The 56021-nt window shown below is 36.0% G+C and overlaps 1 protein-coding gene across 2 annotated transcripts; it reads right to left on the reverse strand.

Annotated features, from left to right (window-relative positions):
* Positions 1-577: 577 nt before the first annotated feature.
* Positions 578-55404, reverse strand: CHIC2 (cysteine rich hydrophobic domain 2). Of its 2 annotated transcripts, XM_057309703.1 has the most exons (7): positions 54859-54875; positions 50526-54203; positions 35188-35242; positions 34887-35042; positions 5733-5789; positions 5507-5566; positions 578-2003 (listed from the first exon to the last, which is right to left on the reverse strand). In XM_057309703.1, the coding sequence occupies exons 2-7, from the start codon at positions 50564-50566 to the stop codon at positions 1953-1955; spliced, it is 420 nt and encodes a 139-aa protein (XP_057165686.1). In that variant the 5' UTR covers positions 50567-54203; positions 54859-54875; the 3' UTR covers positions 578-1952. The 2 variants fall into 2 exon arrangements, with proteins under 2 accessions (XP_057165686.1, XP_057165685.1); XM_057309702.1 differs by lacking the exon at positions 50526-54203 and having other exon boundaries at positions 54859-55404.
* Between the last annotated feature and the right edge of the window lie 617 nt (positions 55405-56021).

Consider the following 56021-nt stretch of genomic DNA (forward strand, 5'->3'; position numbering starts at 1 on the left):
AAGATTAGTAATAGGAGAAAAAAATTATGTCTAAATAGGTACAGTTCCTCCTATAAAGCTGATCAATACAGAATTCTATAAATTTACAGAATTTTAGGTACAGAACACTGTGTTGCAGAGTCTACACAGTTAGATTTCTCTGCTTTTTCTGAATCCTGAGGCAGATTTAGCCTTCTCCAGACAATAATTTTTCACACTGAAACCACGTAGGAATATTAGTCCTTGTAACAGCATTACCTTTTAGTTCCACTACTTTAAGGTGGTAGGACACACCCTGGACACAAGGTCAATAAAGCGAGAAGTGTTTGAATTATTTGTACTTTGAGCTCTTCATAGGAAAAGTGGTTTATGAATTCAAGTTGTTAAGTGTTTTGGGGGGCAATGGAAACAAATAATTCTCAGGCGAAAAAACAAAAACAAAAACACCCTAGTTTTTAAGACAGTTCCTAATGTCCAATATAGGATATAGGATTTAAGATACTAGAATTCAACTATTCAAATTTATATAGAATTACAGTACTTTGGAGAAGTACAGAGAAATACTTTTAAAAAATACAGGTATATAAATTAATGAAACTGGTATTTAAAAGATTTAATACAAGGAGAAAAGATATTGTATAGTGGTACCAATTCTTAATACAAATTAGTAAGCATAGTTTATATAATTTCAAAAGTTATTCACATTATTGCTAGATACCACAGTTGTATGGAACAAGTTCTTGACATACATTAAAACTTGTATAATTTCAGGTCTATAAAAACAAAAATTTACACATAGGCCATTCAGAAATTTAGAAAGTTTTAAAATGCATGGAGATATGTACAACAAAAGGAAGGAAAAAAATATGTATGTTTGTATATATTTAAAAGAAACGAGCTAATCTGATTCAAACTTATATGTCACATTCTCAATCAAAAAAGTATACATAACTGGACCAAAAGCAAACTAGTGGATAAAAACAGTACTAAATATGTCCTCCATTTCCTAGTAATAATCTGTTCTAAATATCAATGGGGTATTAAACACCAGCTTACTTTTAATTCTAGAACTTGTGCTTTCTCTCAAAAACCTTTCAGAAACATATATCCATTCTACAATTACGTTAGATTGGGAGAAATATTTTCCTTAGAAATTTTTAAAAGGAGTACTTCCATACTTTTCTATATAAGATTTGATAAACAATAAAAAATAACGCAAGTAAGGCCATTATTATCATTTTGATCAAAAATATACACAGATTGTAATGCTACTATATTTTGTGATCCTGAGCTCTAGTAACCATTAGGTGCATGCATACCATTCATTATTTGTCTATTCTAATAAAAATAATTTAATCTTGCCTTACTACCTCTGAAGACAGAAATACTTTCAAAAATTTTTGATAGGTCTTCATAATGTTACAGATATTTCTGCTGTAAACAGAGCATTAGGAATTGTATGGGAAAGGATATGTTAGGTTCCAAAAAGCTATTAAAGAAAACTTACTATTTTAAAATAATAACTATTTTAAATTTTAAAAGGAAGAAAAATAATACAAAGAGTGTGCTTGCTAGAATAGATAAGTAGAGCCTTACAAAAAGTGTTCTTCTATATTACGGAATTAATAAATAAAGGATTGTGTGTACCTTGGTGATAAAATAAAAAAGGCTGGCCACTTTTTATGCTAATTTCAAATGTATTTTTTTGATAATACAAAAAAGTAATCCTTGAAAATCAGAATACATAACAGAAAAGAGCACAATAACTTAAGTATTAAACATCTGTATGAAATAACTTGCAAAGTTTGACAAAAATGCACACTTAGAACATGCGGTTATTTAAAAAAACAAAAACAGAAAAAAACACCACACGATTCTGTAGAACCAATGTTATGTCACCACCAGGAGAGCACCAAGCAAGGCACCATTGGAAAGACAACATACTTGGAAAGTCTCTATAAATAAAGTAAATGCTAATCCGGTCGAAAAATCGGTGTCTTTGGTAAAAATTCTATGAGGATGACCTGTAGAAGGAGAAAAAAAAAGTTTTAAAAAGATTTAAATAAATTTTTATCTTTAAAAAATTTCAGTTCTATTCCATCACTGACAGCAATTTTGATAGTGCCCCTGAAGGAGAATGCATGCAGGGATGAATGAGGAAGGCAGCCAGAGCTAGCATTTCTTGAACTGACTACATACCAAGCGTCTCATACTCTGTGGATCTATTTAATCCTAACAACTTCTGCATGAGGTAAGTATTATCACCCTCATTTTACAGACGAGGACACTGATGATCCAAGGGAGCGTAACCCCACACACTGCGGAGTCAATATCCGAACACAGGACCACCTTAACTCCAAAGCCTTGCCCTTTCTACTGCACCATATGATTATAACCAACCCAATGTTTATTTCTTCCGCCTTCCTCCTTTTTATCTCACCCAATTCCATGGGTCTTTAGGTTCCAGATCTGCTCTCACTTTACCCTACCATGATATGTAATCTCTTGATAAAGGGTCCTTTATCTCTTTAATTTTTTAAAAAAACTCTTTTCTTCTTAGGTCAGCAATATTAAAGATTAAATTTGTTCCAAAAGACCTTTTACTATGAAACTAAAGGAAAACCAATAAAAACAAAGCACATTAACACAGAAAAGCACAAGTTGACCAGAGCTAATTTTTATTCCAAACCTGAGTTGCCTTAAACGACAATCAACTCTTTCCCTTGTTCCAACTCTGTATGAAACTGATGCTAAGCAAAACATTATCTGAACAGCTTCCAAGTTTGGTGAACTCCTCATTTTTCTTTCAGAAACTTATTCTGATATAACCTCCAGGTTTGGACACTCTTCTACATTTAGCCAAATGGCCAGAAACTTTCATTTTCACTCTTCAATTCTCCTGACTTTTGACCTCCCTCAATAAAGAAGGCTCTTCTACACACAGCTCAAAACTATTTCTCTCCTACTTTAGTTATCCTGTACTAAGCCTTCGGTGCCACCCTTTGACACTCTTCTGACCTGGTATTTGCTGACAAAATGTTCACTAGCTTCCTAGAGATTTTTATTTGAGCAGGATTCCCGTTTCTCAGTTTCCTCATATAATAAATAAAGGGACTGGACTATATGACAAAATTCATTGCAGCTCTAAAATTTGATGATTAAACTACCTGAGATTTGATGTTTAAACTACTTAATGAGTCAACATTCGATGGACACTTCTGTATTTCAAACATGTCCTCATCAGACAGTTTTTATAAATTTCAGGTCTTAGGTGTAGGCATTACATTTTACAGTGTTTACTACCTAATGCAAAATAAAGGCTATCTTTGACTATTTTTTAAAGACTATATCCTACAACCTCTTTTCCATCAGAAGTCACACATAGAAACTGGCCACTTGTCTTATTTTTTCTAAATCACACTATTCTACTGTATCTGAATAAAAGAAAAGTTGGTATCAAGTTGGTATTTTTTCTAGATTGTCCCCCATGTTCAAAATATAATGAAGGAGAATCATTTCCCTCTAACCAACAAGTGAAATTTCTGTAAGTTAAAGAACAGTTGAGGTCAAAGAGAAACACATGGTAAAAAGGGCCCCAATTCATTAGAAAAATGAAGCACTCTTCTTCTGTTTTGCTATCTTAACTTTTGAAAATTATTTCTTAGAGAAATTTTGATATTATGTTATTCTCCCATGCAACTATCACAGATATACATACTCTGAGAAAATTTAGAAAAAATACATTTTTGTAGCAATTTTTGTATGTTTTTCCTTTAAAAAAAAGATTTGTATTTTTAAGTAATCTTTATACCCAATGTGGGGCTCAAACCCACAATCCCAAGATCAACAGTCACATGCTCCACGAACTGAGCCAGCCAGGCACCCCTGTATGTTCCTTTCCTTTTGGACAACTCTTCTAGATATCTTCTATGATGGTATACAAAATAAAATGGCTTTAGGAAAAGTATTTATCTAAAAATTCATGATAAATTAAACTATTTTACAAACAAAGTACATAGTTCAGAATGTTTTGGATGGTTATTTTATTTCTGATTGATAAAGAATGTCATAAAAATAAACATGAATATTTGAGTGCATCTTATGAATGAATGAATGACGTTCTTATAGTTCTATCTGGAAATAACAGCATTGGAAATAACTTTCATGTTTTCCTTTCCAAAGTAAATTTAGAAATGTATCAGTATTTGGGTTCATAAATATAGCAAGTATTTTTTTCACAAAATCCTTTAAATCATCCCTCTCCCCCAAATGTATAAACTCTTACCATCTATGATGAAAGCATAAGACTAGCATTTTCATAGGTCAATCTCAAAACAAGTTCTTTGAATATGCTTTTTTAAATAAAAAAACGTATCAAGTGTCTTTCTCATCATCATAAATTAACATGTTTGATATAATAGATAATGATAAAATCTACGTTCTCTGATTCACTGAATAAAGCTGTTCTATGAAAAAAGACATTTTTAAGATACCTTTTATGTTTAAGGCTAGAAATGGGATTTGACTGATAATGAAAGAAAGGGAAAATGTTATAGAGAAAAAAGATTTTATGATAATTTCCAACTATTTAAGCACTGTTTTAATCAATCTCTTGTTCACACACACTCTCACACACATGCACACACATACATATACTATCTACGATGGCTATATTGTTTCAGAGAATAGACAAAATCTGCCAGAAGTGTGCCTGGTTACTTCACAAAGACTATGACTTTCATTTTCAACAATTAACTCTTCCACAGATCTTTTTCTTTTAATATAATAACCTTTCCATATTTAAAACAAAACACCCAAGCTCAAGGGAGAATAAATAAAAATTCATGATTTTCTGCAGTATTCTGAACTTTTCAAAAGGAGAAAAATTGTTCAAGTAAATCAAGGAGTCAGTAAATTAACTCCCATACTGAATAAACTCTAAAATTCACTGTATTCATGTGCCAATTAGGTATCTTTTAAAGAATACAGGATGAGCAACATCTCATCTCCTGCTTTACTTTCAAGATAATCTTTATAAAACAATATTCTAATAACATTTTGAAAGATTCTTTAAAGGCCACTGAGGTATGGGCAGTTAAAATCTATAAAGGCTAAAGGTTTCTTAAGCTCCAACGGCTTGGCTGAAAGGTTTTCTTCCATACTTGGAAACTTGATTAGCATTATATAAAAAAGCCATATCTGACTTGCTGCGTAACCAAAGTTGTGGTTATTCTTTATACAGCATCTAAAATTTCACACTCCATCAACACACGTTCAGGCTATTTTATCTTGGCAATTAATTTATTATTTTTCAGAACACAGTGAAGCCTTGTTTTCAAGTCATTCATAACTTTATAAATCAGTCTTGCACATGAAACCATGCATCTGTGAACCGTAGAAAATCCCTGCGCTCAGGAGATTAAGCTCCTGACACCTTTGCTGATTAATAATCATGGAAAGAATAAGATCAGAAGCAAAATAAATGATCATTTAATAGAGAAACTCACAAAACAGCCCTTTAACTTACATATTCCATCATGTTATTCGTTTCACATTTCCTTTTGCTCAGTCTCCAGTGCAAGCACAGCTAGACAAGTAGGAGAGTAAAAGAAGAAAAATGAGCTCTATTTTATTGCAGCACACAAACTAACCCATTTGTCCACCTTTCATATTTTTAGTTCAACAAAAGCATCTGTTTCCATACTGTGCAATTCAGACCCCAACAGTACGAAGCTGCTCCCTGTGGTACTCACCTTGTGGTATAACCTATTGTTTTCCCATTCTAATAACTTCTCAATCGATCTTCGTGTCTGGAAGACAAATGAGAAAAAAGTTTACTCTTGACTGGTTTTAGAAAAACTTTGTTTTGCAGCTGTTTTTTGTGTGAAAAGGATCTCGAGAGGTAGAAGACAGTGACTGAGTGAGTACATGGTGGTCTGTAACACTTTCAACATTTTAGTACTAAATAGTACCCTGAGCAGAAATGGTACTCTATTTTAATAAAGATACGGTTTTATTCTTCAGCACTGTATGTTTTTTAACTGTTTCAAACTTACTAGCCTCTGATATGAAACTATCAAAGCCTTTTAAAAAGCTAATGTCAAAAAACTAAATAAAAATAAGAATAAAAAGTTAATGCCATCTACCAAATGATATAAATTTTAATCCCCACTTCTTTCAAAAATATTTTTGCAGTACTTAAATAATGATAAAAGTTCCTTCATACATATTTTTAAACAAGCTGTTTAAATATTAGTTAACAAAATACAAATGACTTTAGGGTAAAACAAAAAAGAAAATAATTAAAAATTAATTAAAAATCAACTAGCTATCAAAACAAATTTTCACATACTTAGAAATAACACCCAAATTTAAAAGCCTACTTATTAATTATTCCACATATAAAGATTTTCAAACAAAGGGAAAATATTGCATATAAACTAACAAAAATGATACTAAAACGCTTAAATCAATACTATTGTTAAAGGAATCGACTGAGAAATTTATGTTTTAGTTCACTTGATTTTTGCAGTATCTACTATGCAGCATGAAATGTATCTTGCCTGGAAGTATGAATAAAGGAAAGGATAATTCATGACGCCAGGTGTTAGGATGAGACTGACACAGCTGCAGGTGCAAAAGGGACAGTGTTGCCACAAGAATCAACTGCAACTTGGTGCAGCTGCAGCTTCCACGCAAGGGAAGGAAAAAAGCATCTAACACTATTAACGTGCACAACTAAATGAGTACTAATAATCAAATATGAAAATTTGCATGTCAAGCAAGGATGAGAGAGGTGAAAAATTGTTAGGATCAAGCTGGTTTTTAATAGTTCAATGTTACATAAAAAATGGTTAATATTGCTTTAAAGTATCTACTGTAATCTAAGTTACCATATTACCTTTTAGCATGCTGTACGTACTAAAGATACACTAGTCACATAGGTGCCAATTATAATTCATAACTACCAATGAATTACCCACTATTACCATTTTCCAAGCTTATGTCATAAAAATCAGAATATCACCTAACTCTGAGCAATAATACGCCAATGACTAATTTATCACATTACTTTTTTTGAACAGTTTTTTTTTGGCCAGAATTTTAAAGGAAAAAAAGTGCCCTTGTTAACAATGATCAGCAGACCTCACTTGTTTCTTTGTAAAGATAGCCTTTTAGAGGCAGCTCTCCTTTTAAATGAAAATAGGGCAGCAGTTATGGTCACACTTTTTGTTAATTTAGTTGCCAGTCAGCCCCAAATCAAAAGAAAATAAGGCTGCAGAGTGTAATTAACATTCAGTTCAGTCGTTTTGTCCCTTGTCTAGCCCCCAAGCTTTGTTAAAATTGCCATCTGAATGCTGAAGGCTGTAGGGAAATCGATTTGATTCTAATCGCACCATGAAAAGAACATGATCTAACTGCTTTCAGCCCTCCGTAAATCTGTACTAGGTCTTTAGCACAATGCAACTTCCAATTTAAAAAGCACTGAATGTCTCGTCAATGACTTTGTGAAGAAAAAAGAACAAGGAGCAGACATAAAAATTCCAATAGTTGTTTAAGCATTAAAGTTCATTTGCATCACAGCGAACCTGAAAAGGGCTGACCTCTCAAACCGCCTCTCAGGTCTATGAAGTTGTAGCCTTGACAAGCTCACATTGACAGAGCTCATTGACTCTGAAAGGCTACTCTATCAATGGTGAAAAATGGCAATAGGTTCTACTCTGAGCAGGCATCTGCCTGCCCACCCGCTGCTAAACCAATGGCAAAACCGATTCAAAACCTGAATCTACCTTGTAATCTTCCTTTCTAGGACTTTTTAATAATAGATTAAGATCACTATACAATTTGAGGTTTTACTTTTACTGATGTTTAAAAAGGGGGGTGGAGAATGAAATAACTAGGGTGGGGAGAACAAGCTATCCAAGTCCAAGGTTTTGTATCAATGTATAAAAAGTAAAAGCTTAACATTACATTCAGCGAATATTCATTACTCAAAGAAAAAAGTGTAGTTACCATCATCATATTTCATCACAAATTTAAACTTACGCTATATAAGAATGGATCTCATGGTGTATATGATACATACAAAATCAATTTAGATACTTGAAAATAGTTACTTTAAATAACTTAAGTCAACTAGCAGTTTTTGGATAAAAGGTAATTACAAAGTATAAACCTTAACTTCCAAAATATTTATGTAGGAATTCTGAATTTACTCTTTGCCTCTAATTAGGAGTTTAATGATAGGGTTAGGTATAATAATTGTATCTTACAATATTTAAGAACTCAAAACAAAACAAACCCTGATATGCAATATTCTGAATAAGCATCTAAATATAAAATATTTCTACATACTTGACAGTCTGGAGAAAAAGCTGTGAATTAGCAGCATCTAATCTTGCGATAAGGCTTCTTTCCTGCTTGACAGGTGAAAAAAAAGCACTTGCACGTGCAGCTTAATTAATCACTGCACTTGACATCTCAATGATTTACAGTGAGGAGCAGGTGAGAACATACAAAACCAGAAAGGAACCCTTGATGTAAGTGGAACATTTCTAGGACACTAAGGTGACAAGTATATAGATTCTAGCAGTCATTTAAAAAAGGAAAGAAAAAGAAAAAGAAAAGAAAAGAAAAGAAAGAAAAAGAAAAACTGTGACACAAATTATTTGTTAGTAACAACAAAAGCTCAAATTAAATGGAAAAAAAAAAAGCTTTAACTACCAAGAATGTTTAATACTCTGCAATTATTTTAGCTAAAAAAATCAAAATATATTTTCAAGCTTAAATACAATACCAATTTAGCAAATACTGAAAAAATATATGACACCTCAGCATTTATAAAAACTGTGTAAAAGTCTTTCAACATGAAAAGAAAGCACCTTATAATTGCAGTCATCTAGAAATAAAAGTTAAGAGTTTATGTCCACAGGGTTGTTAGATAGCTATTTCTAAAGAAATTTAAGATTCAACACTGACAAACTCTATTAATTACTACGAGACAAGCAAACCTAACCATATAAAAATCTGTTCTTGATTTTTAAAAGTTTGTATCAATCACCAAATTCAATATAAATTAAAGCAAACTAATATGCATCAGAAAAAAATTAGTACGTACAGGGCCTGTCAACACAAAATACCAAAAAAAAAAAAAAATCATCTTTCAGTATTCTAGGCCAGTGGATTTCTAAAAATAAGTCATCTTAATTTTCCTAAAAGAATTTGGTACTTGTGAAAAGCACCAGATTGATAGTCATGGGAACTAAAAATCTTCTATTTAACTGAAAAGAACAGGGGAAAGGGCAGTGCAGGCTTCAGTGCTAGCTTCCCTACAGTGGGCCTTAATCCTTTTCAGTGTTCACACCCTGGGGGTGAGAGGACAGGTTAGTGGTTCTTTACCAATGAATCCTCAGTCCTGCAGCATAAGATGATCAACAAGAAATCTAATTTTATCATGAATTCTTAATTAAAAGGACCAAGACCACCAACTCACACCATGCAAACAAAGTAAGTTTTTAAGAAAATAATGTAATGACATTAACCTGGTCTGGAAGGGGACAGCCCCAAGAATCTGGACTCCCACCTATCTTGCTTATCACAGAGCTCACTTTAACTTTTTTTCACACATTTCTCCAACACCTTGCTAATTATAGTTTTCTCACAGGTGAAGTAACTCTAATATAGCCATTTGGCAACGTTAAAGTAAAAATAACAGAGATTCGAAAACATTTCAATTTCTAAATAAACTTACATATTAAACAGACTTTTAAGTAACAAGTAGTAGTAATAGAAGGATAGAAATCTTGGCTTCTATTTCTATTGCCCTTGATTCCTTTTAATTTTTTGACAGAATTGTGGAAATAAGTGAAAACATGAAAACCTTAATAGATGTAAAATGGCCTGGATAATTCACAAAATGGCTAATTAAATAATGATTAATAAAAAATTTACATTAGGTATGCCATGTTCCTATCAACTTCCAAAGAGGCATCTAAAGTGAGCTTACAACAGTAAAATATCTATAACGCACTTAGAAAGTTAAGTTAGTGCAACCGAAAATTAGGATTTCTTGAAAATTCAAATTTGACTTATTATGAAGCATTATTGCCATTTTTTTCCTAAATATCATGACTTTCTAAGGAATAAATTACTATTCCATATAAGCAAATTACATGTCATTAGATATAAATAAGTCATTCAAGGCAACAAGAAATCATTTAGAAAACCTTGAGTGTATTATTCCTACTTTGTTACCACTATTACTTAATAGTATACTCATTACCAATGATTCATTTATCACAATCAATTGTTTGAAAAGTGGTTTTTCAAAAGTGTTTTTCTAGAAGTTGCTAATAAAAATCAATGAAAATCTCATGAATTTTAAAGTACTTTAAAGCCAAAGGAAAAAATGTTAAATGTCCATGTTAACAAAATTTCTCTGAATTTTTCCCAAGGAAATGGCATTCTTATCAGTCTTGAAAACATAAAGATGCTAAAACATATTTATACAAGATGTATAAATAGAATATCTCGCTAATACTAATAACTATAAAAGTTCAGCTATTTAAACTTAAAATATTTAACTCAATAAACTCAAACTTTATTTGAATGAGATTTATTCATACATCATAATGTCAACGAGCAATTTCAAATGCTCAACTTCTTTTTTAAAACAAGTTTTAATTTTAAACTCCTAAATTTTATAATGCATTAAGCTTTAACTAGAACAATGCTTTAAATATATGCATAATCTCATTTTTTAAAGTATTTTAAGTATTTTCAAGTAAGAACTATACTTTCTTTTGACATCTGTACAAATTCAAATTGCTGAAATAAGGGACACAAAAATGTTTCTAGTTATAAGTCATTGGAAGGAAACCACATAAAATTTTAAATGAATTATTTTAACAAGAGAAAATTACATGATTCACCTGTTTCTTCTGGATTAATGTAAGTCTTATATTGCAGTGATGTGCAGAAAATTAAACAGCATACCCCAGTATTGTGAAACATGAAAAATCTGGATTCAGCAAAAAAACAAACTAGAGTATGATCAGATTCCTCAAAAGGATGTTTAAACAAATTCCCTTCCTGTACTTAAAGGCTCCTTTAAAAAATTTTATGTGAACATTAACTTTTAAATAACCTATGATAAACTAAAACATCCACCAAAGTATCATTAGAACAATTTTTAATACTGTTTGTCAAAAGCAATATTCTCAGGTGAAGATAAGCTAAGCAACTGCAGATATTTTCTGTATCAAAACTATAACTAATCTTAAGTAAAGTATGCTTAAATACAATTTCATCCAAAGTTTGACATAGGCTAGTGGTTCTTAACTTTTTCAGGTAACTCGGACTACTCGGTGAATGATGAAAAAGGTACATATACATAAATACATAAAATGTTGCACATGATTTTAAGGAAGTCATCCACTAACCTCTGATAACATTTCAGTAAATACTGACATCATCTCAAAAAACAAAACTGCACTTATTTTGTGTCCACTATTCTCAAATAAATGTTTTTAAAAACTAAAACTTTGTTTGTTTTTCTTTAAAGATTTTATTTATTTATTTGACAGAGATAGAGACAGCCAGCAAGAGAGGGAACACAAGCAGGGGGAGTGGGAGAGGAAGAAGCAGGCTCATAGCAGAGGAGCCCGATGTGGGGCTCGATCCCATAACGCTGGGATCACGCCCTGAGCCGAAGGCAGACACCCAACCGCTGTGCCACCCAGGCGCCCCCTAAAACTGAGTTTTAACTGACATCAGAAGATTAGAAAAACTGTTCGTAAGACAAGTGAATTTCACTAAGCTAATATAATCAACAGTATTACTATCAGGGATTTTGACAAATGAATTTCACTAAGCTAATATAATCAAGGTACTATTATCAGGGATTTTTAAAAACTACATAATTACACAGGAATGAAACACTGGTTAGGATCAACAGGTAAGGGGAAAAGTCTCTTGCTAAGTGATTATAATGGGCTAGAGAAACAAAAAGGGGTAAGGAACAGTATCTATTGATCTTCACACCCAATGATAGGTGTCTTCCTTTGTTACCTTACTTAATATTCACAAAGCATCTATTAGGCATCCTGATCTACTTTCATTTTACCTATGAAAACTACAGCTTAAAGGGGTAAAAGAAACTTAAAGCTGCACTAGAAGCAGGTAGAGCTAGGATGTGAAACCAGGATTGTACAGCCTTCAATATAATGCTCTTTCCATTATACACCAAGAGTTATGAATTTGTAAAGAACCTGTAACTTGTCAAATAACACATCTATCACATGCAAAAAGTAAGCCACTAACGAGGCTTTTGGCCTTGACAATCCAACTTACTCTAAAACTAAATTTTTTCCACCTCTAATATTCTGTGATTCTAGGGTCTGAAAAATACCCATTCTACTCTAGTCTTCAGTGTCAATTAGATTCATCCAAAATCTTTTATTTTTTATACTTTGCCTCATGATCTGAGGTGTATTTCTATATTATACATTAAGTACACAGGCTTACAGAATTTAAATAGTTTGCCCAAGGTTGTATATACCATTCAGGGGAATGACAGGATTCAAGCTCAGATCTCCAAACTTTAAAGCCAATGTTTTTTTTTTTTTTTTAAGGTTTTATTTATTTGTTTGTGAGAGAGAGAGAGAGAGAGAACGAGAGCACCCAAGCAGGGGGAGGGGCAGGCAGAGGGAGAAGCAGGCTCCCCACTGAGCAAGGAGCCAGATGCAGGACTCGATCACAAGACCCTGGGATCATGACCTGAGCAGAAGGCAGACACTTAACCAACTAAGCCACCCAGGCATCCCTAAAACCAATGTTCTTTCCACTTTGGATAACTATTTCTACTTGCATCTGAATTTGAAAAAAATTTCAAATAAAATGTTAAAAAACAAGACAAAAACAATCATCTAATTCTTTTCCTTCAATCATGCAAAGAACAGCATATTTCTTTACATCAAGTGAAAGTAGTTGGAGACTTACACTTCTGAGTAGGATGTAGTAGCTGGTGTCAAGCCAACACTCTACTACCAATAGAAATGGAAAAACTGAAGAAGAAAAAAAAAACCCATTATTTTTAAAACATCATAAAATTCTGAAAACAACATGGAACAGATGAAATAAAATCCAGGGAAGAAAAGAGCCCTTCCTAAATCATTTGATGATTACCGGCCATTTTCTCTGTTTGTTGATTCTAAGGGTGGGCTGAGGATCAGACTTGGCAACAATCAGCACAACTCAATAGGGGGAAAGGGAAATCAACAAAGCTTTTGCAGGTTGTGCATGCTGGCTCAATGGATTGGAAATTAGATGTGCCCTAAATAACGCAAAGCCAGTTCTCCCTAGAGACATTACTGAGTTCTAGGGCAGCATGGAAGGGTCGGGGACCATGCCAGAAAGGCAGAGAAAAATTACTCACAGTCTCCCAGGGCTTAGGAGACAAAATTCTGCCGGAGGGAGAAAGATCTGCAGCAATCCAACACTTGAAAGACACTTGAACCTGCAGGAGACGGAAGGCTAAAAAGCCAAACTCAAAATATCCTGAGGGTACAACTTTTAGGAGAAAAAGACCTGCCAAACCTCAATCAAGAATCTAAGAAGGACCATACCCAAGAAAAAGGGACAAATCTGAAGGTGAACTGAATCTTACTAAACTTGTAACTCATGCCAACCCAGCTCAATCTTTGATTAGACCGAAGTGATCATTCTCCTCACCCCATCTGCCTAATAGAGAAAAGATAAGACCCCTGACTATGGAAGATTTCATCTGGAGCTTCTCATTTTGTGTATAACATCTAGCATAAAATAAACAACTATAAAAGGCAGGAAAATGTGACGAATAATGAAAAAGAAAAAACCCAGAGTTTAAACAGATCCATGAATAATCCAAGTATTGGTGTTAGCTGATAGGACTTTAAATTAACTATGGTTAATATGTTCAATGAAATAAAAGGAAAAGACGGACAAATATGCCCGAAAAGAAGATTTCAAAGAGAATTGGACTCTCTAAAAACATCAAAAGGACATTCTAAAATTTAAAAATATAGTGTCTGAAATTAAGAACTCACTGGATGGCTAACAGTAGACTGGACACTAAAGAAGACAGGCAAAGCAATTTTTTCTACAAACCACACCACCACTATGCTCTAAATATTCAAAGAGAATTGAATGTCAGCCAGCTCTTGGCAAAAATACGTTTTCTAAGTTGTCTAACACATCTTTCTTTAAAGTCCCAGTGCCACCCCTGCACATTTAAGGCTTAAAATTTACACTTTTTTGATTATCTTCTTTTATGATGAGAATTTAGTAACATGTTTCTATTTCAATTAAAAACTAATTATCAGCACTCTTCACACTAATGGCCATAGTTTGTTTAGTTTATCTAAGAATCAGTTTTCTAAGCTTCAAGCCTCAAGTATTCTTTAAAATGAAATAACAAGTATATTCCTCATAATGTGAAATCTTTTACATCCTTTTCCAAAGCTACTGAGATAACATTTCAAAGGGGTTACACCTATTTCTTTATCCTACACTTTACAATATGGGAGATACTAAGAAAGGGGCAACAACCCACAGACTCAACACCTAGGGCTGGACATAGAAAACCCAACTCTGAGAGTCCCTCTCCTGCCTACGTTGCACCAACTCATTACATCACATTCTCAATCTCTCCAAGAGTAAATATACAAGTTTCAAGGAACGATGTAATATTAGGGGGGAAAAAATACTTTACCAGAAATCATGTATACCTATTTGTTAGTAAGCAAGAACCTCATACATAATTTTTCAAAGACAGGTATGTTGATTTTTTTTTTTTTTTAAAGATTTTATTTATTTATTCGACAGAGATAGAGACAGCCAGCGAGAGAGGGAACACAAGCAGGGGGAGTTGGAGAGGAAGAAGCAGGCTCATAGCGGAGGAGCCTGATGTGGGGCCCGATCCCATAATGCCGGGATCACGCCCTGAGCCAACGGCAGACACTTAACCGCTGTGCCACCCAGGCGCCCCTGGTATGTTGATTTTTATTTGTTCTTATAAAAGTAAAATAGAACCAGAAGCACTATATCAACTCTTAGTTGTCCAACTGGACCTCTGTATAAAATTTGATTAAAATGTTCATTTCTCCTGTGTCCATTTTATCTGCTTTACAGCACTCTTCCTTACCTAAGATTCTGTATCTTCAAGAAATACAAATTTATTTAAATATTAGGGAAAAAAATTGGAAACATAAATTTGCTGAAAAACTATAGTATTATAAAAGCTGATATAAATGCTTAAACATTATTACCATTTATAAATCAACCAGATAAACTTAGGTAAATTATAACATTCCATGGGCCTTCATTTCCTAACTTGTGAAATAATGATCTTTTAAATTCCTTTCAAATCTCTACAATCTCCCTGCTTCTAGTTATAAAATCAAATTATAATAAGTAACTTTTAAAAGCTTGATTTTGTATTCTTATTGGAGAATGAAAAAAAAAAAAAGTATGAGATTTGGAGCTGTAAGCCTGCAATTCTAGTTGTGGCTTAGCTTTAGGACTGTGCGGCTTCCAATGGACCACTTAACTTCTGAGCCTCAGTTTTCTCATCCTTAAAGGAGGAATAATATGAACATCTACTCTTGGAATTTAGGGAAAATTAAATGGCACGGTGCAAGTAAACTGATTAAGCCAATCCCTGGCATATAGTGAGCATTCAATAATTATTAGATATTGTAATATTTACCACATAAGACTGCAGTAAAGATTAAATTAAAAGAGGATGTATGGGTTTCCCAATATATGTATATATCAAATCATCATGTATATCTTAAATTTATACATGTCAATTATATCTCAAAGCTGGATAAAAAAGAGAATGTATGGAATAGATCTTACATTAAAAGTTCTTACCATATACACAAATACACACACACAAGAGGGAGGGAAGGAAGAAATTATTAGAGGTGACGGTCAGTTCATGGTATTGTTTATGGTGACAATTTCACAGGTGTATACTTAGCTCCAACTTATCCAGTTGTATACACGAATATGTACATCTTTTTTTTTATGTCAATCATACTTCAATAAAAAAGGAGACAAAAAACCCAAAGAATGATGCATATGAAATGCTTTGCTAACAGCAGGTGTATAATACAGGTTTCCCCAGCTATCCAAGAGTGTTCTTCTTCTTCTTTTTTTTTTTTTAAGGAGAGATTGAGTGTGTGCACGAGCAGGAACGAGGTAGGGAAGAGGGAGAGAGAGATCAGCTAGGGCTTGATCTCATCACCCTAAGGATCATGACTTGAGCCGAAATCAAGAGTCAGATGCTTAACCAACTGAGCCACCCAGGCACCCCTATCCAAGAGAGTTCTTAATAAAACCTTTCATAAACTGAAACAGAAGCATAAAGAAGCAATTATAATTTATACAGAAAATTTTTTGAGTTTTCCCAGACCCAAAAAATAACCTCTTAGGCTTTTCTGATACCCTAGGACACATCTTGCTAACAAATGTACAAAATAAATAAGAGATATAACACAGATGTTCACAGACACAGTTCAAAGCTATGGTGGCTTGATGCTGAGATGTTGAGTGTGTAGTTCTGAGGAAGAAGTTTGGTGGGGCCACTCTTGATGCTCAAGGTGCATGCTACCTCTATAACAGCTGCTGCAAAACACACAATAAATGCTATTTTTGCTTTCTGCTTTTCTTCCTAAAAGCGAAAATCCTCCTGCAGTTAACAAAGACAGGTAATAATACATATCTTTTATAAAACTGAAGTGGTCATAATGTGAACTTTCAAGAAGCAGGGGATACCTATAATTATTTTTCTCTTCATTTGTTCCTTGGCGTCTATTATTCCATTACATATTACTACAGATTTTGCATCTTAGCAAAATATTTTCAGTTATGCAAATATCAGGAATTTAGCAATTTAGAGTGATTTATAAACCAAATGTTAATACTTTAAATTACATTTAAAAAGGGGTAAAGGTCAAGTATCTACTATAATATGAAAGTTTTTTTAAAAAATATAACATTAAGATGTTTCTAATTTAAATACACAAACGTATAATTCAAGTTCGTTTCTTCTGGTTTATAGGACAAAAATTTCTGTAAATCATATTTTATATTGCCAAGTCTATCACTGTACATTAGAACAGCATTAAACCTTCCTTCACAACAAAGATCAGCTTCCTGAAAAACCTCTGTAACAAGGGCATATAAGGTCAAGAAAAAAAAGATACTGAAGACTAAGAACATTGCTGACCACATGAAAGCCCTTATAAATATTTGTTATATTTATAGAAACAAAGCAAATTGGATAGCATTCTAAAAAAAGAAAAAAAAGTTAGCACTGATTTTCTACATCTTCAATTAATAATAATGGCTGTCATAAGAACACATTTCATTCATCATCCCTTGTTCACCAGAAATTTTTGAGGATTCCCCTTAATAAAATTTCATTAAGATGTTTTTAAGTTTGGGGGTGCCTGGCTGGCTCAGTCAGAAGAGCACGCAACTCTTGATCTCAAGATTGTAAGTACAAGGCCCACATTGGGTGTAGAGATTACTAAAAAAGTTTAAAATAAACTTTACAAAGAGATGGTTTTATTTTGCTCTGTTTCATTATCTGCAATATGTTAAAGGCATTTTTGTTTATCTAATTCTTCATCCAAACATTGTTCAATGCCATTCTCATTTTATGATTTGGTTACCAACTACAAACACTAAATTGCAAACACAGAGTAAATTAGAAATCTGAAAGTTGTGGGTAACTTTCAATGCCATCAGTATAACTGAGTAACTATATTTCAAATTCCTCCCATATACAAATATTTGTAGTTTCCTAATACGATTCCCCCAGGTTGACTTTCCCTTGAATTTCTTTAAGTCTTAAAAGACTACACATTCTCACTCAAAAACTCTACTCCTGACCTCTCCCATTTGGATTTTCAACTCCTACAACGTCCCAAGGAAAGTAACTAACAATTATTAGATAACTAAACTGGGGTTGAGAGAAAAGATATCCAAAAGTGAATCTAAGCATACTAAATTTAAAGTGAGAGAAATGCAGTTAGACTGGATACAGACCCTTCAAAGTTTCAAAAACTAAATAGCAATTATCTTAAGAAAACAAAACAAAACAGAACTTGGAATGCCTGGACGGCTCAGTCAGTGGAGCATGCAACTTTTGATCTTGGGGTTGTGAGTTCAAACCCCACGTTGGGTGTAAAGATTACTTAAAAATAAAATCTTTAAAAAAAAAACTCAGAGAAGCAAAGCAAAACAAAACAAACAAAACTAAAATTTTTACTAAAATGTTAATTCTTTAGATTTGAAATAAAAATCAACACTGAAAACTTCGTTAAAGCTTAGAAATACAAGGGGCGCCTGGGTGGCACAGCGGTTGAGCGTCTGCCTTCGGCTCAGGGCGTGATTCCAGCGTTACGGGATCGAGCCCCACATCAGGCTCCTCTGCTATGAGCCTGCTTCTTCCTCTCCCACTCCCCCTGCTTGTGTTCCCTCTCTCACTGGCTGTTTCTATCTCTGTCAAATAAATAAATAAAATCTTTAAAAAAAAAAAAAAAAGCTTAGAAATACAAATGTTTTTACAGACCAACACAGCTCTCAATATTCAAAGGATTACAGATTTTTCAGAGCTGTAAAGTACCTGAGAGGTCAGTTAGCCTCTCTTTTTCTCAGATTAAAAGAAAAAGAAGAGTAGGGGGTAGAAAAACTCTAGGCTCAGAGAGGTTTTTAAGTGAGTCACTCAAGTTCACCCCGCTTCAAACAGTGATTTACTACCTATTACACTTTACCACATTGTCCCTGTAGGAAAAAATGTCTGTTATTTACTCTAAAAGACAAAACACTTTTATTTACTTAGGAATCTTGTTTTAAATAGTAAGAACTATATCTTCTGAAATCTTATGATCTTACTACTCAAGGGTTTCAAAAGCCAAAGAGTATATTCATTCAGCAAATATTTATTGAACACAAAGTAGATGTGAGGCACTGTGAGAGGCACTGGGGATACAGCAGTTAGCAAGACAAAAACTAGGAAGAATAAAAAAATAATAATAGCAACTGCCATGAACTAAGCACCTACTACAGGCAAAATACTATATTAAGTATTTTATATGCACTTGCTCTAATTCTTAAAATAACACTGTAAGAGATTCACACCATTCTAGACAGGTGAAAACTGAAGTTTACTCAGAGTAAGTTCCACTTTCCAAACACCAAAGTCCAGGTACCCCACGTTGCAGCCTATTTTCTTATTCCTAAGCAAATGATCCCTGATATAAGACTAAATACAAATAAAAGAGTATAAAGGGAATGGAAATATACAATATTTACAATAAATCCATATAGAGAGCACTTTCAGAAAACCACATAATTCTGGTCATCAAATGTAAGAGAGATAAAGCACTAAAAAGAGGCAAGACAACTACAAGTTTAAGAAGTTGTACTGAACAGTCAACAACTTAGGTTTTCAGTCAAAAAGGATAATGGCCGAGAGCATATACAAAGTCTATAAAGTCACTAAAGTTGGGATAGGATATATGTACAAAAACTCAGAAAACTAAAACTAGTAGTTACTTCAATATGAAAGACAAATCAAAACAAAAATACTATAACACAACACAGTAAAATATGAAACTTGTTTCCTCAAAAAAACCAGCCAAGCTGAAAGCACATACAAGTCATAAAAAGTTCACTTACTCGGACATCAATTTTCTAAACCTTAATACTATAATTAGGGCACAATCAAGGGGCAAAGTATAAGCAAATCTATAAACAAAAATAAGCTTTTGCAAAGAAAATGTCATAATATCTATTTAATGAAGCTGAAGCATTTTATTCACTTGGAAGCTCTTCAGGCATTTACAAGGAACCTACTAAAAGGTTGAAGTTTCCTGTTTTATTGTTTTCCAAGTACTTATCACTATTTGTAATCATCTCATTGCCTTCTGTCTACCTTTTAAATCCATAAGAGGAACCATGTATTAGTTGAATTAATGAGTAAGTAATTTCCAGAGAATGGCACACCGGCAGCATAAAGAAATGGCAGCTGAAACCTGCATTTTCGGAAGACGGGTATGCTCCTTTTCTAATAGTATTGACTTGATAAGTCATTTTAAACATTTTCTATTAAAACAAATATATGTTATATAATAGAATGAGCAGTTCAAATGAGTATAAGACAAGACTTCAAATATGTTTTGTGATTATAGGAAGCCATTTCATATTTCTAGGCCCTAAGGACACATATTTATTGTCTTTGCTACTAGAGGTACTTCACGAAAAATATGACAAGTACTTACAAACTTAAACTACCTCTGCACTCAGCCAATTGTCCAAACAGACTACATGCCATCTGAGTAGAGCATTAATATACATCTTTCTATCCCCAGCATCTAGAGTAGTACTTACGTGTCAAGAATGCTTCTATAAAAAGAGAACATTCAGACTTTCATTTTCAGCAAAGATACTGCACCAGGTACCAGATTTACCCTCTGGCCTGACACGACAAAAAAGGGAGGGAGGGGCAAGACATGAAACTGTTTTAAAGACAATGGACAATAGACAACAAAAGACACTGATTCCTGAGAGATCAGAAAAAAATGAGACAGGACCCATGATTTCCCAAGTTTATGGATATAAGAGAGCTGCCAGGCCACAGCAAATGGAAAGAGCCCAGACAAAGCCTGGGGACTCCCTAAGTTAAGGAGACAAAGCTGAGTCTGGGGAGACCAGGGCAGCTAGAAGCCACAGAACAGAGTACCAGAGAGGAGAATGCTACACAGAGAATGAACTGCAAAGATCTGCAGGCAGTCCCTACTAAGTATTAAGGTGAGTACTGAGGAATGCATGCAGGTAAAGGAACTATCAGAGGAGGAGCAAAAAAAACTACTAGAAAGGATCAGAGGTAACAATGCCCAAAGCTCACAAAGATCAGCAAATTGCTTCTTTCCATCAGCCACACTAGAAAATATCACAATTCACAGGCCATTAAAAAGACTAATCAGGATAGGGGCGCCTGGGTGGCTCAGTCCTTTGAGTGTCTGACACTTCATTTAGCCCCAGGTCATGGTTTCAGGGTCCTGAGATAGGCCCCCACGAGCCCTGCACCATGCTCAGTGGGGAGTCTGCTCATCCCTTCCCCCTCCCCACCACCCCTGTTTGCACTCTCTCTAATATGTAAATGAATAAAATCTTTAAAAAAATTTTTTTTTAAAAGTATCCAAGATAGTCTTGCCTCACTGGTAGGGAATAATTAGCCCTAGACTAAATGCTGCAATGGTTCCCCAAGAAGTTAAACATAGAGGGGAGCCTGGGTAACACAGTCGGTAAGTGTCTGACTCTTGATTTCAGCTCAGGTCATAATCTCAGGGTCTTGAGACCGAGCCCTGTCTTGGGCTCCACACTGGGCATGGAGCCTGCTTAAGATTTTCCCTCTTGTTCTCCCTCTGCCCCTTCCCACCCCTCTCTAAAAAAAGCAAGATAAAATAATGGGGCGCCTGGATGGGTTAGTTGGTTAAGCATCTGCCTTTGGCTCAGGTCATGGTCTCAGGGTCCTGGCATCGAGCCCTGTGTCAGGCTCCCCGCTTGTGCTCTCTCTCACTGTCTCTATCTCAAATAAATAAATAAATAAATAAATCTTTAGAACAACTTTGTAAAAAAATATATATATAAAATAAAAAGAAGTTAAACATAAAATTACCTTATGATCCCACACTTCTAAGTATATACCCAAAAGAACTGGAAATAAGTATCAAATACATGTACACCCATGTTCACAGAAGCACTAATCACCTTTTGGGTGAAAATAGTCCAAAAGTCCATCAATGGATGAATGGATAAACAAATCGTGGTATATACATACAATGGAATATTATCTATCCATAAAAGAGAATGAAGTATTGACACATGGATGAACCTCAAAAACACTATCCTGAGTAAAAGAAGCCAGACACAAAAGCCCATACATTGTGTTTCCGTTTATATGAAATATCCAAAATGGATAAATCCATAGAGACAAAACCCAGAATGATGGTTGCCAGGGCTGGAGGGAGAAGGTAATGAAGAGAAAATGCTTACTGGTTAAGGAGTTCTACTTTGGAGTGATGAAAATGTTTCGGAACTAGATAGAGATGATAATTGTACAACACTGTGAATGTACTAAATTGCTACTAAATTGCTTACTTTATTTTTTTTTTTAAGATTTTATTTATTTATTTATTTATTTGACAGAGATAGAGACAGCCAGCGAGAGAGGGAACACAAGCAGGGGGAATGGGAGAGGAAGAAGCAGGCTCCTAGCGGAGGAGCCTGGTGTGGGGCTTGATCCCATAAAGCTGGGATCACGCCCTGAGCCGAAGGCAAACGCTTAACTGCTGTGCCACCCAGGTGCCCCTAAATTGCTTACTTTATAATGGTTAATTTCTGTTATGCAAATTTCACCTCAATAAATTATTATTCAGAAAAATAAAAAGATAGAAAATGAGAATGGAAATGAAAAACTGATGTAGAAAAAAAACAAATAGTAAAATGAAATTTTAAATTTGGCACAATAAATGTAAACAGTCCAAAATCCCTAAAATGCAGAGACTGACAGATTGAATGAAAAAGCAAGATCCAACACTGCCATAAGAAACGAACTTTATTTATTTATTTTTAAGTAGGCTCCAAGCTCTGCATGGAGCCCAATGCCAGGCTTGAAGTCATGACCCTGAGATCAAGACCTGATGCTGATGCTTAACCTGAGCCACCCAGGCGCCCCAAGAAATGAACTTTAAATAAAGGCACAAATATGTTAAAAGCAAAAACATGAAAAAAATATATGCAACATGAATAGTAATCAAAAGAAAGTAGAAATGACTAAATTAATATTAGATAAAGTACTTTTCAAAAAAAAAAAATACTGAAGATAAAGGAGGTCAATTTCAGGGGCGCCTGGGTGGCTCAGTCGTTGAGCGTCTGCCTTTGGCTCAGGGCGTGATCCCAGGTCCCTGGGATCGAGCCCCGCATCAGGCTCCATGCTCTGCTGGAAGCCTGCTTCTTCCTCTCCCACTCCCCCTGCTTGTGTTCCCTCTCTCACTGGCAGTCTCTCTCTCTGTCAAATAAATAAATAAAATCTTTAAAAAAAAAAAAAAAAAGGTCAATTTCATAATGATACAGGTCAACCCACAAAGTAGATATAAAACCTGAAACTAGGGGCGCCTGGGTGGCATAGCGGTTAAGCGCATGCCTTCGGCTCAGGGCGCAATCCCGGCGTTGTGGGATCGAGCCCCACATCAGGCTCCTCCGCTATGAGCCTGCTTCTTCCTCTCCCACTCCCCCTGCTTGTGTTCCCTCTCTCGCTGGCTATCTCTATCTCTGTCAGATAAATAAATAAAATCTTAAAAAAAAAAAAAAACCTGAAAGTTTATGCACCTAATTACAGTGTCACAATACATAAAACAAAAACTGTAATAGACAAATCCACAATTACATAATTATAGTCAGAGATTTTAATACTACTCTCTTGATAATTGATAGAAGAGTCAGAAAATCAGTGAGAATACAGATGATCTAAACATATCAACAAACCTGACATAATTGACATTTATAAAACACTCCACCCAATAACAGATGAATATATTCTTTTCAAGTGCACAATAATCAATTAATTTATCAAGATAGCTCATATTTTGGAATAAAACAATCCTTAAAACATTTATAAGGATTCAAAACAGTGTTATCTAACCACACTGTTAATTTTTTATTTAATTTGTAAATTTACAAATAAATAACAAAAAGATCTCTATGAAGTCCCCCAAATATCTAAAAGCTAAATAAAATACTTCTAAATAATGCATTGGTCACAGACGAAATCAAAAGAGAAATATAAAAGCAAAATGAACTAAATGAAAATTAAAACACAACATATCAAAATTTGGGGAATACAAAGAATGTAGTATTCAGAAAGGAAAATCATAATACTAAACACCAGAAGAAAAGGGAAATTTATAATACTAAACACCAGAAGAAAAGTCTCAAACTTATGACCTTTGTTTCCACCTTAAGAAACTAGAAAAAAAAAAAGTTAAACTCAAAGAAGAAATAATAAAAGTCAAACTAAAACCAATGAAATATAAACATAAAATCAATAGAAATAGACAATGAAACCAAAAGCTGGTCTCTTGAGTTGATTAATAAAATTGATAAACCTCCAGCGAAAGTGGCCAGGAAAAAAAAAGAGAGACAAAGGAAGGATAAACTAACAATTTCAGGAATAAGAAAAGTAATGATCACTAGAGACTTTACAAAAGGTAAAAAGGTAATTAGTATATATTATGCTTATTATAAACAACTACAATAAAATGGACAACTTCCTTGAGAAACAGAAACTATTAAGCTCAACCAAGATAAAACAGATGTCCTGAAAAGTCCCATGTCTATCAAAGAAATTGAATTTGTAGTTTAAACTCTTCCAACAAAAACCTTCCAGTCCCAAATGGCTTCTCCAAAATTTAAGGCTAAAACAATGAATATTCTGCACAAACTCTTCCAGGAAAATGAAGGGAAATAACACTTCCCAACTCATTTTATGAGGCTATCATTACCCTGATGCTAAAATCAGATATTACAAGAAAAGACTACAGAAAAATATCCCTCATGAACATAGATGTAAAATTTTTGTAATTAATTAAAAGTAGGCACCACACCCAATGTGAGGCTTGAACTCCTGACCCTGAGATCAAGAGTTACGCACTCTACCAACTGACCCAGCCAGAGGGCCCTAGATATAAAACTTCTAAACAAAGTTATATTCTATCAAATGCAACAGAAATATCAAAAGAGAAATAGACATGACCAACCAGGTGGGGTTCATTCCAGGAATGCAAGGTTGGTTTAACAACAATCAATGTAATTCAACATATTTCTAATTTTAAAATCTCTCTAAAGAAGAAGAAAACGCATTTGACAAAATCCAACATGTATTCTGGATAAAAACTTTCTGCAAACTAGTAGAATAAAACTTCCTCAAGCTGATTTAAAAACCAAAACAAAAACTAACAAAAAAAATTTACAAAAGCCCTACAATTGGGGCGCCTGGGTGGCTTAGTTGGTTAAGTATCTGCTTTCAGCTTAAGTCATGATCCCAGGGTCCTGGGATCGAGCCCCACCTGGGTCCTGACATTGAGGGAGTCTGCTTCTCTCTCTCCTGCTGCCCCTCCTCCCTGCTTATGCACACTCTCTCTCAAATAAATAAATAAAATCCTTAAAATTTAAAAACCCTACAATTAAGATGATAAAAAATGAAGAAAATGTAAATTCATTTTTCCTAGATCAGGAGTAAAATAAGAATATCTGTTCTCACTACTTCTCATCAATGTTTTTCTGGAGATTCTAGTCAGTGCAATGGAGGAAAAGCAACAACAAAACATCTATATTACAAAGGAAAGCAATATTGTCTTCATTGTTGATGATATGACTGTCTATAAAGAAATTCAATACTCCACAAATAAGTGAATGGAAAAGGTGAGTTTAGCAAAACTATACCCTAGCAAGAAAAAATAATTGAAATTTTTAAAATATATACTATTTATACACAATTCCAGACTTCAAGTTATATTACAAAGCTGTAGTGATCAAGACAGGAAGGTACTGGCTCAAAACAGACACACAGATCAATGGAACAGCATAGAAAATCCAGAAATAAACCCACAATTATATGACCAATTAATCTTCAACAAAGAAGAAAAGGATATACAATGGAAAAAAGACAGTCTCTTCAATAATGGTGCTGGGAAAACTGGATGGCTACATGCAAAAGAATGAGACTAGACCACTTTCTTCTACCATACACAAAAATATAAACTTGAAATTTATTAAAGACCTAAATGTTAAGACCTGAAACCATAAAAATCCTAGGAAAGAGCACAAGCAGTAATTTCTCTGACACTGACTGTAGCAACAGTTTTCTATATACATCTTCCGAGGCAAGGGAAATAAAAGCAAAAATAAACTATTGGGACTATATTAACATAAAAAGTTTCTGCGCAGTAAAGGCAACAATCAACAAAACTAACAGGCAACACACTGTATGGTAGAAGATATTTGGAAATGACATATCCAATAAAGGGTACCCAAAATATATTAAAAACGTACACAATTCAATACCCAAAGAACAAATAATCCAATTAAAAAAGACATGAACAGACATTTCTCCAAAGAATACACACATACAAATGGCCAAGAGACACATAAAAAGATACTCACCATCACTTATTATCAGGGAAATGCAAATCAAAACTACATGAGATATCACCTCACACCTGTCAGAATGGCTAAGATCAAAAACTTAAGAAACAACAAGCGCTGGTGGGAAGGTGGAGAAAAAGGAACCCTCATGCACTACTGGTGGGAATGCAAATCTGTACAGCCACTCCATCAAACAGTCTGGGGTTCCTCGTAAAGTTAAAAATAGAACTATCCTACGATCAAATAATCACACTACTGTGTATTTACCCAAAAAATTACCAAAACACTAATTCAAAGGGGTATATGCACCCTTATGTTTACTGCAGCACTATTTACAATAGCCAAATTATGGAAGCAGCCCAAGTGTCCATCGATATGAAGGGATAAAGAAGATGTGGTATACACTCACATACACACTGACTCTCTCACACACACACACACAACGGGATATTACTCAGCCATAAAAAAGAACGAAATCTTGCCATCTGCAACAACATGGATGGAGTTAGAGAATGTAAATGTAATGCTAAGCAAAGTAAGTCAGAGAAAGACAAATACCATACGACTTCACTCATATGTGGAATTTAAGAAACAAAACAAAGGAGCAAAGGCCAAAAAAAAAAAAGAGAGAGAGAGCGAGAGAGAAACCAAGAAACAGATTCTTAACTATAGACAACAAACTGATGGTTACCAGCGGGGGGGGGGGGGGGGTGAAACAGATGACGGGATTAAAGAGTACACTTATGATGAGCACTGATAATGTACAGAATTGGGGAATCACTATATTGTATACCTGAAACTAATACAATATGTATGTTAATTATACTGGAATTAAAATTTAAAACTTAATTAAAAATTTTAAAAATAGCGGTGCCTGGGTGGCTTAGTCAGTGAACCATATGCCTTTGCCTCAGGTCATGATCCCAGGGTCCCCACATGGGGCTCCCTGCTCAGCTGGGAACCTGCTTCTCCCTCTCCCTCTGCCTCCACTCCCCTCCTGCTTGTGCTCTCTCCCCCTCTCTGTCAAAATAAACAAATAAAATCGTTAAAAAAAATTTTTAAATAAATAAAAAATAAAAATATGTACCATTTGAAATTGCATAAAAAATAATACCCGAGTATAAAACCATATAAAGATATGCAAGACATGTCCACTCAAAACTTAAAACATTGCTCAGGAAAAAAATGTTGAAGACTTAAGTAAATGGAGTAAGACACTATTTCATGGGTCAAAAGACTAAATATTTTTAAGATATCAATATCCCAAAATTGATGCATAGACTCAGTGCAATCCAAACTAAAATTCCAACAGGATTTTCTTTGTAGAAACTGACAAGCTGATTCTAAAATCTATATGGAATACAAACAATGTAAAAAGCAAAACAACTTTGAGGGGCGCCTGGGTGGCTCAGTCGTTAAGCATCTGCCTTTGGCTCAGGGTGTGATCCCAGAGTCCTGGGATCGAGCCCCACATCAGGCTCCTCTGCTGGGAGCCTGCTTCTTCCTCTCCCACTCCCCCTGCTTGTGTTCCCTCTCTCGCTGGCCGTCTCTCTCTCCATCGAATAAATAAATAAAATCTTAAAAAAAAAAAAAAAAGCAAAACAACTTTGAAAAAGGAGTATGAAGTTGGGGAGCTAACACTATCCAATTATAAGATGTAATTATAAAGCTACAATACTCAAGACAGTGTGGTATTTTGCATCAAAATAAACACATCAACAGAACAGAACAGAGTTTAGAAACAGACACATATGGCATCTGATTTCCAACAGAAGTACAAAGGCAATTCAGTGAAGAAAGAATAGCCTTTATAACAAATGTGAATGAACAACTGGGTATCTATACACAAAAAAATAAATAAATAAAAAATTAACTTCAATCGATACACTGCACCATATAAAAATTTTAACTCAGAATGAATCTTAGACCTAAAAGTAAAACGTGGAACTATAAAAATTCTAGAGTAAACACAGTGAAAAAATCTTTGTATTTAGGCTTAGGAAGGGTTATTAGGTATAACATTAACAGCACAATCCGTAAAAGGACAAATGAACAAACTGGATTTTATTAAAATTAGAAATTTCTGCTTTTGAAAGAATTGTTAGGGGATGAAAAGTCAAATCACTAATTGGGAGATTTTAAAGCATACACTTGTACCCATAATATACAAACAATTCTCAAAACTCAACAATAAAGAAACAACTCAATTAAAAAAACAGGCAAAAAGTTGAAACACTTCAACAAAGAACATCCATAAGTGTTAAATAAACATGAAAACATGCTCAAGATCATGTACTATTAAGGAAATACAAATTAAAACCATAATGATAACACTACATTCCTATTAGGATGACTAAAATTAAAAAGACTAACCATACTAAATGTGGTCAATACAGCAGAAGAGACTCTCTCATTTACTGCTGGTAGAAATGTAAAGTAATAGCACCACTTTGGCAATTAGTTTCTCAGTTCCTTAAAAAGTTAAACACATATACACCATATGATTAAACTACTCTATTCCTAGAAATTTTTACTCAAGAGAAAAGAAAGTATATGCCTACAAAAAGACTTGAACAAGAACAGTCATGCAGCTTTATTTATATAGACAAAAACTGGAAACACAAATGGCAATCAAATAAATAAATGTGGTATATCCATACAATAAAACATTACTCAGCATTAAAGGGAATGAATACCATTGATCCAACAACATGGATGAATCTCAAAATAATCATGAGTAAAAGAAACAAAAAAGAATACGTATTGTGTAGTTCCATTTATATAAAACTCTAGAAAATACAAACTAATCTATACTGCCAGAAAGCAGATCAGCAGTTGCCTGGAAGGGGTGGGGAGGAAGAGACATAAGGAAACTTTTGGGGGTGATGAAGATGTTCACTATTTTGACATACACATGTATACAGGTGTTAGTTATATGACAAAACTCATCAAATGGCACTTTAAATATGTGCAGTTTATTGTACGTTAATTACATCTCAATAAAGCTGCAAAAATAAAAACAAAAATTGTAAGATGTCATTAACAAAACACACTATACTTGAGACCATAAAATAAAACAACACATTTTAAAAAATGAAATCACACAAAGTATACTCCCTGACAACAAAATTAAACTAGATATCAGTAACACAAAGGTGTCTGGAAAATTCCTAAATATTTGGAGGTTAAATAACACACTTCTTAATAACACATAATCAAAGAGGAAGTCTCAGGGAAAATCATAACACATTTTTAACTTAGTGAAAGTAAAATATGGAATGCAGTCAAAGCAGTGCTTTAGAGAACAATTTTAGCTTATATGCTTATATCAGCATATAAAAAAGAAAACTCTCACATCAATATCTTCTGCGTTGATTTTAAGAAACTAAAAAATAGTAAATGAAATCCAAAACAAGAAGAAGAAATAATAAAAATAAGAGCAAAAATCAATGAAATTGAAAACAGAAAAACAATAGAGAAAATCAGGACTGAAGCAATGAGTCCACTCTCATCACTCCTACTCAACATTTTACTGGAAGTCTTGCCCAGTGGAAAAAAAGAGAAAAATAAATAAAAGGTATGCAGATTAGAAACTAAGAAATAAAACTATCACGACTCTCAGACAACATGGTTATTATCTACACAGAACATCCTGTGGAATTTACAAAAACAATTTAATAAGTGAATTTGGAAAGGTCACAGAATACAAAGTGAATATATAAAAATCAATTGTACTTGTTATGTACTAGCAATGAACTGGAAATCAAAATTTAGAAAACAATACCATTGACAATAGCACTAAGCACAAAGAAATACATACATAGAGTTTAGAAATAGATCCACAAAGAAATACATACATAGAGTTTAGAAACAGATCCACATAAATATGGTTGACTGACTTTTGTCAATGTACAAAGGCAATTTAATGAGGAAAAAACAGTCTTTTCAACACATGGTGCTAGAAAACTCATAGTCCTATGCAAAGAAATGAACTCTGACCTGTGCCTCACACCTATACAAAAATTGACTCAAAATGGGTCACAGATCTGAAAGTAAATGCAGAAGAGATCATAGGAGAAAAAGTCTGTGATCTTGGTTTAAGCAAAGAATCCTTAGATATAACATACAAACACACAATCCATTTTTTAAAAACTGGTAAATTAGACTTCATCAAAATCAAATTTTGCTCTGCCACAGACATTAAGAGAAAAAAAGACAAGCTACAGACTGGAAAAATATAGTTGATTATATAGCTGACAAGGGACTTATATTCAGAACATATAAAGAACTCTCAAAGCTCAACAATACACTATTTAATAATAGGCAAAATATTTGAATAAACACTTTAACAAAGAGGTTTTACAAATGGCAAGGTGCTCAATATGGTTAGTCATGAGGGTAGTGTGAATTAAAACCAGAATGAGATGCCACCACATCTATGAGAATGACTAAAATTTCTTAAACTACCACCACCAAGTCCTAGCAAAGATGCTGAACAACTTGCACTCTCCTATATTGCTGGCTGGAATGTAAAATGGTAGAGCCACTTGGGAAAACAATTTGGAAGTTTCCTATAAAATTAACCACACAGTTACTACAGGATCCAGCAACCCAACTCATAAAAGTAAAAACTTAGGTTCACAGAAAAACGTACATGTGAACATTTATAGCATCTTTTTTTTTTTTTTTAAGATTTTATTTATATGACAGAGAGAGCAAGCACAAGTAGGGGGAGCAGCAAGCAGAGGGAGAAACAAGGCCTCTGCTGAGCAGGGAGCCCAACGCAGGGCTAGATCCCAGGACGCTGCGACCACAACCCAAGCTGAAGGCAGATGCTTAATGACTGAGCCACCCAGGTGCCCCCATTTACAGCATCTTTATTCAAAATCATCAAAACTGGAAACTACCCAATGTCCTTCTTCAGTTGGTGAGTGGATAAACAAATTATGACACATCCATACAATGGAAAACTACTCAGCAAAAAAAAAAAAAAAAGAATAAACTATTGATACATGCAACAAAACAGATGACTCTCAAATGTACTAGCTAAATGGAAAAAGCTAGACTCAAAAGGCTACATATACTGTATAGTTCCATTTACATAACAAGCTAGAAAAGACAAACAGATCAGGGTTGTCAGGATTTAAGAGCTGAAAAGTGTAGGACTACAAAGGACAGCACAAGGAAGTTTTTTTTTGGAGAGAATAGTAATATATCTTGGTTGTGGTGATAGTTACACAACTGTATGCATTTGTCAAAAATCATAAAACTATACACCAAAAAGAGTGAATTTTGCTGTATAATAATTTTCAAAAACAGGTTATGGCAATTTTTTTTAAAAAGGAAAGGCAACTTGGAAGGAATAACAATAATAATAATACAGATTTAAAAACAATGTCTCCAGAACAAAGTCAGTTCATAAAAAGGGACACTCAGTTGGAGATGGATTTCAAACTTAAGGCAGAAATCAAGTTACCCAAATTACTGAATAATGTCATGAAGGTGAAAATGCTGAGCTGCATATGAAGTATGCCGTTGGTCCTGATTTGTCTTAAGAATCTGAGACAACTGCAACCATATTCCACATCACAAATGAGGACAAAGGAAAAGTTCAGAGGCTAAGAATCAGGCAGGGTTTTAGCCTTTATTTATACTAGTACCTCTCAATCAAGGGTTCTTATTCTTAACATGGAATACCTAGATAAAATTCTAGGAATCCATGGAAGTGGATAAAACAAAAATTCATCTTTACACTAACCTCTAACTGAAATGTGGTATAGTTTCCTTAGGTTATGAATGCATGCAACTAACTGTGGTAGACTAAACAGGACCTGTATCTCTATCACTCATAGAAATCAGATTTTTCCTATCACAACACATTACCATAGATTCTCCGCTATCTTACTTTGTATACATTAATAAACATTTATAAATAATATATCTGAGGGGTCTTATTCTTTAAGATTTTATTTATTTGAGAGAGAGCAAGAGAGGGAGAGCGAGCACAGAGGGAGAGGGAGAAGGAAAAGCAGGCTCCCCACTGAGCAGGGATCCCCAGCTGGGGCTCGATCCCAGGACCCTGAGATCATGACCCGAGCTGACCGCAGACACTTAACCTACTGGGCCACCCAGGCACCCCTAACTGAGGGGTTTTAGTACTTTGATAACTTTATCAAGGGTTCATAGACTTCCCTGGAACACCAAAAGGATCCATGACAACAAGTTAAAAAGCCCTACTCTAAATTATCCTGTTCCCATCGTACACAGCACCACTCTTTTCAGGGTCTCTAACACCTTCATATAGACGCAAGAAGTGTCACTCTCTCCATGGGTATAGAATAGCTTACACCCAAGACACGGAAATGCACAGCTTTTTATCTGAACAGTAACCATATTTGTTTGCACTCACTAGATAGTAAAGTCCATATAAAATTAAATCATATACATACAAAGAGAGACCTTAGACCTAATACTATATCGTTAAATGAAATGTACTTTCCGAAACCACAGATGAAAATAGCCTAAAAAAATCAATCTATTCTATGACTCAAATAAAAAGGAATTTAATGAAATCATCTGAAAAATGACCTTATGTTGCTAAAAATGAATGGAGAAGAGTAGGAAGTTGAGTTTTGTTTTCTAAATCCTATGCTGTGCACACAGTGCAGTATCTTGTTTTCTCATTTAAAAAGTAAAAAACAGGGGCGCCTGGGTGGCTCAGTCGGTTCAGCATCAGATTCTTGATTTCGGCTCAGGTCGTAATCTCACGATCGTGGGATCGAGCCCCACAGTAGGCTCTGTGCTTAGCAGGGAATTTGCTTGAGATTCTCTCTCTTCCTCTCCCTTTACCCCTCCCCCTGCTGGCTCTCTAAATAAACAAATAAATACACAAATCTTCAAAAAAAAAAAAAAACACAAAGGATCTCAAAACCTCAAAAAAACTATATCACACAGATTCCTAAAATAAAATTTTTATGATTCCTTGTGTTACACAATAGCAAATAGCCGGGGCGCTTGGGTGGCTCAGTCATTAAGCGTCTGCCTTCAGCTCAGGGCATGATCCCAGAGTCCTGGGATTGAGCCCCATTCGGGCTCCTCCACTGGGAGCCTGCTTCCTCCTCTCCCACTCCCCCTGCTTGTGTTCCCTCTCCCGCTGACTGTCTCTCTGTCAAATAAATAAATAAAATCTTAAAAAAAAAAAAAAAAACTGCCAACCAAATGGGATACAGCAGTCATTTATTTTATTTTTTTTATTCTCTTGAGAGAGAGCGAGCACAAGTACAAGGGAGGGACAGAGGGAGAGGGAGAAGCAGGCTCCCCACTGAGCAGGGACCCCCCCTCCAATATCATGACCTGAGCAGAAAGCAGATGCTTAACTAACTGAGCCACCTAAGCGCCCTGAGACAGCAGTCATTTAAACAATGAAAATGCCCAAAGAGTAGGCGGGAGTGAGAGGACCTAAACTCCAAGAGCTGCAGATTCAATTGTGCATCAAGGGACAACTGAAAATTAGGGGGAAAAAAAAAAATTCTGTGGTCTGAAGATGATCTGGTCAGAAATATGGGCGATAAAAAGAAGAAATATTCTTGGAGAAAAAATAAATATTACAAATATTACAGTAAATATTACAAAATTAATTCTATTATAAAGGCATTATTTCCTTTTTATCAATAAAATGTTATTAGTTAAAAATGTTTTTCAGTAGGAATATACTGCTTATTTTACAACAGAAATTAAGGGACAAACAGAATTTGCTTTTTGGTATTTCCTACCATTATTTGATGACAAAATGAAATGTAGCCACACAAATCAGTTTCAACAGTATTTCATTTTTATATATATAGTTATCATTAATTTTTTAAAACTTTAACAAAAATGTAATGTGTTCCATCTATAACAATTTGCCTTATCTCCACCCATATCTTAGAAATTTTTCATTATAAGCAGTCAAAATTATGACTCTTCAGATCATTTTTCCTGATTACAGAATCACTATGTACTCATTTCAGAAAACTTGTAAAGTATAGAAGAAAAGAAACATTTTCTTAAAAAGAAACAAGAATTCCCCATAATATTACCAATTAGAAATAAATACTGTACCCATGTTATTTCTTCTATGGGTACTACCTTACATATTAATAATACTGCTATTTGTCAATGTCAGACACTTTGAACCATTTAGCTAACAGCTTTACAAACACTACTTCATTTTATACTTACAACAATCCTATTCAAGCAGGTAGGTGAATACTGCCATTTTACAGATCAGTCAACTAGAGATTAAAGAGGTGAGGAAACTTGCCTAGAGTCACAGAGATAAGTGGTAGACCTGAACCCAGCATTCTCAATCACTATGCTATACCACCATGAATGTATATATAGAGAGAGAATGCTGTATTCTAGTCTATTCTTAGGTAATCTCCTAGGTCATAAAAATTATGAATGAAATTTATAATTAAATTTAATATAACAGCATGTGGACATACTGTAATTTACTTAATCACTCCTCTATTGGATCAGATCATTTTTTATAGTATTCAGCATGGTGTGACGCATTCAAAACAAAAACAAAAACAAAAACCCAAGACAAATGCAAGACTTGCTTGTCTACTTCTAAATTAAAATTAAAATGTATTAATTCAACTTACTCTTTTACTGAGGCAAATAACTGGCCACATACTGCAACCTAATGTGCAGCAGCAACAAAGGCAGCCACAAAGCAGCCAACGTACATTAACAGGAAGGTTCTTCTTCAGACAACTGTTAACTCTGTTGATGCTGGCTTTAAATTCTTCAGGAGCTACCTAAAGAAAATTTTAAGAAATAACAACACTGCAATATTAATGTCAATAAACATGTCTTATTAGCATAACTGTTTCTGTAATTTGTTAGGAAAAGACTTCACTTTTGAAGTATATAAACAGTACCCAAGGAAATGATAACACTCACTTTTCCAGTTAATGAAGAAGGGAATTCTGATTCAAATTTGTTGCTCAGTCCAAATCTATTTTTTAAAAAAGAAGAAAAATATGTTATTACATGTCATTGTGGGAAAAAAGCCATTTAACTTAATCAGAGGTCAAGTAAATAGATGCAACTTGATATACAAAGTAACAATGGAATTTTGAGACACAAAAACACTGAAATCAGCAATTTATGAAATGTAACAAGCAATTTTAGCAGCTGAATCAAAACTTTTGTATAAGAGGCTGAGAATACACAAAGAAATTACTTCTTTGGGGCTCTGTTTGTAAGCAAAATATTAATGTAGTGGAAAATACAACTATTCAGTTTTGTAAAAATTACTGAGATTCTTCCAACTAAGTACTAGAAAGCTACGATCTCCGCTATTGATTATTCTTTAGGTTAAGAGCACGTGTTAACACTCAATAAAGCAGTTAACATGTCTAAGAATGCAAGTTGATCAGTTAGCATTTTCTGGGACCAGCCTATGCACACTGTTGTTACAGCCACAGAATGCTAAAACACCTGGAACAATGTGTCAGCTGCCTGCCTACTTAAAACTCAGAAGTACTACAACACTTGCTAGATGAACTCCCAAAGAAATGGAACTGACGTAGTACATTTTAATATCTTTAAGCTTTTAAATGTCTGCAAAAATCATGAGGATTGACTGGGCACTTGACTCTTGGATAAGTTATTAGAAAAGAATAAAATACTCATGGACACATTAGTAATGGTAGATTGCATCTAGAAATACAAATTGAGATACTTCAATACGACTTTTGTTGGATCCTGAAGCCGAATTTTGTTTTATTGAGATATACTTGACATTTAACACTGTATTAGTTTAAGGTATACAACATAATGATTTGATACATGTATATATTCTGAAATGATTACCACAATAAGTTTAGTTAACATCCATCTCCTCAAATTTTTTTTTTCTATGATGAGAACCCTTCAGATTCACTGTCTTAACCACCCCTATAAATACAGTTCTGCACTTTAGGTAGCTTGCACTAGTAAGACGGCTCTCCTGAGATATTCTGCATGAAACAGCAGGGCTGGTCAGGGGTTTCTAATTCAACCATCAGTACAGCTAAACAGGGAAATCGAGTAACATGAGCTGTGTGCAAGCAGTAAGGAATGGTGGAGACTAGCCAAGTGGAGGGTATAGAGAATGAGGGGAACGCGTCATGGGTCAGATTCAGCTGATTACTGTCATATTAGACGCAGGCCCACGTCTGAGAGATTGTATGATTTTCTCTAAGAGGAGCTGGGAAACCAGACTTCTATGCAAAATTTCCCATCTTTGAAATATTGTGCAAGGCAAACAAAACACTTCAGTGGTCAGGTTATGGTCTGCATCATTATCTAGACTTCCATACATGTGGATGGTGACACTGGAGACCATTTTATCATCATCTTAAGCCATTTCATACATTATTTTATAGCAGCACTGAATGACATTAATCTGTCTTTATAAATAATGGATACTATTTACAGAAAAGATTACAACACAACTACCTAAGTCCAAGCCAAAGTTCTTCTCATACTAAACATATACCTGCAACTGTTACTGTTCTACATAATTCTGGCATTAATGCCATTCTAAGACTGACAGACTCCATTAAATCCATTTTCTGTCTATATGCCTCACCACAATATGGTTCTCCTTGCCCTAAAAGATAACTCACGTCCAACCTCAAAACTCCTGGAATGAGGAAGTGGTGTGAAATGCTAGGTGACAGCTCTCTGTGAGGTCTCTAGATAATGTACCTCCTTTTCATCTATTTCCCTTAGGGAAGGAGGATAATCAACAGATGTTTACTGACTATAAATTATAAATTTCCATCTCTTGAAGTATTATCTCCACTGGTCTGAAGCTATTCTCTTTCAATGAATAGTTTCCATTTCAACCATGTTTATTTTTTTAAAGAATTTATTTATTTGACAGAGAGAGAGAATGGGGGGCAGGGGGAAGGGCAGAGGGTGAGGGAGAAACAGGCTCCCAGCTGAGCAGGGAGCCCGCTGCAGGGCTGATCCCAGGACCCTGGGATCGTGACCTGAGGCAAAGGCAGACGCCTAACGACTGAGCCACCCAGGCACCTGTTTTTTTTTTTTTAAGAGAAAAAGAACACATGCATGCAAAGCGGGGGGGGGGGGGGGGGGGGAGGGCAGAGGAAAAGAATCTTAAGCAGACTCCATGCCCAACGCAAAGTCCAACATGGGGCTCCGTCTCATGACCCTGAGATCATGACCTGAGCCGAAAAGAAGAGTCTGACACTTAACCAAGCCACCCAGGAGCCCCCCTCCAAGTCTAACTAGAAAAGTCTTCCCCTTTCATCCCAGCCATTAAGACATTTAACACATATTAAATTATTTTATTAAATAACTATAGTTTGCTGCCATGTAATATGCTAAGTTGAAGGGAGCAGTCCAAGATGAGCTTAAACCCAACTTCCTTTCTTTTTAGAGCCTGAATATTTACTTATCGGCCATGTGACTGAGTGTTGATTCTTTACCCAGGGAGCACAACCAGCTAATTAATTGCCCTCTTGCTCCTGCAGGTCAGGGCTCTTTTAAATCAGGCTAATTATTCTTCCGAGTAAGAACTTACGTTCCATGGACATTCATTCAGTTCCTCTTCCAGTCATACTTTTTTGTTAAGCTGTATTTTAGGAACAGACAGTAAACCTACCTCTTCCTTCATCTCACTCCCCAAAAAATGTCCAAAGAAAGATTACCCAGTGACAAGATTATCACTATATGAGAATGCTTAGCTTTTCTACCAGCCATTAATTTGGTGCTAATGATTTTTTCATTCCCCCATCCACTGAACAAGAATACCTGTAACAAGTGTCAAGATAATGCTGCACTCAAAGTCCCTGAAGTCTCCCCAGCCCACAGGAGTGAATCCCAACTATACTCTTTCTCTTTCAAAATCTCTAAACAACGGGGCACCTGGGTGGCTCAGTCGGTTAAGCATCTGCCTTCAGCTCAGGTCATGATCCCGGGGTCCCTGTGTCAGGCCCTCTGCTCAGTGGGGAGCCTGCTTCTCCCTCTCCTTCTGCTGCTCCCCCTGCTTGTGCTGTCAAATAAATAAATAAAATCTTTAAAAAAATAAAATCTCTAAACAGGACATTCAATACTCAAACCAAGTACTCGTGATTACTGGCAGAATTCTGCCAGTAATCAGAATGCGCCATGATAGGCAGGCACCCTTTCTTCATCTCCATTTGGAATATAGTTCTGTCCTACAGGGGTATTCAAATTTGGCATAAGGACCTTTTTGCTCTCTTACATCCTTGAGGAACTCAATAAACTTAAGTTTATGTGGTTTATATTTACCAATATTTTGGATTAGACATTAGAACCGAAACACCTAAAACATTTTTAAAACTGATTCATTGGGGCGCCGGGTGGCGCAGTCAGTTAAGCAACCGACTCTTAGTTTCGGCTCAGGTGGTTATGTCAGGGTCATGACACTGAGCTTTGTGTGGGGCTCCTTGGGATTCTCTTCTCCCTCTGCCCCTTCTCCCCCCACTTGCCCAAGCTGACTCTCTCTCTCTAATAAAAATAAGTCTTAAAAAAAGTTATTCATAAATGAGCCCAGTATATGCTAACAAATATAACATTTTTATAAGAAATAACTTTTTCAAACCAAACAATTTTAGAAAAGTATTGTTTTATATTTCCACACCTTCTTAATGTCTGACAATGAAAGGCAGCTGGATTCTCACATCTCTTTGTGCATTCCATCTGCTGCAATATGCTCTTTGGTTGATTTTATAAGGAAAATTAGGCCTCACCAGATACAAAGTTGGAAATTGGTGTATATCATTCTTTTTTTTTCTTCAAGATTTTATTTATTTATTTGACAGAGAGAGACAGCCAGCGAGAGAGGGAACACAAGCAGGGGGAGTGGGAGAGGAAGAAGCAGGCTCCCAGGGGAGGAGCCTGATGTGGGGCTCGATCCCAGAACGGTGGGATCACGCCCTGAGCCGAAGGCAGACGCTTAACGACTGTGCCACCCAGGCGCCCCTGTGTATATCATTCTTGATAATATACCAAAACTCGACAAGTGATAGTGTCTTAACTGTTTATTTCAAGGAGGAAACTGAAACTACATCAATGAATTTTTAATACTTTGTTAAATTCCATTGGTGTATCTTGCATTTTGAATGGTTTTACCTATACCTGATTTTTAACTTCATACATTTGGCCCTTGAATATATTAGTAAACTAAGTTATTCAGATCTTCAAAATGTTAGACACACTTCATTGTATGATATCAGAATCATCACATTCATTGATACAACCACTTATCTCATCAGAAAGGTCTTTTAAGTATGGGCAGCTGTCATGTTCATGGTGACAGATACAATTTTTCCAAAATTCTAATTTTCATCTGAAAGCTAGAATTTCATTATTGACAACAAATGCTATCAGTTGTTTTCCCTGAAGTGACAATCTTGCTTTATTTTTTAAAAAATAGTAAGAGGCTCAGGGGGCCTGGGTAGCTCAGTCGGTTAAGTGTCTGCCTTCAGCTCAGGTCATGATCCCATGGTCCTGGGATAGAGTCCCACATTGGGCTCTCTGCCCAGGGGGGAGTCTGCTTTTCCCTCTACCCCTCCCACCCTCTGATGCCCATGATTTCTATTTCTATCACACTGTTCCAAATCTCAACCACCATTTTCAGCCTTCGGGGTCACTCCCTCTGTGCTGGAGGTCCACAACACTATCCTCAGGTTTGATGATTCACTAGGAGGACTCACATGACTCAGTATATAGTTGTACCCACAGCAAAAGGATACAAAGCAAAATCAGCAAAAGGAGAAGGCACATAAGGCAAAGTCCAGAAGAAACCAAGAGCAAGCTTATAAGAGTCTCTTGTAAGAGTGAAGACAAAAGGATGTGCTTAATTCCTGCAGCAACTAGTTTTGACAATATGTACATAATACTGTCTACCGGGAATGCTCATTAAAGACTCAGTGCCCAAGGCTTTTATCAGGAACTGGTAAACATGCACCCTCTACTTAGCATATACCAAAATTCCAGAGTCCCAGAAGGAAAGCAGGTGTTCAATATAAACCACATTGTTCAACAGTTTAGGCTCAGTGAACTGTTCCTATAAATTTTGGGAATACTGGGGACCATCCTAAAGTCTAAGTTCCCAAACACCAGCCAAGAGCCAACACTGCAAACAAGTATTTCTAAGGGTAGCAGCGGCTCCTTACACATAGCCTACAAACCTGCCTAAGTCTACCCAGCCTAAGAATACGAACCTCTATTTTCTTCTCTCTTAATGTACGAGAGTATCCACCTCTTTTCCTTCTGCATCCAGTATCTTGAAAGAGTCCTCACATGAACTATGTTTTTCTCACCTTCCATTCATTATTCAAACTACTACAATGAAGACTTTAATCTACATTTCTTTACTGATGAAACCTTCAACAGAGTAGTTGAAAACAACTATTTTCAGCAAGTCCTCCTTAGGGCATGCTTTCTCCCAGCAAAGAGCTTGAGTATTAGAGTGGGGAAAGTCTTATTTGGCACAGGATACAGCAAATACCTCTTTTGCAATGTCTTTGATTTCTGCCAGGCTTTTTATGTAGTATATATATCTCATATATTATTAGTTTGCAAACTTTATTTTTTTTAAAGATTTACTTTATTGAGAGAGATTTTGTTATTTAATTCTAGGCCAACCAAAGCAATACTGACATAAAGTTTTAAGATGATCATCTTATTTTATTAAATGTATAAGAAAAGGCACACTTCGTTATTTGTTAATGTAACTGCAAGATATCATCTTAACAGTTTTGATGTGACATAGATTACTTAGTTTTGATACTACCTTAGTTCCAGTTTTGGGGAATGTTGTCTTTTTTTTTTTTAAGTTTGGCAGCAAGTGGGGTATCTAAATAGGAGACAATAGTTGGTAACATGAAGCTTAAACTAAAGCCAAGATACAGTAAAGCCGGGAATAAGTAGAAATAAAGAATAAGCTGAAACCAATAGTAAGCAGACACTATGAGACAGAGGAGAAAAGCAGTCTGCCAGTTCACATTGCAACAGCAAAAACTGGAACTGAAAGTAGGTAAGTCACTGTGACAGACCACTAGATCAGGGAGCAAAGGACACATGCCGTTGAGAAAAATAACAATAACTTCATAACCAGACCACACTATATCCAAAAACAATAATATTCCAGGCTCTCTGAAGCCTGGCTGTACAAAATGCAAATCTTCCTGTCTTCCTTAGTGTCCATTCTTATAATAAACTTCCACAGCGTAAGGTCCTCTGAGTGGTTCTATTCTTTGAAATCTAATAGAGCCTTATATTTCATACTTTAAGAACTCATGATGATATTGGCATATGCTCCCAATATGTTAAATGAAAAATGTATAATTCAGAGTAAGTATGGTCTCAATTTAAAAAAATATATTTACATATATGCAGAGAAAAATTTAAAAAGTTAATCCATCAAAATATTAATCGTGGTTAATCACAGGCAATAAGCTTATGGGTGATATTTCATTTTCTATATTTCCAGGTTTTCCAAAATTTCTATAACATATATTGCTATTTTAAATTAAACAGGGGCTCCTGGATGGCTCAGCTGGTTAAGTGTCCAACTCTTGATTTTGGCTCAGGTGGTGATCTCGGGGTTGTTGAACTGAGCACTGCGCTCACGAAGGAGACTGCTTATCCCTCTCCCTCTGCTCCTTCCCCCACTCCTCCCACCCCTGCTCACTCTCACTTGCTCTCTCTCTCTCTCTCAAATAAATAAATAAAATCTTATTTAAAAATCCCTAGAAAGAAAAATTTAATAAGGATGAGAAACAAGTACACCAAAATATTAAATGATCTTAGTCTCCTGGTGATTATAGACAGTTTATTTTCTGCTTCACTGAGATGTACTACTTCCCAGTTTTTAAATAATCTTTGTTTTTCATTATAATTAGAAAAAGGATTTTTTTTAAAGGTTTTATGTATTTATTTGAGAGAGAACACAAGTGGGGAAAGGAGCAGAAGGAGAAGCAGACTAGAGCAAGGTGAGGGGCAGAGAGAGGGAGAAGCAGACTCTCTGCTGAGCAGGGAGATCAAGCAGGGCTCAATCCTGGGACTCCAGGATCATGACCTGAGCTGAAAACCGACTGAGCCACCCAGGCACCCTGAAAAAGGATTAAAAAAAAAAAAAAGAAAAAGGAGGGATGCCTGGGTGGGTCAGTTGGTTAAGCATCTGCCTTTGGCCCAGGTCATGATCTCAGGGTCCTGGGACTGAGTCCCCCATTGGGCCAAGGAGCTTGCTTCTCCCTCTGTCTGCTGCTCCTCCTGCTTGTGCTCTCTCTCTCTCTCTCTGACAAATAAATAAATAAAATCTTATTTTAAAAAAAGAGAAGTATTAAACCTAAAGAAAAAAAATAGATGATTAAAGAGGCTTTGTTTTGTTTTTAAAGATTTTATTTTTTAAGTCATCTCTACATGTTGGGTGTAGAGTTCAAGCCCTCATAACCCCGAGATTAAGAGTCACATGCTCTACTGACTGAGCCAGCCAGGCACACCAAAGGGGTTTTGTTTTTAAATCACACCAAGGAGGGGCTCCTGGGTGGCGCAGTCGTTTAAGCGTCTGCCTTTGGCTCAGGGCATGATCCCGGCGTTCTGGGATGGAGCCCTGCATCCTGAGATCGAGCCCTGCATCAGGCTCCTCCACTGGGAGCCTGCTTCTTCCTCTCCCACTCCCCCTACTTGTATTTCCTCTCTCGCTGGCTATCTCTCTCTCTGTCAAATCAACAAACAAACAAACAAATAAATAAATCAGACCAAGGAAATACACGTGCAAATGACAAGCCTAGATTTCAAAATAATTCTACCCTTAAATATTGAATATCTACAATATGTACCGTAGAATACATTCTTTCGGATTTTTAAAGTAAGTTTAAATATATAATAGGTATATTGTGAAGAATTTGAAATTAAAGAGAAAAAAATAATTTCTAATTCACAACAGTAGAATCTCAGAATCTGAGAGCTGGGAAAAAAGTTATCATTTAGTCCAAACATTTCATTTTACAGATGAAAAAATTAATGCCTAAGAGAAGTAACTTAATATGTAGGATCTAGTCTAGAGCCCCACTTTCCTGAACCCAAGCCTGGGGCAATTTCTACTATAGGACAATGCCTCTAGTAACTTTCTCTGTAAGCATAAAAAAAATGTTTATCTCCTTGAACTAGAAACTTCCAGATTGAGAAAATATTTGAGAACTGGAGGGGGAAAAAGTTCTTTTTCCAACAAACAAATTATAAAATTAAAACTAGTACAAAATAAATGTTAATATTCTCACATGGATCTAGAAAAATGTTTTTCAGCTTTTCACATTTGTACCTAAAATCCTAAAATATACAGGATTTATAAACGTTTGTGTTGATGAATAATATAGAGGATGCATAAGTTTATTGCTTTGGTTGAATAAAATAAAAGCAGCAATTAAGCAAACAGAATCTAGACCAGCCAGACTGCTTGGAATGAAATCCTGACACTGCCAGTTACTGGATGTGTCTGTCACTTCGAGCAAGTTATCTTTTCTAAGCCTCAGTTTCCTTATTCATACACTGGGGACAATAATAGTGCCTAACTCATTAAATAATATAATAAAGCACCAACAGTGAATGGCATAAATGCTGTTATGTTGTGACTGCTTTTATTATTATAAAACAACATAAATGTCTGGTGTGTTTTTATTATGGTTATCATTCTTCTAGTAAAGTGGGCAATATCATTTAATAGCCACTATGGATAACTTGATAAATTAGAGAATGCCCCAATATCACTGACTTCCCAAATATCCCCTTCAAAACAGCTTAGCAAATAGAATAGCCAAGGATCAAATTGGCTAATGTTAACTGTGAAAGATTTTCCAACTTTTTGCCAACCTCTTCAAGGTCAGGGGTGGCATAAAGGAAATAGAGTACCCAGGGAGGTGCTACATTTAGGAAAGCCAGGCAAAACTAAAGAGTTACAAACTCTACAAGCTAATATATTCAAGCATCAGGCCAGAAATCCAGGCAAGTGAGACAAAGGCTGAAAAGCACAAGTAAGTTATTGTGGTAAAGATGGAAGAACAATACAATGGAGAGACACATGCCCAAGTTCTAATCCTGGTTCAGAAAGTAATTAGGTATGTTGTCTTAGGAAAACAAATCTCCCTTCTGACTTTATTTGCTTCAGGTAAGACAAACTGGCCTCTCAGGGTCATCTATAGCCCAAAGGTCAAATGGTGTACCGAAGTTTTTAAGAAAAAAAAAAAACAAACTAGCAAGGCTTTCTGAATTCACATTTTATAGGTAGGACAGCTGCTGTAGAACAGGAAGAAAGTTTAAAACTTTATTCTTGTCAAAAAGTTTTCGTTTTTCTCCTTTCAAGAGAAGGTTGTCAAGTTCATACTCTTTACCAAGTATGCCTCATCTCAACTTTCTGAGAAAGCAATTATGAAAAAGAAAAGTAAGGGGGAAATAAATGAGTTTAAATTTTAAATGGGGGGGGGTCATTAAGAAGACAATTGTGAAAAGAAAAAAGAAAATAACTGTGAAAGATTTGAAGGTGAATGAACTGGCCATCTGGATATCTGGAGGGGATATTCCAGAAAGTGGAACCAGCCAGTGCGAAAGCCCTAAGCCAGGAGCATGCCTGGAGAACAGAAAGGAAGGTAGTGTGACCAGAGTGGGGTAAACAAATCAAAGAATAGTAGAGGGGAGCCTGGATGGCTCAGTCAGTTGAGCATCTGACTTGATTTCCATTCAGGTCATGATTTCAGGGTCCTGGGATCCAGCTCCACCTCAGGCTCCCCACTCAGTGTGAAGTCTGCTTGAATTTCTCTCTCTCCCTCTCTCTCCCTTTGCTCCTCCCCCACCTTGTGCGCTCGTGCTCTCTCACTCTTGCTCTCCCTCTATCTAAAATAAATGAATAAATAAATCATTTAAGGAAAAAAAAGAAAGAATAGTAGAAAAGTCAGAAAAGTAACAATGGGTCAGATCACAGAGGGTTGTGTAGGCCACTAAAAGGGACCAAAACTCTGATACAAAAAAGACAGGGTCTGATTTATGTTTTAAAAGGATCACTATGGGAGACGTACTAAGAAGACTGTGAAGATTGAGAGGCAAAGGAAGGAAAGAAAAAGAAAATTAAATGTACAGCAGAAGAGAGATGGTGACAACTCACACCAGTAACAGAGATGATAAAAAGTGGCCAAATCCTGAATACATTTTGAAGCAGAGCCAAAGGATGATTTCTCTTTTTTAAGATTTTATTTATGTATTTGTCAGAGTGTACACCAATGGGGCTAGGGGGGCAGAGGGAGAAGCAGGCTCCCTGCTGAGTAAGGAGCCTGACACGGGACTTGATCCCAGGACTCTGGGATCATGACCTGAGCCGGAGGCAGACGGTTAACTGACTGAGCCACCCAGGCATCCCCAATGGATGATTTCTTGACAGCCTGGATGCAGTGAAAGAGAAAGAGAGACTTTAAGGAGGTGTCGAAGATGTTTTTAGTCTAAGCAAATAGGATGCCAGATCAGCCATCAACTCAGAATAAAAACGCTGCAGTTGAAACCGACTTGGAGAAAAGATTATGAAATGTTTTGGATATTTTGGATCCTGAGACACTCAACCTGTATAAATCTAGACTCACAGTATTTTATCCTCCTATAGATATGACAAGACCTATAAACATGAACTAGAAATTTCAGATTCAAACTGAAAACATCAGCTATGCAGATGACAAGTGAAGACAGCACTTATTTCCTAATGTTGAACTCTGAGCTCAATGGAATCAGCTTTTGAGCTATTTTGAGAGATGGAGGTATAACTATAGAAGAAATTAACAGATATTAATTCATAAAAGTCACGCTTTAAATTCATCTGGCTGCCTCAACATACATCTGAGTATTGATGTGGCTCAAGGAAGAAGGGCTAGAACTGAAAGTGTACTGTGTTTACCCAGAAGACACAGAACCCCTGGAGTTGGAGACATAATTTTGAATCTCAGAACACGTCTAAAAATTTTAACTGTGTGACCAAATTCTGACTATATGCGTTCATCTGGCTCTGTGAAAATACAATCTTAATAATAAACTAGTGAAATCAAAGACTTAACTATTTAAATCATTTATTAATTCACTCTATCATATACCTCATCACCATACAGTTCTATAATATTCTAGCATTAGAATTTTACTAATTTTCAATGATTAAGACTATATTTTCAAGTATTTACAGATGATTATGTATGTTGTTAAACAATGGAAGTTATGAAAATATATACTGATTAAACTTCATGGTATTAACCTCTGATGATATACGAATTCAACTAATCTAACTCAACTATCTAATTTTACACTACGTTAGAATATTCTTCACACTTACAGAAATCTTAATGAGCAACGCAATAAAGATAAATTATGCTCATTTAAGAAGTAATATATGGTTGAACTGGATTATAATATAAACTCCCAAAAATATCAATTTCAAGTGACATTTACAATAGTTTAGAAAGGGGAGAAAAAGAAGGGTGGGTACACAGGAATTCCTTTACCAGACTAACCAAGGACTCCACTAAACTACAACACAAGATCAAAGAGAATTAAAAAGGGAGCTCTTGCAGGAAGCACACACACATACACACACACAATCAAAACAAACAAATCAACCAAAGGTAGGTTACCCCAAAGTCCAACCAACTCTAACCTAAATAAGTTTAGGTTTACTTAGATGGTAGGATCCTACATAGATGGCAGGATGGAGAAGAGCTTAAGGAGAAAAATCATTTCTCTAGGCCTTCAAGAGAAAATTTCAGCCCTTGTGTATTCAACTTAGTTTTAAATGTAAAGACTTAAAAAGCACAGTCCTTTCCTCAAATCTAATAAACAGATCATTGTCAAACACCACACATCTTGTAGCCAAAGGGTAAGACTTTACAAAGTTCCTCACTTCAAAATCTCTATCTTGTGGGAAAGCCCCTTTCCATTTCCGGCACACGCTGTTCCCTTGCGTGCTAACTGCCCTGTGGTAGCAGAACAGGAAATGCAGGTATGTCATCGAGTCTCCAGTCAACAGTAAGGACAGCCACAGTTCTTTGACCTCACTCCTTACAAAGCCAAAGCAAAAAACATAAAAAACATGAGATGGAAATAAGAATGAGATGGAAATGGGGAAAGAGAAACGGCACAAGCAGCCACTGCTGTCTTTCCAGACCTCATAGGAAAGCTGTGAAATTTGATGACTTAAATAGACAGAAGTCAAACATCTTTATCTAAAGACCATCACCAAGAACATGTCTCATCTAGACCATTGAACAGCCTCCTAACTACTCTCCCCCCTTGCACTCTAATCCCTCTACAATCCTTTCCTACCCCCCACTAAGCTCACCAACCTCATGTCAAGGCACCATCCCCTTTACTCACTATATTCTGGCCACAGCACACGAGTAGGCTTTCAGTTCCTCAAGCCAGCTAAATTTATACTGCTGTTTTCCACACCTGGGATGCTCTTCACAGAACCCTTCCATCATTCCTAAATGTTAGTCCTCAGAGAGCTTCTCCCTAATCACATTATTTTCAGTCACAGCACTCTACTGGGCTCCTTTGAAGCAATTCGCTCAGACATAATTTGTCTTTTAACCGTAAGTTCTGTGAGGACAGAGTAACTATGTCTGAATAAAACTATGTTTTATTCATAACTATATACCTAATGTCTCAAATAATACCTCCCATAAAATGTAATAAATGCTTGTTATATTACTTACCAGGAAACCTCAATAAGACAACTGGTAAGGAAGGATTAAGCAAAAAATTCTCTGAGGAAACAAATATCTTAAAACTCAAGTATTAAAAATCAAGCATCTAAATCCACTACTCAGAACCAACTGTTCTTACTTTATTTGTAGTTCTAGTAATGTTGGTTGTCTCATTCCCAACCTACAGTTCATCTATTAGATAGAAAGAAGGTAAAACAGAAAGGAAAAGTTCACACATGTGAAATTTAAAAGGAAGTACCATTTAGAGAAGATTGTCAAACCCCAAAATACCTCAATGGCCCCTAAGAATATCACTGTGTACCAACCCGATTAATATCTGCTTTTGATTAAATGTTTCAACTCAATCAAATAATTCTGATTATGCTCACAGTCTTGTTTAAAAGCAGGAAAGCACACATTACTTTTTAGATGGATTTCCAAGAAAATGGTAAAGATTAGCCATAAAATGTGCATTAAGGATGAACACCAAAATATGTAATAAGTAATAATTTGCTTAATGTCTACTGTGGGTCCATGACATTAAATTATTTCTGACTCCCACACCTAATCTCTGAGGTAGACATTATCCCTTTTGCAGATGAGAAACCTAAAGCTCAGAAAGGTTAATGGTTACAGTTAGGAAGTATCTGAGAATTAAAACTAATCTGCTTAACAACAAAGACCATACTCCTTCCACATACCATCAACTGTTTCTAAATGTGTCTGCTATGATATGAGAATCTCCTAAGCTCTTATTAAAAATAACAATTCCTAAACTCTTAAAGATTCTGATTGGGGATGTCAGAGCTAAGAACCTAAAATGTGTATCTTTTAAAATGTTCTTAGTGATTCTGATAATCAGGCAAGTTTAGGAAATCTTGCACTGGGATTAAGCTAGACTACCTGACCACTGAAAGTCTGGCTTAAGATCTGATTTTATAAATGGATTCTGAACAAATTATGAAAAGTCACAAAAAAATCTTACACAGAAGATACTAAAGTAAGGACACTAAAAAGTATCTGTTGCTACGTGTTATATTTAAAGCCTAATTTTACTGAGAATAAAATCTTAAGTAGCTTTATAGATTAGAAAGCAAAACCACACACAGATAAGATTGAGCCTTTAACCTATTAGGAATATAAACTCAAGTTTGAGTTTAAGAGCAGCTCTCAAAGTAAAAAATACTATTCTTTAAAGAAAATACTATTATTCAAAGTAATGTTATTTAGAATAATAGTATTTGAGTAGTTATCATCATAAATAATTTCATATAACTTATTTTTCACCATTTAGTCCCTGTATTCCACTTAGCTAGTCACATAAAATTTTAAGCACTGGTCAATATTACATCAGTTAATAGACAGGAAATCCAACACTGAACTGTTTGGACTGAAACACCATGTAAATTTCAAACTTCAAATACACCATTTAAAATTTTGAAACTTCAGCTTACTACCACATTCCTCATTTCATCAAGAAAGTTTACCCACTGAGAAGTTTTAGTAGTTGGTCCAATTATTTAGCACTTTTTTTTTTTTTTAAGATTTTATTTATTTTACAGAGAGAGACAGCCAGCGAGAAAGGGAACACAAGCAGGGGGAGTGGGAGAGGAAGAAGCAGGCTCCCAGAAGAGTAGCAAGCCCAATGCGGGGCTCAATCCCAGGACCCTGGGATCATGCCCTGAGCCGAAGGCAGACGCTTAACGACTGAGCCACCCAGGTGCCCCTATTTAGCACTTTTTTCTCTGTATTATCAAAAGATATGTTCAATGCTATATCCTAAACAAACTAATTTCCTTTCAATGATAAGGAATAAGAAAAATCTCTGGGGGAAAAATGTCTTAATTTTACAATTTCCCAATAATTAAAAATTTTGTTTAAAAAAAAGAGAAGCCATTTATTTTTTGAATATGATTTTGTAAGAGTTCTATTGTAAAATATTGTTTACCTTCCATAGGAAGTTGAGGAAGGGAGGAAAACAGTTACTCCTTTGGCAATTCTGACAAGATCCAAAGATGTATGTGATTACCTCATTTATTTAGAGAACATTTTAGGATTTATAATATTCCAGACACTGTATTAAATAGTGGAGAAAGAAGACCAATAAACGTTAATTCCTGCCCTCAAAGAACTTTACAGCTTTATGTAGAAACATCAAAATAAGGTCTTCAAATATCTCAAAATAAAAACTTTAATCTTTAAAAATGGAAGATGCCTTATATTTCATGCTAGGTGGGGGAAAGGAGGTGAAAACTGTAAAGTTAAAAAAACTGTTTAATCAAAGTGATTCTGTTATTTGGGCAAATCATATTCAGATTTCCCGTTGCTAAGTACAGCATCTGGTAGCACTCTTGAAGTACTGATACATTTCAAGATAGACCATTTTTTTATTAAATCTACCATTTGAAAGGTCAAGGTGTTCTTGTGGTATCTCCTATGCAAATATCTTATTGTACCCCAAAGTAAGTTTCCAAGTCTTTTCATTTCAAGCCACATTTCTAAATCTTTCACTTTCCCACAGCATACCTGAGATGAAGACAAGCAAAGAGAGTGAGTTCCACAGCCATTGGTAAAAACTGGTGCTGAAGGATGAGGAATTATTTGTGGAGATGGTAGGAAGATTATACCTCAGAAGAGAGTACACGAAGATACAATAATTAAGTGAAATTAAAAGAGAATAACATTATTAGAAACAAACCTTAGCAAAATAACTTGGCTGTATGTCGGGGCTTTAGTTAGAAATCAAAGATTATGCCCTAGGAAAGCCCCAAGTGTGACTGTGATATAGGAGGGCATGAGGTGATACAGAAGTAAATAATGTCAGTTATAGTGATAGATCAGCTAGGGAATTCTGGCCTAAAAAACTAGATTTAAATTCTAATTTTTAGATTAACATCCTTTAGCACTATCATCATTATGAAAAATCAGTCTTCAACAACGATCACTATATTTTGCACAAATTTACTGAGAGGTAAAAAAAGAACTTCATAATTTTAAAATATTAACCAATCTAGCCTACACCACCTAATAAATTAGTCACTTTTCCCCTCATCTACATTACATAATGAGAAGACTCTCTCTCTCTCTCCCTTCCCCACCTTTCTCGCTCTATCTCTGTCTCTCTCTCTCACACACACACTCACACACACACTCACACACACACACACACACACACACACACACAGGAAATCTACTTTTAATTGAAGTCTGAACTCAAGTCTTTTAAATCACATGTACATAAATATTAAGCAATAATAGGAACTTATTTCCCTCTTCCTTCAAATACCACTTTTCCTCAAAATATGCTTCTGTGTATCTCTCCCTGTTGGAACTGCCACGTTGTTCCATACTGCTACATGAAATCTAACAATGAAGAAAATTATTAAACTCAACCAGAAGGATGTCAAAAAAGAATACTGATCATGATGCAAGTACAAAATATAAGTCGGATTTGCAGTCAATATAAAAATATTTGCAAGGTGCCTGGGTGGCTCAGTTGGTTAAGTGTCTGACTCTTGTTCTCAGCTCAGGTCTTGATCTCAGGGTCGTAAATTCAAACCCCACATTGGGCCCCACACTGGGTATGGAGCCTACTTTAAAAATAAATAACTAAAATAAAAATATTTGTATTAAAAACCACATTAAAGCAGACTTTGTTTAGACAAATTATTATATCCTTATATCCCCCAAATCTGATTATGCCCCGAAAATGACCTACTTGTGTAGTAGAAAACGGAAAGTAACTTACTTTCTCACATCACTATAATGACATGCCAAATCATGTTATATGAGAATACAGTGATTTCTAAAATAAAATAAGAGTAATACTATAATACAATAGCCTGAAGTAGGGAGGGAAAAAAGAGCAAAAACATTAAACTATAAAGGTCTACTCAAAAGTGAAATCTATAAAAAACATAAATGATGAATCTATATCTTTTAAGATTGATCTGGATTACAGATGATTCAGTCTGCACTATCATTTACTTCCAAACCAGTAAGTAAAGACTGCTCTAAAGAACTCCTTAGTTTAAAAAAACAGGTGGGGTGGGAGCAGTGGCAGTTTTACCATAACTGTTTTTACTTGTTCTTCCCATTTACATTCAGAGGCAAGAAAAACTGAACATGCTCAACAGTTATAGTAACCCATAAGCACCAATTTCAGAAATCTTTGTAGGCACTAACTGGGCTACCAAATGTCATAGCATGCCTGTGAATTATGCATGGCAGAGTCATGTAAAAAAAAGTTTTGTAATTCATCGAGCCTTACATCGAAAACCGGGGATGTACTGTATGGTGACTAACATAATATAATAAAAAATCATTATAAAAAAAAAAAAGTTTTGTATTACTCTTACTCTACTTATCTATGTCACCACAAAACAGGTTCAGGTTTTCAATAAAGATTCTTACTAATTTTCATCAAAATATTTCACATAGCAATTTAAATACATAAATGTTTAGAAATGGAAAAACAGGACAAAGTCAATCACTGTTAGGTCTGAAAGGAGTTCTGATTTATTAGTATTGTGCTTTATGCTTATGTTTCTCAAAGTGGAACACTAAGTGTGGAGGATTATTAATGAAGGTTAATACGTACTGAGCACAGTATCACATACTGTGATGAATTCTTAGCATATATTATCTAATTTAATCCTTAATAACCTTAAAAGTTAAAGACTATAATGAATCCTGTCTTAACTGAAGAGCATAAATAATTTACCCAAGTGGCAGAGGGTACATTTGAATCCAGAGCCTAGAACCAAGGTAATGGGAAAGAGAGGTAAAGTGATTGGCAGAGATCACAGAATTAACTCCCATGTAGAAAGGCATACTGCTTACTGATGGCACATATTCCTCCTCATACTCTGGAATAGTGGTTTTCATCCCTGGCTACACATTAGTCACCTGTGGGACTTGCTAAAAAAAACAAAACAAAACAAAACCTATCCTTGCTTGGGGCCCTCCCTCGAATACCTGGTGTTCAACTGGCCTGGCCTGGGGAGAAGGCACCATCTTTTGTTCTTTTGTTTGTTTTTTTAATCTCTCCAGGTAATTCTAAAGGGCAAAAGGACTAAAAACCACTAATAATTCTTCCCCACCCTGTTAACCTCTCTACAATCAAATTTACTAATCACCTATTTAGTTCTGAGCACTTCCATCTATTACATATTCTATTTACCCAACAAAGTGCTTAATTTTTCTTTACCTTAAACAGAGGAAACATTACAACTATACCTGCACCTTTTTAAATAACAAAATTTTGCCAGCTTTTCTTTGACAAGAGGAACGCAGCAGGAGGAAAGGTAGCGAGACAGCATCAAAGAGTTTGAAAAATCCCTTCTTTAAGCACCCATATACTCCTCAGGTTTAAAACAAGGTAAAAAGGTCCTAGGAGTCAAACTAAAAAATTACATGGCAGCCTATGAGACTCAAAGTTCTGTGATATATGTTAAAGAGAGATTTAATATCCATGATACCTCTTAATTCTGCTGGAAATGACAGTTAAAACACTAAGTAAGTGCTATTGTGATAAATCCCACTGTCTTCCCATGGCTCTGTGACAGTGATTATGCAGTGCTTTTACCCTATAAGTCACCTGAACATAAACAGGTGCTAAAGAAATCAAAGCATTACATAAGCACACCCAAACAACAATATGGCTGGTCATAACACGTAGTAATCCAAGGATTTCGCTGACAATCTCATATGAGAAGTCTTACCGTTTCACTACAAGTTATTCACTGCACATCCCACTCACCCTACACCAAAAGTATAATGAAAACTGTTCCAGACAGTCTCAGACTTGCTGGCCCTTTTATTTTACTAAAAAAGGTTAAGTGTGGAGATACCTGACAATCATGGAAGTTTGATCTAGGATTTGAACAAGAGATCCAAAATGAAGAATATAAATACTTCAAGTTGTACAGAACTCTGGACTTCTCAGAGAAACATTACAAAACTTCCTGCTTCCGGACAGCTCATTATTTGGTTCAAGTCTTCACATTCCTTTATTAGTCATAACCTTTTACAAAACTCTCATTCCTTATTGTTTGAATAATATTGGACTTCTAAATGTTGCAAATCAGACTTACAGGAACGCTTATCAAACGAAGAAACCATCCCAGAGTTCATGCCGAGAGGAAACTTAGATTACACAGAATCCTCAGCAACCTGAGCAGAGTGTGTCCATCACGTAGACTTCTTTTTAAAAAATTGGTTGTAAACATTCATCATTCTGCATATCTCAAATATAGGTTCATGTATACATTTTTATCATATACAATTACAGGAACGTGCATTACTTCCGCAGAAATTAACTCTGCAGGAACTGGGAAGACCTGTGAGTGTGTGAGAAAGGCACAGGCACAACGACAGTGAACCACTCATTACCAATTGTCACTGGGGTCTCATATGGCCCAGATCTGGCCACAGAGCCATATGTTAAAAGGCTCAAAGGCACAGATGAGGAGAAGGAACCACAGGGTAACTGGATGAGAAAACAAGGGAGAGGCACCTCATAAATACGTGTACTTCCACCCCGAAGCTGAAGGGGTGGCCCAAAGGGCAGACCCTAAAGAAAAACCCTCCCTCCTGGGATCCGTCACATAGCCCAGGCCTAAAGGGCCCGCTAAAGGGGGTATGGGGGCGGGGGGGGAAGGGCAGTGTCTGTCCCCACTTCGGAGACCGAAACAAATTAAATTAAAGCAAGTTCTCACTTCCTGGTCGCCTACTCTTCCCAAAGGCCCCGACACAAGACGGACACCGGGGATAGAGCGCTTTCCAGGAGTACGGGGGAGAGGGGCCCACCCCAGCCCTGCACCTTCCCGTCCTCGCCCTCCCCTCCTCCGGGCCTTACACGGTGACGTGACCGGAGCCGCGGACCACCACTGGGTCCGGCGAGTACTTGAGCAGCTGCTCCTCCAGGGCCCGCTCCTCGTCCTCTTCCTCCTCATAGATCTCGTCGAAATCCGCCATCCTGAGCCTCCAAGGCCCCCTACCCAAAGGGGCCTGACTCCAGAGGGTGGGACCGGGATACGGGCTGGCGAGGCGGCGGAGGCTGAGGGGAGTCGCTGCCGCGGGCTCAGAGGCCGCGGAGATCGGTCTTGGCTGCCTCAGCTCCGGCTACAGAGGAGATGGGGTCCCGGCCGTCGCCACCGCCGCCATTATCATCAGCAATAACAACAACACAACGTCAACATCCGCCCAAGGGCCGACACCTCCACCAGTACCGCCGCCGCTGCCGCCGCCGCCGCCGCCGCAGCCGCAGCAGCAACTCAGGCAACCACAGCAACAGCCAGAGCCACCCGCAGCGGGAGCAGCCGGCTACGGCATCGCGAGACTTCCCGGGAGTGCGGGCGGGCGCGTGGGCGCTGGTGTGCGCAGGCTGGCGGGCGGGAGCGCGCACGTGAGGCCTCGCGCGCTCCCAGGGCGCCTTGCTTCCTTCCTCCACTCCCCCCGCCGCCGCCTCGTGAGCGCGCTCCCACCGGCGCGGTCCCGCCCTGCACCAATTGGGTCGGCGTCCCGCAAGGGATGGCTCTAAGGACAGGAGGCGTTGACCCCGACTCAAAGGACGGAGCTCGGAGTGTCCAGTGGAGCACTTAGTCACCCAAAGTAATCTCGAATCAAAACAACGAAAAATAAAAACACTGGTTGGAATAGAGAATTTATAGTGCGTGTCTGCCTACTTATCTAATAATCGAATCTCGATTTTTGTCAGGTTTTTTTAGTCTTGATGAGAACCAGAGTCAGTACTTTCCCAATTTGAGGAGCCCGACAGAAACAGTGCAAATATTTTTGTCCACTTTAATACAGGAATTTTCAAAACATGTCCAAATTCAAACCTTGTGGTCTTATCATCCCCTTAAATATAGTCCAATACATGAAGCCAAGGATGCTATTTGTTTATAAGAAAACTCATTGTAGTCATGCCATGAAGCAAAATTGACACATTCTCTGAATTCCAGATTAAAAGAAGCAATTTTCTGCCCCAACTCCCTCATCAACCATAACCTGTTTTCT

Source organism: Ursus arctos, unplaced genomic scaffold, assembly GCF_023065955.2.
Source record: "Ursus arctos isolate Adak ecotype North America unplaced genomic scaffold, UrsArc2.0 scaffold_9, whole genome shotgun sequence".
Classification (NCBI taxonomy): Eukaryota; Metazoa; Chordata; class Mammalia; order Carnivora; family Ursidae; genus Ursus; species Ursus arctos.

What these genes read in the sequence shown, in the direction of transcription:
- CHIC2 (XM_057309702.1), bottom strand. Translation starts at nt 54,977, where the DNA reads ATGGCGGATTTCGACGAGATCTATGAGGAGGAAGAGGACGAGGAGCGG. An exon ending in TTATTTGCCTCAGTAAAAGA is followed by an intron (nt 5,790 to 34,886) that starts GTAAGTTGAATT and finishes TTTGTCTTCCAG; the next exon opens with ACACGAAGATCGATTGAGAA. An exon ending in ACAATAGGTTATACCACAAG is followed by an intron (nt 5,567 to 5,732) that starts GTGAGTACCACA and finishes CTACTTGTCTAG; the next exon opens with CTGTGCTTGCACTGGAGACT.